Here is a 72,089-nt window from a genome sequence, read left to right as displayed (position 1 = left end):
TGGCTTCGTACAAGGACAAGTACGACCTCACGTAATTCTTCTTCGTGTCACTAAAGTTAGGTTCTAAGGGTCGGGTACAGAAGGTCTTGCCATCGCGACTGACTTCGATTTTGGACACGCCAAAGTGTTGAAAGTTGAAAGGATTTTCGTCGGAGGCTCCATTGAAGGCTGTATTCTCGACCATACCAATAATCAAACGTTTGGGTAACTGTCCTTGGAACAGATGATCTTCAATCATGGATCGCTGACCCCTAGGAATGGTGAAGGTTTTCACTTCCACGCGTTGTATCGGATATTTGGCAGTCGTTCTGCTCAACGTGTGACTGATGTCGTTTCCCACTTTACGTAACACTTCCACGCGTCGTACGTAGAGCCTGGTTTCCTCAATGGCAGTTTTGCAATTGGCAGCAGCAGCATTAGTCAACAAATGGAAAGTGGCACTGCTGCGATTGAGTCTCAGGCGGACATCCACACCGTTCACCAAATACTTCTCTTGAAACCAAATGTCCAAATGCAAGTGATCCATCAGTTCTACACTACGGCTTCCAGTAATTTTCTCTTTACGCTCATTAAACCCCACATTGTTTTCATCGAGAAAGTTGAACTTGTATCGTGTGTCAGGTCTCCATATCACACAAGCATCCAGATGGGTGTTCTTGGTTTCTTTTCCGTACGTCAAGAGATTTTCCAGGTACGCTCGGTAAGGGTAAGTATCCATGCTGCTACTGACTAGTTTGTTATTCAAGTACAGATCCTCTGAGCTGAACAAGGAATACATGAAATTGTTGACGGGAGCTAGTACCTCTTCGCCATCTAGGTCCGAATTGTCCTGATCTACAACTTTAACTTTCAAGTACAAGTAACTACTATTCAGATCGATGTAATCTTCGGGCTGTCCTTTGATTTCAAACTCGATGGGAGCTGAGGCTGTCAAAGAGAAGACAGGATGAAATTGGACCCACTGGGATTCTTGCAACGTCATCATGGTGGGGGGCATGGCAAACAGATCCAGTTCCGACTTGGAACAAGTGCAAGACTCTCGGTGCATCATTTTTCTATTTATCAATAATCAAAAACGTCTAGGTCTCGAACAGATCTTTTTTCTTTGTCTTTCTGGCTTTAGAAGTGTGAAGTCTGGTGAAAGGGTGTTTTCTTCGTCGTCTCTTTCTGCCTTGTCCTTGCTGTCTCGTCAGGGAAGTAGGAATGCCTGACTCACTAGAGTTCAGGGCATTTATAGGTGTTTCTCGTCGGCCCAAAAAGGTCTTTACCCGTTTGTAGCAAGACATGTTTGCCTGCCCTCAAGAAGGCTTCTTTAGGGTTTTGTTTGTCGATGATGACATTTTGGAGAAATTCTTTACCGTGTGTCAATGCCTCATCTTTCAAGGCATGCAATCCGCGTGTCACCATCGGTTTCAACACGGGAGCCATCGAACGAAAGGCTGACTTCAACATAACTCCTAAACCGTGTCCTGTCGAGCAACGCCTCGGTACACTGGATACATGACTGACAACTCGTGAGAGAACCGTTTTCGAAAATGGAGTTTCACCGTGATTTTTCCTTTGGTGAATGGAATATTTTGTCCCAGATCTCCTTTTATAGCACTGTTGACCGTGTCCAAATACGACTTGCTGACAGGCAAATAATGAGGATGTACAAATTCGCGGTGGACGTGATAAGTGTTTCCACCTTCCTCGTCAGCTAACGTGGCAGAATCCACTTTTAAAGGAATGACACGCAGTAACGGTACGGAGGTGTGTCCCACCACGTTATACTCCACCACTTCCTATTACACAAAGATCAAATTCAGTCCTTGGTTCAGTTCTACCTGGGAAAGAAAAAACTTGGCAAAAGAATCGTTGTCGAAAATGACTGCTAATTCGTCTTCTCGTTGTTCTACTTTCTTTCTCAGCTCCATGTTCCCGCCCAACATGGCAAACAATTCAGGACAAAATAAAATGGACATGATTTTACCCCCCTCAGGAAATTTCATCAGGAAGCGACGAGCTACTTTATGGTACTCCAGGGTGACACTTTTTTTGATACTTTCCAAAGCTTTAAGAAACACGACATTAAACCTGGAGGCTATGGTGCTGACCAAATGTTGACCACTAAAATAATAGCCTGGGGCAATGAACAAGTGATAGGTTATCCACTTTTGATTTTTTGTACTAGGGGTTTTCTTGTCATATTTGACATGTGTATCCAAGTACTGTTGCACTGGTTCATCATGAACTTCCACCGTAAAAAAATTTTGATTGGGAAGGAAATTGAGGACTTGAGTCGGGTGAATGATTTCTACCAAAGCCACTTCCCAATGGACTTCGTGATCTAATTGGATGGCCTGAAGAAATTTGGCCGTGTAACAGCACAAAGTGTTGTTGGGAAACACCTCCATGGAACTGTCACTGGGTAAGGTTAAGTAAAATTGGTTGTTAGTGTGACTCATAATTCCAGAGTTCTGTGGCTGTCCGAGGTGTTACTGGAAGTTAGAGGCGTGTCTCCGCCTAAAATGGGATTGTTATTGTTGTCGGAGTGCTGACTGGCAATGGCACTGGACACAAGATTCCCGTTGTTCCCGTTGTAAGAGAACTTCAGGGAGGGATTGGAAAGCAGGTAACCGATGCAACTGCTTAATAAAATGGTCCACAATTGTTTGTCTCCTTGTTGCAAAGTCAAATTGACAACTGGCTGCCCCGATGACACAATACACCACGAAGATTTGGCAGAAAAGACGATTTGCGTTTTAGGCACACGTTCTCCACACCACACCACACCCACAAAGGCTGTTTTTGTAAATCTTGCAGAGAAGAACTGGGTGAAGGAGTGGTCGCCGTATCTGCGTCTGTGTGAAAGGGCATGATGGTCACTTCTTTTTATAGTCGATGACTTGCGAAGCGTCGATCCCAGAATCAAAACTGGGTGGATATCCTTTCCAACGTACCTTGACTTCTTTCACACGTCGTTTGCCCACTTTACGGGTTCTGCGTTCGAGAATGCTTTCGATGTCGTAGACTTCTTCTTTTTTGGTGACACGTTGTAACTCGGGTAAGTTAAACGGTCCTTTGAGCACTTCTCCGTTCATGTCTTCCAATTTATAGACGGCAGGATGACGGCCATGCACTCGTCCAGTGACACGAAACAATTCGGTCGTCCAGTTAGGTAAGTAACCTTTGTCAAAAGTGCGTTTGGTTTTGCCAATGCGTACCCAATCTCCTACGGTCAACACTCCACTTTTCTTGGGGACAGTTCTCGTCGGGGACGTACCAAACAGGCGATCAGACACCAGCACTTCGTTCTCGGGAGTCACCTCTTGCGGGGCACGTCCAATGCTTCGATGGTAAGATTGGTTGTACGCTTGCACCAGGTGCGGTAAGATGTCGATGTACTTCAGAGTGTGGTGATGCGTAAAATATTTCCACATACGTTCTTTCAAAGTGCGTTGAAAACGTTCCGCGATGCTGGCTTTGGTTTCAGGATTCTCGGTGGTAAGAAAATGAATGTCACGTTTCTTTAATTCTTTTTGGAAAGTTTGGTTCAGAAATTCGGTGCCTTTGTCCGTTTGCCATCGAAGAGGGTGACGACCTCTTTGTTTCAACACCCGTTGCAGGGCTCGCACTAACTCGTTGCTCGGTTTGGAAGTCAATGGCACGACCCAGGCAAATTTGGAAAAGACGTCGATGACACAAAACAAATATTTGTAGCCACGATTGTAGTTGGCCAAATGAGAGACATCGGCTAAATCGGCTTGCCATTGATGATCGATGCCTTCCACTCGGGTGCGACTTCTGGAAAACTTGCGTCGAATGGGTTTGTGTAAAAAGTAGGTAGCTTGTTCTTGTAACCATCGTTGCACCTGATGCAAACGGAGACTTTTCAGTCGAGTTTTGGCAGCACGATACAATTTTTGAACTCCTGCGTAACCTGCAGGATGTGATGGATCGTAATAAATGCTGGCTAACACCTTCTCCATTGTTTTGTTTCTTAATAAGACACCCACTCTTCGAGGATGCTACTTTGGGTGGGGCGAAAGGGTGGTTTGGAAACGGATTTACGAGTCCGATGGGCTACGGGAGTAGAAGTCGAAGGTAGTGGTGGAGGTGGTAATGGAATGGCTTTGGTCTTCTTTTCTTTTTTCACTTCTGGTTTCCGTTCTTTCTTTTTCACTTCTGTCGAAGGAGGAGTGGACATCATCTTTTTCACCCAAGCTTTCATTTCTTCTCGTTTGGGTGTGGGGGACGGGGTCACCAAAGATGCTGCAATCTTACTAGCCATGGGAGCTGCTGACGGTGTTTGAAACACTTCTCGTATCTCTTCTTCCTCAGGTCTTCGTGGGGTAGCATCTGTGGTGACCCATGGGGATGGTAGTAGTGGTGGTGGTGGTGGTCGTGATGGTGTGGGGGATGGACTTTTCATCAAGGTCTTAAAATCTTTCAGAGTGGGAAGAGCTGTTTCATCTAAAGCTTTCTGGTGAAAGAGTTGCAGTCGTTGCAAGAGTTGACCGTACTTTTGCGATTTTTCTGTTTCGGACCAATCTTGGCGATCCATCAAGGACTGCAATTCGTGTTGTAACTGGGTCATCTCGCTCAAATTGGGATTGGGAGGTAAATGCTTGGTCCGTTGTTCTTGCCAACGATGGTATTCCATCCATCGTTTGTAAGGCACTAAAGCTAGTTTTCGTCCTTCCATTGAATGTCAAGGGTTACGTCTGAGATCTTGCGGCTTCAGAGGTCCTCTTTATCTTGCTCCCACCAGTCATAACATGGTTGCCAAGACTCCTTTCAGCAATGGGTCTAACAAGAGGGGTAAAATTCTTCCACGTTGGACCAATATCTTCTTCTTTTGACGAATGGGGATTTTCTTTTGAACCATTTGGCGAAGAACGTGACGATGTTTGCCTAAGCATTGTTTCTGGTGTTTGGACAAAGGGATCGTGTATTTCAAAACGTTCAAACAACATTCGCACACGGTATCGATGACCTCTTTGGAGGCTGTTTGAATGAGTTTTTTCGTAGGGGTGGAGAAGCTTTGGACAGGAGAGATAACATGTCCCCATGTTTGACTAAACGAGGAGGCAGTCCTTTCCTTTTCTTTCTTTCGGGTTTAGAAGACGGATGTTTTCTGGAGGGTGACATCTTTGAGTCTTCAGGAGCACCAAAACACTGATACCCCTACTTTGTCACAGACCTTTTTTATACTGGCACGCGTCGCCACTGATTGTCTTTACGTCGTATTAACTTGAAGACAGGCATGACACGTCGTGTAGGGGTACGTAATGGACTAAATCGTGCTAGTTCTTGCTTGGACAAATGCAGTAAACTCTGTAATATGCCCGACTTGGACTTTGATTTTGGGAGAAGGTACTTTGTGAGCAGGGTCCACTGCCGCTAAAGAGGAGGGTTCTGCCACTGAAGAAGTTCTTGGTGTCATCAACGGAGAAGTTGTTGGTGTTATCAACGTCTCCAAGTACTTCTCAGTTCTTGGTGTCATCAACCGAGAATTCATGAACCTGAGGGTACCGGAGACGCGGTCACCGTCCTTGCAGGTCGTGGTTTGCGAGTGTAAGGTTCTGTCCTGGCCGAAGTGCCTCTCTTACGACTAGTTTTCTGGGGGCTTTTCTTTTTCCGGGGTGGTGACCAGAAAGAGGAGGGTCCCGCCACTGGAGAAGTTCTTGGAGACACGGGTCTCCTTGGAGTCCTGGTCTTGACACCATGGCTCTTTTTCTTCTTGGAACTTCGTTTCGTTTGGCTTTTGTCTTGGGGAGAACGTTGGGAGCATTAGGATTCCATCTTAAGAGAGAGCGAATGATAACACCTCCTAGAGTACCGCTTCCTCCAGGTTTCAAAATGATTTGTTTTTTGGTTTGAGTGTCGATGCGGGGATCGACTAGTTGGGTCAAAGCGACTTTGTTTCGATCAAAAAAGCGTTCGGTTTGATGAGGAATCTGAATTATCCCTTGTAGTAATTGACGTGCTGTCACCGTGAACCATCGTAAGACTTCTTTGAGACTAGCTTAAGACACGAGCCCGTATTTGTGGATTTTTTTCGCGACTGATGCAAAATAAGGCACGAATCAATTTGACGGGAAGATGCGACTGAAGGGATGTCATGCTGAGACTGTGTGAGACGAACGAAAAGTGTGTCTAAGGTTTTCATAGATTTTTTGGGGTTAAGTCGAGGACGGAGACGTGTACAGGACAGGCCCTCCGTCTTGACACCAGTGGTGAAACAATTGGGTACGAAATCGCAAATCATCAGGGCTAGTGGGTTTCAAATCGACGAGTAAATAGGCGTGTGGAGTGACATCGTCGTACGCCTGAGTGAGCCAAGATGTTTCTAACTGTTTGGCTAAGACTTGCACTTGCGATTTGTCTCGAGGACTTTTAAACAAGACCACGTAATGAACATTGAGACGGATAGTGCGATGGGCTTTACTTTGTTGAAACAAATTTTGAGTGATGTAAACGACACTGGCATTACGATGATACCCATTGCGCGCAAACCAAAGTTTAATTTCTTCTTCGTGTTCTCCTAACATGTCGTCGAAAATGACCAAATGGGTTTGACGGGAGTAAGACATGATTCCGTCGTTTTCTTTAGAAATACCTTCCACAAACACGATGAAAACGCTTTCACTTTCTCTTAAGAGCCTGTACGCCGATGGCCACTCTTTGTAACACCACACGAGGCATTGAGGTGGACGATCGATCAAATGATGTTTATGTTCGATCAAACGTTTGAGAAATTCGGTTTTGCTTGAATCGCTAGATCCAGCAATGAGCATGTTAAAGGGATGGCGAAGATACAAAACCTCCCAACTGGCACGATCTAAGTGTTCGTCGATGACTATGAAAGTGGAGGAAGAGGGAGCAGAGACAGCAGAGGTGGCCATAGTGTTAGGAATGTCACTTGTGACACGAAAACAGACAAGACAAGAGTTTTTATACTTTTTTCAGGATACTTTCATTGTGGTATTAAACATGAACAAGAAATATAAAAATACATATAAGCCAAAGGCTTAAGTACAACGATAAAAGGCACATGAAAACGATCAACGTGGAATAGAAACAAGTTTCTGTACAACATGTTTTGGGTAATGTTCTGACCAGCTCAACAGATGGTAAGGTCACACAAGTGTCCTCCCGAAAGGGTCTTTCAGGCATGTCCACGACAGTCCTGTCCTGAGTGACGAGTTCTTCTTACTGTCACTAACACAGGTTGAAAAGTGACTTTTCTTTGGACGTTGAAAGGAAGGATCACAACTCTAGAGCATACTGGGCCACTTCTTGGGTCCAAGCCTCAAAACCCCCTTTTGTGCAGGCACGTACATCTGTCCAATGGGAGTGTAAGTCACAAGCTACACATACATCGTCATACACGTCTTCGGTAGCTAAAAGTTGACGATTCTTTTTTCCCCGTAGAGGTCGTTAAGTATCCAGATGAAAGCGCAAGGCTTTGAGCAAAAGGAGTCTTTCGTGTACATTTAAGGCCATTTGGGTGGTAAGAACTGTTCGTAAAGAGTCCACAAGGAATCGGCTGGTAAACGAAATCCCAGAAAACAAGTTACTAAGACACCCACCACTTGTCGACCCAAATTGAACGGAAACCGTTCTTGTAATAAGTGATGGTAATGATCCACGGTTTGAATATTGTCATTGAGTTCCTTCCACGGAATCTGTTCAATCACATGTGATAAAAGCCTTGGCATGGCAGCCTGTTTTTATACTCTCTTTTTTCGGAGGCAATACACGTACTTTCTACCCAGAGATCTTCGTTCTCCAGTTGGAAATTTAAATGCTCCAAACTGTAACCTACATTTCAGAGTTCGATTGGAAGTTTCCTCTTCCACTAAGTAGATTCCACGTAAAATATGTTGATAATCCTTTAACTCTTCTTCCTCAATTTGTTGCTCTAGGTGAATCTTGAAGTAACCAAAATTATGAACATGTTTATCATTGGCGACCTGGAAGTATTGAACAAGGTCTGACCACTGGAACAATGTCTGACGAATCAGTTCTCTTATAGCATTCAGGTACCAGTGGTGCAAACACCGGTGACGTAACGGATGCAATTGTTCTTTACGTTTGACTTGTATTTTGACCAGTTCTCGGTAAATGCGTTTTCTCAATTCCACCGGCAAGCCACGAATGTTCTCTTGTAAAGTATCCATGAATAGGTTAGTCCGTACAATTGAATTTACAATCTTCTCATAGAGCAAAAGTAATCCACATAGTAAGTAATTTCTGACCACTGCCACTCAGGGTAACGTCCAAGAATGTCACTGAAATCTTGTGATGTAAACGGTCTAAAGCGGATAATAGGATGAACGCACCCTTGATCCAGAGAAATCTAACACATTGGTTGAGTTTTTTCACTTTCCTCTTGTGAATTTCTCGGCACAAAAGTTCTACAGTTACCCATTGAGATTCACTATGGCAAGTCTATGCCAAACTTCCTTATAAATCTTCTCTTGCAGTTCTTTAGGTAATGCTTGAATAACATGTTTGAAATGAAGTTTAAATACTGGTCTCGGTGATGTCCAACATTTGACTCCTAGCCAATCTGGTTTCTTCAACGACATGGTAATTTACTGCAATGTCTCGGTCCCACTAAGGGTAAGTAATGACAATTCGGTGACCATCGAGCATGTTCTAGGTAGGCCGAATCCTATGACACACCGCAACTGAAGCACTTGACTTTGTTCCCTTCGCCCAAGTAGAAAAATCCGGCTCTGGCTAATTCTTCGGGGGTCGGTCCTCCCAGATACTTAGGCCATTTTCCTTTGAACGATTGAAGACGATTTTCAAAGTCGCAATATTCAGGCAAACGCACCGGAAACGAATATTCGTCTTTCACAGGATCTCGATGAGGGTAGGGTGACATGGACAGGAGTTTGCTCAGGGCTGGATAACATCCGTAGGGTGGTAGACGTGAAGGTTGATATCCACAATTAAAATGAAACCCAGTAAAGTGTCCAAGAGGACGAGTATCATCGCTTTCTCTTCCATCTGGTTTGATACGCACAGCATCACTTTCCATGATAGGAGTAGTGAGAACAAAGTTCCCATGATGCTTTACGGCATCCCGAAGGTCACAACGTACAGCATCGCTCACATCGCAAGGCTCACAGTCGCACTTGTCTGCAAACTCTGTTACGCATTCACAATGGTAACCGCATGGACACTTGTAGTTTCCTTCCGGACATTTTCCGTCGCAATGCATGGGTCTTATCGATCCAATATTAGTCACACTAGGGGAAGGTAAAACTTTTTTGCAATCCCCAAACTGGAACGATGTCTCTTTCAAAAGATTCATTTCGTTCGCTTGGTCTTGGTAGTCACAATGAACTATCTATCTTGGACATTGTCCCTTTTTATATACATACCAATACCGACATGTCCATAAGTCAAAGTAAAGTGATTGGGAAGACGATCTCGCTTCTGGTACACAATTTGATAGACTTTTTCCAAGGGTCGACTGACAATGAGGTGAGTGAGTAAACGTACAATCTTGTTTGGCTGCTAGGTAGTCACTTTAAAGTTTTCATCTTTTCCAGACTGCAAGGCTTGTTTCAATACGCCAAAGTTCACCACTCGACTGGTACGATAATTCAGAGTCAATCCTTTCACTTTACACTCCGTGTGCACTTCTCCTTGTTTGTCCCGGTATTCGTAGCCGTAATTTTTAGGACCACCACTCGCGAAACGAGTCTGTCTGTCCAGGCTCCTAAACGTGTCAAAGTACACGACGCGTTCCCCTAACAGTTCTAAAGCTTCGTACAATTTTAAGCGAGGATGAGCTGTCACGTAAGTGGCAATGATGATATTTCCAAATTCGTCGGCTTGTACAAAGTCCAGATCTTCTTCGTAATTCACTAAGATCAAATCTTCACGAACAACGTCCGCATGTTTCATGAATTTGGTTTTGTCGTGAATCATCTGAAAGTAGCGGGAAGGTTCGGTCAAATACTCCGTCTTGGGTAAACACGGTCGTTGTGCCAATTTACCCCACAAGCAATTTAACATCACTTTGGCAAACGATCGCCTGCCTTCGTTTTTCTCGATGTGGTCTAAAGTGATGCCTTCCTGCTCCCAGTATTTCTCTTTGAATTTCTTTTGATCTTCGGGAGTGTGACACCAAGAAGGATAGCCACTGGCTTCTTGCTTCAGTTTCAAAAAGGCATCCACGTAGTCTGCGAAAATGCCTTTCTGACTGGGGTCACCCTTGTGGTATTGTTGTGTCTTGGGAAAGTGACAAATTTCGTACACTTCTAACAGTTGGTATCCCATGTCCAGAGCTTTGAACAATGCCAAGCTGACCCACGTCCCCGTCAAGGCGCGTTCTTCCTGGCTGTGCTGACAAGGCTGGTCTTGGTTGTACGTGTCGGCACAAGTACGACACAAAGGAAACATCAGCTTGCCTTGACAATGGTGAGGTAAGACGGGATGGTACAAGTCCCTGGTAGGCAAGATTTTGCACTTGATCAAGCCTTCGTATGATCCAATTCGATGTGTTCTGTCAGCAATCGCGGGTACACTGCAGGAAAGCGACAATATTTGCACTTTTAGGGATACAGCGAACACACGTCCAAGTATTTGATTTCTTCTCCTTTCTATTCGTCGGCTTGGTACAGCAAACAGGTGGCATTGGTTCTTCCTCCGTACAAACTATCCATCGGGTTCAGTGGGTCACTCAACTTGTAACTTTCTACGATGCGTTTAAACTCGAGGTCGATTTTCAAAGGGGGATCGCACGCGTGTTCCCACATTTCCACCATTTGGTATCCCTGCTGTTCTAACTTCAAGCGCCGCTGACAAATGTCCTGGTACAAGTCTTCCATGGTTCGATCTAAAAACTGATTTTTAGTGCCACGATCAGGGTTACAGACAGGACATCCGTGAAATAAGCAACCGTTAAACTCGTACACGATCTTGGGGTTTTCTAAGTCCCAGCCATCGAACGAATAGGTTCCGATGGTCTTTTTGCCCCCTCCGTCGCGGACATGCTGAATCCATTTGTCATCCTTGTCGCACAAGTAATGTAAGCAACGTAAGGCTTTGACCGAGTATTGACGTTTGACATACTTGGTCGTTTGATGACTGATGACAGTCACGGTGTTTTCGGGCATGAATCGTTGTCGGTACAGTAAGGAACATGCTTTGGCAATGGTGCAAGCTTCTTTCAAAGGATCGACCCCTCCGTGTTTCATGAACGGATCTGGAAATTTTCCACAGCAACGCCGTAAAATGTCCACGTCGGAACGACAATACTTTAGCATTTCTTCCTGAAAGTCAAAAGGGTCCGAGGCGTGAGCCTGGTACCAAGTGTAGAAAGCTTCTCGTTGTTCGGTACGCATGTTGTCGGGGTCGTATTAGTGAGCATCAGGCAAATGGGTAGAACGGCGTGTTGATTGGCTTCGGTATTGAAAAAGTGTGGAAAATACCCTTTAGCCATTTCTGTCATTCCAAACGTTTTAGGCATTCGACTCAAAGGCATGGCCAAGTAACTCATCGAATCTTTAAATTGTACTTGTCCCATTTGCATGAAAATGACTTTGACTCCGTTCAAAGTGACTTTAGGACGTTCGGTACCATGTTCCGTATAGTATCTCAAAAGAAACTGTCCATCGTATCTAGAGAAATTGTGAGCCATCACCGTGGCATGACGATGACAATCTCGGGAACGTTCGATGTCCTCTTGGCTTCACGTCCTGTTGATGTGGTCTAAGACCCATCGGGCAAAATCGGCTAGCGTGTTCGGTCCCCGAAATATTTTTCACGTCCTCCAGGAATCTTGCTGCAGTGAGGGCAATAACTGAAAATAGGTTCTTGAATGCACTTCTCACACGCTCGATGAGCCACGCAGAAATTAGGAATGTGAATTCCGGTCTCTTGCATGCATTCGAAATCGAAAAAGATGAAATTGCCTTTCTTCTTGTTGTGAGCATCATCTTTCTCTTGTTGGGGTTGGTATTTTTGCATGTAGCATTGGTGTTCCAAGTCCACGATTTGGTGAGAAATGTGACGTTTTTTCTTTCCTCGACATACGTGTGCCTTGGCAGTATTGGTACATATGCCTTGTCCACACGTAGGGCACAATCTCAGGAGTTGACAAGTAGATTCCTGCTGTGAACCGTGTGTCTTGAGATGTTGTTGGTAACAAGCAGGGCTGACAAACGTGCGCAGACAAGTAGGACAATGCACTCCTTCTTGTTCTTTGTCCAGACAGGATTGAGAGGCCAAACATCCTGAGCATTTCGATCCGCAATGTTTGTGTTGCTCTCGATTGTTATAGCCATAGTCACATTTCTCACAGTAATAACTGTATCCCAGCAATCCAGTGATGGTGGTAATGGCATCGAAATGTTCATCGTGATGATAGACGTGAATGTATTTTCCATCTTTAAAATCTCGGCCTCGAAACAACAGAGGTTCTCTCAGTTCATGAGGGTGCACTTTCAAGGTGTAGCGTGGAGCTAGGGCATCTTGCAATTTTTGCATCCCAGGAATGCCACAAGGTGTGTCTTTGGACAGACCGGCTTGTTGTAACAGGAGTTCTGCTTCATTTCGTTGTTTGGCTCGGTCCGATTGTCGAATGTTCTCCCAGGCTCTTTTCCATTCTGCCTTGTCGTTTTTGTCGGCATAGGTTCGTCCCACCACGATAGCCCTGGCTAAACACATCTGATCTTGAGAATTGTGAATTTAGACGAGGCTACGCTTAATGCTGCGAAGACCGTTCACCAATAAGACCTTTTTGCATCCAGTCCCTTGTGGAGGAGAGACGTGGGTCATGGACAGTGCCGCTTTTCCATCGGTGATGTCAAATTGGTCATTGAATTGTTGCACGTGTTGAATCTTGTCCATGACTTTGGAAGGGGTCAATTCTGCAGGGCTGCTAAACTCGATCCAAACAGGGGATTTCAAACCATCGTGTTCTATGGAAAGTCTCAAGCGATCGTATTCTTTGTGTTGACATTGGTGTTTGAGTGTGGTGAGCAAAGAATCCCATATCTCGGTGATGAAGCCCTCTGCCTTCTCTAACGGTACTTCGGACTTGAAATCTTTAAACTTCACCCTGTATTTGTAAGCTCTGGTTCTAAATTTTCTAGAGGAGCGCTTTTCCGTCTCTAGAATGTAATAGTACTTTTCAGGGTTGACTGGTGAACTTGGGCTAGGTGCAGACTCTCTGGGTTTGGATTCTGGTTCACTCATGTCCTCTTCAAAATCACTTGCATGAATGTGTGCCAAGACTTCACCAATGGTACGAGGCGATAGATCACGTCTGTGCCTCTTACTTTCTTCTTCTTTCTTCTCGATTGGATTCGATCGTTTCATCTTGACTGCAAAAAGACAAATGACTAAAGTTTAAACACCATGGGCCACTTTATATCCATGACAGACCAGCGTATATAAAGGGCATGTGTCTCGTCCTTCCACTATTCATTTCACTCTCAAACTGAGCAGAACAATGGACGAAACTACACAGATCGAACTTTTCATCAGAGCTTTGCGAGGGGACATCAGAAAATTTTCTTCAGACCAGCCGAGGGACTACTCACCCTCCTTTCGAGATAAAAGTCAAGATACTTGCTATATCTATAAGAATAAAGGACATTGGTCTTCAGAGTGTCCAGACCGTCAAAACAAACAACACAAAAAACAGGGGTTAGAAGAGACAAAAGTCAAGGTACCTGTTATCATTGTCAAGAAAAAGGACATTGGTCTCCAGATTGCCCTAAGAAACAACATGAGCAAGAAGAAGAAGAGGGGTGTTATGGAGGGGAAGAAGAGGAAGAAAGCAGACAGGTGAAGAAAAAGAAACAGGAGAAAAAAAAGAAGGGAAGAAAGTGAGAATGAAGAGGAGAAAAAAGCTGTGAAAGTGAAGACATTTAAAAAACAAATAGAGTGTAGACAGACAAAGAAGAAACCCATGAACTTTTTAAAGTGTTATGTTGTGTTGTGAATTGGATTGTAAAATTTGTACCAGAATAGAGAGTCTATAAAGCGTAAGTGTCTCTTGGTTTTGATTTTTAGAAGAAGAATCTACACTCACGCACTCAATCATTGACACGTATTATAGGGGTATAAGTCTTTTTTTTATAGTTTTAATTGATGTTGGCAATTGAAATACTATCTCTTTTCGACAGACATGGATGGCCCTGAAAAGGGCCTTTGGGTATTTGTTGGTTTTAAATAACAAACTTAGGAAGCAATCAAATTTAACTGCCTTAAGCCTTTGCCACGGCCAAGGCCTACTTCTGGACTGCTTACTGTCGATGATGATGATTTGGTATAAATTATTAAGGGTGGTAGGGTAGGTCTTGTCACAGGGTTGGGTTGTTTAGCTCGGGAAGGTCTTTTTCTCTTCGGTCGTAATAAAGAAGTCTAATACATTTGTTTCAGACTTCTTAACTCCGCTAAAATGTCTAACAGTATCGTAACCGTTTGACTTTCACCCTCTTGTTTCTTTGCTGCTTCTTCTTGTTGTTTCTTTCTTACCTCTTCTTCTTGCTGTTGTAGGAGAAAAGCTTGTTCCGCTTCCTTTTGCTGTTGTATCAATTTCTCCAATTCTTCTTTCTGTCTCTGTTTAACATTCTCCACGTGTGGTAAAGAAGGAGAAAGTGGCGAAGGTACTTGTTCAGGAACAAATTCTTGCGAAAAAAATCCACAAAATCCCAATTCACCTCTTCTGCAAGTAAGTCCGGGTTCACTTGAGTGTCTCGACGGTCGGTGCACCCCAATTCATTGTCTTCTGAGTTTGCGCCATGTTTATACTCACTGTGTCGCATGGATTGACTGCGCACAAACGCTAGTGCCTCTATATAGGGAATGTGACGTCACGGACTGCTCTTTTCCGATTGGACGAATAGTGACTGAATTTTGTAACGCGTGTTTGAATTGGTCAATGAACTCAATCCGTTTCAATCCTCTCTCTCCCTATAAATAATCGCAGTTCGCTGCATTCCTTCACCTGTTTTCGTCACCAAGATGTGGACCGACGTAGAATCCTCAACTCTCATCTCTTCCATGATGTTTAGAACTGACTTACCCATGTATGTCCGATCCTCGTAGGTCATTGTCAAGAGGACGGATACCTGTGTGTGGAAAAGAAGAATATACGTAGAAAGACAAGGTTGTTTAAAGAGAGTGATGATCTACGGTCCGGAAGTGAGACAGAGTTTAAGGACAAGAAGGAGACCTAAGCGGTGCCCTCTATGTTAACAGTATGGAATGTTAACATAAAACCAAAGGCCCTTTTCAGGGCCACTCCAATGCCTCGAAAAGAAATTCACTTTCATGCCAACATTTTTTTATTTTTAAAATGTTCAATTTCCCTTGACGCTATACAGCCCCACCATGTTCCATATCCCTTGACACTCTCCATGTTCGATTCCCCTTGACCCTCAACAGGCCCATTCCACATGTTAAATTCCCCTTGACCCTATATTCCATATCCTGTGCTCCCATGTTAAATTTACATAGATCCTATATACCCTATTTTAACATTAAAGCCCCTAGACCAGCTATCACCCCTATTCACTACTTCCGACTGACCGAAGTATAGTCGTTGCAACTACAGCTGGAGATAGTGCGGCAAACGACCCGACCACAGTAAAAACACACAGTCGTATAGCACACTATCGGTATAGCACAGGCAGTACATATACATTTGTAATTAACATACATCACATCACACACCTACCTCCCGACCCCCCTCCCACACAATTAATATTATCATATAACTTGTCTGACTTGAGTATGCTGCTTGTGTGCAAAGTCAGAGCCTTGGTCAGAAGAAGCGGACTGCTGCGTTCCGGGTGTCCATGCTTTCTGTGGCTTGCTCGGGTGGCATGGAATAGAGGATAATCACGCAAATTAAACAGCACACAAACACGTGCAAACTAACGAGTCTTCCATGCCTAAGGGCAATATACAAATATAATCCAAAGCGGTCCGGATGTATCTTCCCAATGGATGATCATGAAGAGTGGATATTAGTTCATGCCACATGTTTCATCATATGAATCCGACATTGATTTGTTTCATCTCAGTTGATTTTTATTTTTTATTTTCCATTGGATATTTATTATTTTACATTATGGATTCTGTTTTATATTCATCATCGGCGTTCTCCCACCCACCACATAGTCCATCAGTGGGACACTTCTCAAGGAAAGTGGGACACTCAGCTGCTAAAGATATCACTCTACTGACCAGTAATGCCACTGCCTTTAGAGGTCTTATATGAAACAAACAAATACAAAAAGAGATCATTTCAGGGGCAACGGTGGTATCAGAAGACGCACAAAAGAAAGGGGAAAGTTAAAATAGACAGCTAGAAGGTGCCAAGGCTGTAAAAATGGCCTCTCCCTGTATTCTGCTTATGTATGTCTGAGCAAAGATTAAAGTTGTGGACTGTTTCTCCATCTTAGCTATGCTGGCGTATGATTAGTCAACAGTGTTAAATGATGTTGTAGCTTTCAAAACATTTCTAGCGTCGAGGATTGTCACGTCTTTCTCCTGTTCATGAGTTTTCATTTGGAGCACTCGCTATAGTACGAGAAGTGATCTACCTGACAATTTCCAAAGATTTTCTCTTCGCATAGTGAGTCTCATGATCCTCCCGTTCAACAAACATCCAATTTGACTAACAAGCTTTGTCTGCAAAACAATGTAGAGAATGATGAATAACAGACTCTTCAAGTATCTCGATTGCAAATAACTATCGTCAGACCTGCAAGGTAGATTCAGACACCGTAGAAGCACAATAGACCATCTAGTCAGACTAAAAGCGTATTTTAGAGAAACTCTGATAAAGAAAGAACATATAGATGCAATTGTGTTTGACTTGAAGGAAGGGTATGACACAAATGCAGTTAAGGTTTAAAGTGACTAATGAAACCTAGGTCTAAGGGACTGCGTAGCTAACGTTATACCCAAATTTTTTAACGATATAAATTTCAAAGTTAAAACGATAGTTAAAATAGGTAAAGCCCGTTCTAAAAGCAATCATGGCATTATATAGTCATTCACCTTAATCAACGTTAACATTGACAACATCGTGAAATACTTCGATCAAGAAACCTGTTTCTCATAATGTATTGTCGACCTTTTAATCTGAACAAGAAAACGGGATCACATTTTCAAATCTACAAATGTAATCATGCACTTCTGTTGATTACATATACTTCCTGATGACCAAAATATGTATCCTGACAGTTTTTTTTTTATCTGTGTTGCCTCTGTGGTTATAAAATAGGCCCATTGCATCCTCGCATCTTGTCGTAAGAGGCGGCTTTGTCGAGGGAATCCGTTTGGGTCCCGTTGTCATTGGAGGAGATGATCATTGTAGTTGAAAAGGAGAGAGGCCAATATTTGCCGTTCCGATGCAACACACTGGTTTGGTCTAAACTTCAGAAGGACAGGCGGTTTGAAGGTCCCAGTCTGATGCATCGGCTATTCAACCGAAGTCCTTGTATGTATGTTATGCCTCTTTTAATTCTGTCAGCATTTATCCCTTGACACCGTCATTTACTCATACAATTCCTCCTTAAAACTCTTCTTTCAGAGTTTCCTAAAAGAAAGTGGCTTGGTCATTTAATAGACCCTTTACTACCCGACTATGTTGTCATGTAATTAGAGCGTTTTTCACTCTTAAAGTGTCCTCTTGATGGACTCCGTGGCTGGTGGGGAGCATGGGTGATGTATTTTATTTACACGATTATATGTATTGAATATTGAACAGCAGAACAAACTAATGGTAAACGCCCCAAATCAGAGTCTTCCTTAGATGAAGAACCAATGAATACAGGCTCATGTCCTCATTAAATGGTTACCGAGTTCTTGAACGAAACCAAACTTTTGTTATCGCGTGTCCCTTTCGTCACTGAGAAAACCATCCTTGGAATAAATGGACTAAAAGTCATTGAAAAATGTTGAAATATGGTAGTCTACTAAGCGAGCTTAAGAAAAAGTATCACTGGGAATCAATGCTACACCATATGGACAGTATTCTTAGAACTCCGCGTAAATGTTGTTTCGTTGTCGTGACTTGGCATGAATCATCATTGATGATGTACTTGATGTTGCGAAGAACTAATGTGATATTGATGTCCGTAATGCAACGGGCGATTGCTGGACGCGAACGCTATTGTACTGAACTTTAACACCCATACACTAGTAAATGTAGCAAAGGGTACTTGATGCAAATAAAGAAAGTTTACTCCACATTGCATCAACGTTGCAAATGAAATGAAGATTTCAAAGACTGCGACACCTATAAAAGAAAATTCAGTGGGTGAGATATATATCTAATATCCTCTTTCATGAAGCCAGAAGCCAGGAAAACAAGAATTACTTCAGTGGTCCAACTTACCTAGCTGATGTCGAATCTGTTATTAAAACAGCTACGTAAAAGGATGCTCATGTCCGAACAAATATTCGACACAAAGGTCCTAACTTCCTTAACCATAATCACCAAGAATGCCAACGGAAAGATAAATATCGAAATAAAATATAAGTTAAATTCAGATAGAATCCCAAATGGTCGTTTACATGCACTTAGCTGTGGGTTCCCCGATTTGACAATTAGATTATGATTGGAATCCTGCTGTGTACCTTTACAGCGGTGATCATTTTTCAATTCCAGTTTTTCTTCAAAACATTACCGTTACTATTGACAAACTAATTTCACGCTGAAAATTAAATAAAGCCAGCTGGAAAATGGGAAACTCTTTCAAATACCCGCATTCAATGATGTTTTCAACAACTTAGATATTTCTATATAATGTTTGGCATCTACTGTACTTGAGTTTTAGCCGAATCAGTTCCAAAGTCTTCACCTTATCCAAAAACAATGAAAACAACTTGGTTCAATGAAATTGCAAAGAAGCCTTTAAAACAGTGCAGAGCATCACTTAACATCCCGAAGTCAGAATGTTTGAGAATTATCGTATATTAAGGGTTAATTCGCGTCGCACAATTCAAGACAGTAGGAGCAAATTGTGGATATATGTCGTCTCTACGTTAAATTCTCATTCTGCTATTAAGAAACTAGCGGAACCGATACACAAAATTAAGGTTAAGGGATAATAGAAGAGATCTTATTTTCTAATAATTACAACCAACACTTTCGGAACTGACTTTAAAGGAGGCCCATGATACATTATCAACTTACACAACACTTGCCAGAACATACTCTACAGGCATTTTGGGAAACGTTTGTAATGACGTTTTGTAAACAGGAAATCCCCGAAAATCATGGAGAGAGAGAACATTGATAATATTCCCAAATCGGAAAAGTCAGACGCAGATCCTATCAATAACTTTCCCATGTAATGATTATATTTGTTAAATGTTGTAGAGGATGACATGAAAGTATGGAATAACGAATGGCCTTCGCTATCTGGATCTAACAGGCCGTCGACCTATTTATATTTCGATTTTTCTTTCAGAGAGGGATTAGGTTCTACCCTCAAGGCACCTTTTTACTCGTTACACATTTGAAAATTACAATTAGTAATATCATCAAATGTTTAAAGGAAGGCATGAATTGCTTCTTTATGTTGATGATTTTCTTCTATGTTATCGGTCAAAACATATGAATATAATTGACAACATCTGCAACAGTAATTGGGTAACTGAAAGTGGTTTACAACTCTCAAAATCCAATATATATATATATATATATATATATATATATATATATATATATATATATATATATATATATATATATAACTAACTGTCAAGAACATAAATAACACGATGATTCCAACCTCACTCTTGAGGGAACATTACTTCCAATACTAAAAGAAACAAAGATTTTATGTATTGTTTTCAGCAGAAAACTCACTCTTCTTTCTACAACGTAAACAATTTAAGGCTAAATGCTCAAAAGCCCGTGATCTGCTCAATGGAGTAGCGCATACTGACAGAGTTTAAACGGTTTAATCATTATAGAACTATCATCGAAATTCGACAATGGCTATTTCAACTTCATTGATTCAATTTATCATCAGGGAACTTACTACATCACGAGGCCCTTAAATACGTCACCAAAGGGAAGTTTTTACGTAGAAAACAATAGATGAGTCTTATCAAATGCAGAAAATACACGTCTTGACAATATGCCCTCCATTTAAAATCAGATCCCTTTATCCAACATACATATATGTATGTCTTCCCAACTGCAAAAACTTTTTGAAACCAAATCGACACCGCCATTAAAATTTTTCGATAAACTATCACACTTTCACACGTAAAATTGAAAACCAATAAAGTTTTTATCTTTCTGAAAGCCAGAATTGTTTTCTAAAATAGTATCTTCTGTGAAAAGGAAAAGTTGCCACTATCCAATTCTTTCTCATTTAACACTTTCCAAGCCAAACTCCTTTCAAATATGAAAATATTAAAACTGCACGAATAATTCTTATGATGGTTCCAAAAACGGTGAAAAGGCTGCTATAATTTTTATTATGTTGCAAAATATCATCTACCAAATGTCGTATGGATGATTCAGAATAAGCAGTTGGAAAAGCTACTTTCAAAAACCGTTCTTATCAAACACACCAAACTAACTACCAGATCGGGGCCAAGAGTGGCCGAGTGGTCTAAAGCGCTCACCGTTACTGATCACTGCCATCTCACCTCTGTCTGCGTGGGTTCGAGTCTTGGATTCAGCCAATGTGGGTATGTGAGAAATCTTGCCAGTAGCTTCTCGTGGGTCGGTGGTTCTTTCCTGGGTTTTCCAGGGTTCTTCCTCCACCATTAATACTGGCCGCCATGTATAGCCTATCGTGTGCTGAAAATTGGCGTTAGAGCGGAGAACAACAACAGCAACAACTACTATATCACATTTATGTTGACTACCCTGTCATATCGAGATCAAAGGTAATGAAAAAAGTAGACCACGTTGCAAAAATGTCTTCATGTGTCCATCCTTCTGATTTAAAATCACCCTATATTAACTTCAAACATTTTATTACTAACTTTTTATTCATGAAGTGGTAGGCATCGTGGAATTATGCTGTCCATAACAGCATATGGATACTGTATGATAATGTACCACTAAAAAATCTTGCACTCTTCCAGATCATGCTCTTGAACAAAAAATATTAACTATATGTTGTAGGTATTTTACATGTGTTGCTTTTATCGTTTATTTCGTATACATTTTGAAGAACTCGAACGTCTTTTCGTGTATATTTTGTAGTGTTGTTTTTCACGCTAATGTTTGGTATCGAATGGTTTATATTCCTAATTTGTTTTGCAGTTGAATTTTCTTTTCTTCGAACTCTAACTTTAGTTGCCAACTTATAACCACGAATCCGTTGAGATGCCATCATTATTTCTTTGTTTAGACAGAGCTAGGTTTATCTGGGTTATTATTCTTTTGATTCTTGTTGTTGTTGTTGGTAGTACTTTGAAGAAAAAAGAACACTTGTATGTGAACAACGTTTTCGTATTGGTGGTTGTAGTTATGGCTGTTAAATCTTTTCATGCAGGGACGACACATTTTGTAAAATGAGACCACTAGTAAACTAGATCCTGGACGTACGGATACTAACATGTACAAGAGCTTTGTAACGCATTCGTAGTTTTGTAATGTCTGACATTTCAAGCCAAACAACCATCTTATAACATGCAGCTAGCAATGAAAATGTCAACGCCGCTTAAGATGCAATTGTTCTTTGTGATTCACTTGAATACATGCAAAATAGTGATGTGTGTGTGTGTGTGTGTGTGTGTATGTGTTATCGCAGCTTCAAAGAATATGCCGAATGTGCACTTGTGAATTGTTGATGAAAAGATATGTACAATGACAATTCTACAGTTTTCCTTCACCGATCTTTTTCAAGCATGAAAATACCAATTATTGTCCATGCTATGATGTTGCTAAGAACAGGAGTCCCTAGATACGTTCTCGGCTGACCAAGTTAAAGTAGTGATATATTGACACCATTGAAAACTTTACAGGCTGGGTCTCTAGTTTTCTGCAACTGAAACACAGAACATTATCTTTTTCTTCAATGTAAACAAAACCCAACTCAATGTAAGGCGTTCACCTTGATATTAATGTTGTTGATATATAGTCCACTAGTAGGGGACATATCAGTCAACTGTCCTAGGGAAGCACGTGTTGACAAATAGGACGTCACATCTGTTTTGGACAATTTATTTTCTTGCATTCTCACAAACATTCGGTCTATATTAGGGACACACTTCAATTAATTCAAACGTATTTTTCTTTTGTTCAAACTGGTTCATTTTATGTAGTTTGTAAGAATCTTGACTAAACAATTGTCCGAGAACTGAGAGAGTTGTTGTCAGTTACATCAATTTTCAGTACGAATAAACCTGGCCTGTGTTCTTTGTCCTCTTTAGGGTATAACCGTAGGTACGGTTTGTTTGTGGATTCGTCTTCTTTGTTGATCAATGACGGACCGTGTAGCTATAAACTTGTTTGAATTTCGTGTGTGGTTACACACGTAAATGGGTAATTCCAGATACCTGTGTCAAACTGCATTTGAACACGTTCAATCAACTGTCAAAATCAAACTAGGAAGACAGAGGCAAGATCTGTTTATCTTGAGATTCGCCTGCATCGTACAACAGTCGCGTGACACTGGTCTGTCCTCTAACAAACTGCCCAAGGGTTCCATGTGTTGGCAAAATGATGTCGTTTCTGTTCTGGAGAATTTCTTTTCTTGCATTGGCACTAACATTCGGCCCATATTAAGGACACACTTCCATTAATTCACAAGCACTTTTCTTTCGTTGACGCTAGCTCATTTTATGTTGTTGATAAGAATCTTGACTAATAAATTGTATGAGAACTGAGAGAGTTTTTGTCAGTGACATCAATTATCAATACGAATAAACCTGGCCTAAGTTTTGTTTGTCTTTTCAGGGTCTAACAGTAGGCACGGATTGTTTGTGGATTCGTCTTCGTTGTTGATCAATGACGGACTCTGTAACTATGAACTTGTTTGAACTTCGTTTGTTGCAACAGACTCGTGGCACATTCGACGAGATTAAAGGCGATAGGTATTAAACCTCCTTTTCGTATCGTAAAAAAAACCTAGAACCTCTTTGTTGTCAGTGAATTAGCGGACCTATTCTACTTGAGCATCGAGGTTTTCGACGCCAGTCTCATAAATGCCGATGGCTAACACTTCAGTGCATAGTTATAAGCTTGGAATGGTGTGTCCATATTTCGGAGCAAGATTTGTCTTTCCTAGAACAAAACCAATTTGATCATTTCCACTGGATTATGCAACAAGGCTTAAGGTTACAGATGTTAAGGCGTCGTCCTCAAAGACGTCCCTTTCAAAGAACTTTCTGACATCACTGCAAAACATTTATGTCGCTCATCTCTGCTGTCTTTCTTAATTAGTATGTAGCAATAGCTAGATATAGACTATTTCCATAAACGTGGACACTCATACGGTACTCTGTAAGATCTTTGTAAGGGTCATTAACTTTGTACTACATAAATCGTATGAAGTTTCATTGAGTTTGGCTTGACAAGAAAGCAACAGAGTACTTGCTGTATATCTGCTCCTATTACAACTGTTTTTTTTTTCGGAATAGTATGAGCACACCCAGAAAATTGTTGGTGAGGTCAGGATTCCTAAGAAGCACGTTGTTCAGCGATACACCTTTAAATCTTGCAGACGAATTAAACACTCCTCTAATTTGGGTGGGCTTCTTAGGATGGTTTAAAACCAACTTTCGGAAGGAAAGTAACATACCTGGAGAACTCACGATCTATGATGTCCCATAAATTTCTATATTCTACTGAGAAACATGGCTTGCTATCACTCATGGTCTTCAAGAATACAATATCACCAATGTAGCATGATGGATCAACAGCTTCGATCATGCCTCCTCTAAATTAAGAAACCGTCTGCTCTACTTCTATGAAATTTTGATAAGGTTCAAAAAGCGATGTTCGTTCATTGTTTAACAGGTATGTCTTAATGGTATTAACCATGTCGCTTCTATTTATTCTACCTTGGCAAGAATCTCCAACTAACTCAGCAAAATACGAAAATGAAGTCCAAATGGGAGTTGACTTACTATCGGCAAAGCATTTGAAGAAGAATAAAAAACCAAGCAGTGATGGATATTTAATATCATTCTTTCGCGAACTCTATGTCACCGAGGATATCATTCAGCTCATACAGCTGTTTTTTAATCTTTACGTGACAGCCTTGGGAGTTTCAATAACGTATGTGTAAGTACTGCCTCAAGTACACGAGGCTAACCATATCTGTCATTCAGCCTTCACTGGAGTCCACTCTCCTCATTGTTAATGTTGGATGTCCGGGTCCTGACTGCAAGCTGTTTGGAATTTCGTCTTAACCACTTAACGAGTAGATCGATCTGTTTTTTATAACGTTCTTGAAACGGAATTCCCATGTAACATATTTTTCTGGTCTGTCGTTAAATTTTGTGAGTCTCTTTAGAAGGAGATCTTTCTTTAAGAGGAATTTGGTTAAGCCATAACAGGGTCTTATTGGCTGTCGGTGCGTAATCTAGTCGTGGTGCACTATCGTACGCGTGGGACTCAAGACTGCGGTACATATTATGGTAAACCAAAGATGTTTTGGAAACGTCCGTGTTCTTTCAACTGGATCTGTCGGGTATGAGAGTTCCGCATTCAATGCTAATAACCGAACATTGTGATCTTCTTCATCAGTTTCGAGACCCTGGGGTTCTGTTGCAGCAACAGCTACCTCTTTGTTGTGCAAGCATCTTACCTCTATTTCTGAATTTCTGTTTCTCGGGTCATGTAATGGAGGACTATCGGCCAGCTGAATTAGAATCCGACTTTTTAGATGCTAGTGAACGCGTTTCTAAATCTGATTATTTAGCCGAGTTGTCGGAGTGTCCGAGTGCGTTCTGGATTAGTACATCTTTCGCTTTATTCACATTACCTTGTTCTATAATCTTTTTTTAAAGCTTCTAACGTGCTTGTACTAAGCAAAAAAGCCATAGTGTCTGTTTTAATATTGTTATTTTCTGAATCTAGGTTTGTAAGTTTATCCTTGAGAGAATGTTTGACAGAATCGATCCTTTCCACTTGCAGAGTGCCTAATGTTCGTTCACTCCTGTCCCAAAATTTGTCTACTTTGTCTTCGAATTCACTACATTTCAATTGCTAGAGTCGGAAGCCAGCGTTTTTGCAAGACCTCTAAAGCATTACTCTGCTTAGAAGCCATTTTGAGTGATCTCATACAACAATTAAACGTTAGCCTAATAAAGTCTATTTCAAACGTTTAGTGTGGCAGAGGTTTCTTACGCGATTACCTTTAATCAAGTTGTCCTGTGTCTGTGTATTGACTGGTGTATGTGAATGTCTATCTGGTTTACTATTCTGTCTCGTGGGTAGTGGAGGCAAATGAAGCATAATTTCAGTTCAGACAAATAAAACTATCACTTCAGTATATTGCCAAACTATCTCCCAATCCATCCAACCTCGTGTATATAATATTGTCTTGAGGCCCAAACACTAAACCTTGCACACGCTAAAACCGAGTTTAATCCCACCTTTCGTCAAGTATATACGCCCGCACCAAGAAGCAGGAACAATACGTGTTGTAAATATTGCAACATTCTTTCATCCCATATTATTAATTATTAACGAGGATTTCAAAACATCCCAAAATAATATGTAACCTATGCCAATCATATGTAACCTATGCCAATAATATGTAACCGATGCCAATAATATGTAACCTATGCCAATAATATGTAACCGATGCCAATAATATGTAACCTATGCCAATAATATGTAACCTATGTCAGTAATATGTAACCTATGACAATAATATGTAACCGATGCCAATAATATGTAACCGATGCCAATAATATGTAACCTATGTCAATAATATGTAACATATGCCAATAATATGTAACCGATGCCAATAATATGTAACATATGCCAATAATAGGTAACCTACGCCAATAATATGTATGCCAATAATATGTAACCTATGCCAATTCAAAAAGATTTTAGCGAATCCTCTCCTTTTCAGAGTAAACTCAGTGAACTCAGATCATCCTATTGCAGCCATGTGTCTGTGTACAGAGACGGTTTGCAAGATGGAGACAGTCAAAGCTGTTGTTGCAACGATCCATGGTATCTCCTGCAATTCACAGGATTTACAGGATAAAGCCTCAATTGTATGTGCAGAAATTATAGACATACTGAAAACTTTAAAGTACAATGAAACTTCTAATACATCATATCCTTACTATACTAAAAGCTTTGACAAATATTACGTCCAACATTCCGCTAATAGCTCAGATATTACAGAAAAAAGGATGACATCATACAGTCTTGGAACGTAGTCTGTTTTGTCTGCCTAGTTAAGGATAATAAAAAGGGATTTAAGGCAGGCAAAGCTACCATATAGTCACCTATTTCCGAATGGAAGATTTCATATAGTGACTTCAAATATTTATAAATCAGCATGTTTGTCACTGTTGGCAATATATGTGGATTGCTAAGAAACTTAAGAAAAAAAAAAACGTTTGGAGAGTGGCATCCCTAGTACAGAACATTTCGTAGAGTTAAGGTTGTAGTATCGCGGCTCGGACACACCTACTTGACTCGTGGAGGTTGAACCTCAACATGAATGGATAATATCAAGTATCTTCGGACAGTAAAACACTTTATTGTCGATTTCCCCCATGTGGGACAGAAGTGGTGTTAACTGCCTGAAGAAACTGTATGATAATGTACCCACAAAACGTGTTAAGGAAATATGCTTTATACAACACATTTTATAACCTTTTAAGGATTTTTTGTAGAACGTACGTCCGTTTTTGTAGAAACCTTTTACAGAATTTTAATAAATACACGTTTTATATTTTATCTTGTTATATTTTTTGATGTGACCAGTTGTTATGCCGTCACTGTGGTAGATGTGATATGATTGGGGTGGTGTGCTCCTAATATTTTATTTGAATTATTATTGAAGTCCCACTCAGGCTCGATTTTGGTTAGAAGTTAAATGAGTGGAAGATAGATGTAAAGCTTAGAGCCCCAGTCAGCAATGCCGATGGATAAATGATTGAAAATACAAAAAGGTTTAATTAAACAAAGAACAATTTAATGACAATTCAATAGTCAAGTGTTTAAATTTCCCAGGTACTCTCCTTCCGCTCGAACCTGTGATAGCCTATTGCATCATTTGATTAGTAGTGTGAAATAGCTTTCCACATGTCCTTGTATTCTACTCATCTGTGTATTCTTCTCTCCTATTCCTCCTATTCCTTCTCCTCTTCATCCCGACTTTCTCCAAATTCCTTCTCCTCCTCGACTCCTCTATACTCCGTTTACTTCTCCTTCACTGTTTCCTGAAGAATACGTTTCCTCCTCCTCCACCTACTATCCACCTTCGCTCGACCGACTAGACTTTGTCAACTCCGACTGCTCTACTAATCTCACTTCTGTCCCGATCTTAGAGACTCCGGACTTAACTGACCCGAAAGTTCTGTCCCCCAAAAAGCTCCCTACGAAAACAAAAGGACCGTACACTATTTTCCTTAACCCTCTCATCTCACACTACACCCAGCCCATCATCAGATAACAGCTATTCAATTTCTTCGGTCACGCATTCATCGAAATACTCATACGTTCTTGTGTGGTAAAACAACGTCGTAATAAAAGCCCGATATCAATTACTTATCAAACATACATCAATAAATTGCGCAACATCAGTACATATTCACAGTCCCATTATACTAAACAATATCACAGCAATCAGATATATTTCTTTACATTACAACTCATACAAAGTGCACACATATTCAAATGTTCATGCTCTGATATATTCATATATCCATATTAACTATCTTACACACTTCAATCATTTTCCAAATTCACAATATAAGCATGTGTAAATTCTAACATATCACACGAATAAATGCACTAGTTTACTACGAAGTAATTTATTAGCGAATGACAAAATTAATTATGACCACAAGCTAAGAATCTACATAATTCTCTAAATAATACTCAAATACTCATGCAAATTAAACACTACAAAGGTAATTCTACGTACTAAACGATCGTAGTAATTAAGTGTACATGCTATACATAATTACACTTACAATGCCGTAATATTGTGCAATAATCGAGTAAATAATTTACTGACCTTTACGAAGTTTTGCCTTTCCTTAGAATCTCCAAAGTTTTACCACCAAATTAAGAGTGGCTTCCTCGGAGTAACCCTATATTGTTCAGCAATCTTCCTAGGCGAGACTTAAGTTTCGCTTGCTAGCTAGAAGTTATAATTCGGATCGAAATTGTTATCACAAATCCGATTGTTGTAGCTTTGACCCGATCCAATCAAACTTAGTGGATAATGCCCTTCTCGCTTTTTGTCCACGTGGAGACGGATTTAGAACACGCCACTTTCTCTGGTCGGTTCCTCTGATCTTAGGACTAAGCTGTAACACATAGGTGGGAAGTCGCTCGATCTAACGCTTGTGCCGATCCAAGATGCCGGATCTTCTATCTGGTAATGGTAACCTTGCGTAAGAGATTAACTCCAGCCTGCGGTAATGTTTAGACATCAAACCATGGCTTGTGATAAACGTGACATACTTAATAATTGCATTTATTTAGACTGATCCATCTTCCAAAACGTTTGTGCAGTTCAGGTTTACATTTTTGAACTTTATCTTTAGTTAGTACTATATACTCCATTTTCTGTTCATGTGTCGTAAACACTGCTATTTGTATATTGTTTGTAGTTTATAGTATATTTTCTGTCTTCCACGGACGATTGTTAACTTTAATTTGTCTGTCCACTATACCCATTGTATCATCATATTGTTAAATTCTTATTTCTCCCTAAAATCCACCCTGTTTCATAACTCTGTCCCTCCACATAGCGACATTTCGAATGTCAAGGTTAAATTCGAGTTATACCCCATATGGCATTTAATGTTAAATTCCCCCTTTCTCTCGTAGTGACATCCTAGTGTTAAATTCCTTCATCACACCCCCCACAGTGACATCCAACTGTAATGTTGAAATCCAATTCCCAGCATAACTACTCTGTCAACTAAATGAAACGTCTAAACTTTTTCATCTTCAATGTAAACATAGATTCCTATAGCCGCTTTAGAGACTACAAATAGATTACATTATGAAAATGAGAGGATGTTGTGAATAACCCAACACTACCATATATTTGAAATTTGTTTGTCTTGACATCCAGTTGTGTCAGACAGGAAATAGTTAGTAATTCGAGCGAGGACTTTAATACGAGGCACTTAGATGACTCGGTATGTTGTGTTATGGGGTGATCCCACTCAAGCAACAGCTTCATATGGTATCGCACAACACCGAAGTATATCTCGTGAGAAGGATAAACAACCAGGAACATATGCGTAATGGTAAGTCTGGTATCTAGTTTAAACAAAGTATAGTGCTTTATTAGAAAATAATTCAAAGTTTATACATTCAGGGTTGAGAAACATGTGCGTGGCGCGTTTATCAACCCCTCCTGTAAAATATATGAACTTTTTGAACAACACATTATATTTTCAAATAAAGGAAGAAATCATCCAATATCCAACTGTATGCGTAAGTGAAATGATAAGTGACGCGGAGCAAGTAAATATATCACATGATTTTTGTGCAAACATTCATCTACACATATTTGAAAGGCAAACAGCGTGCAATAACGGTGAGACGGAAACGGAAATTAGAATAATGTTATGACAAAGTCGAGAACAAATGACAAACGTTATGCAGAACACAAACCACATACAACTGGCTCTAGCTACGTCATATACAGACATGTTACTAGTTAAGTGGGCCACCATAGCGACAATGGGAATTAGCATTACAGACCCCCCTGGGCCACTATAGGGACAATGGAAATTTAACATGGAGAAAAACGCTGGGCCACTCTAGGGACAATGGGAACTTAACATAGAGTTTGGGCTTGTCTAGGGACAAGGGGAATGGAACAGGGGACTATAGTGTGGGTCTGTCTAGGGACAATGGGAATTTAACATGGGGAATAGATCGTGGGACTGTCTAGGGACAATGGGAAATTTAACATGGGGAATAGATCGTGGGACTGTCTAGGGACAATGGGAAATTTAACATTACGGAAACCCCTGGGGGATATAGCCTCAAGGGAATTTAACATATGGAAATTGAACATGGTGGATCTGTATAGCGTCAAGGGGAATTGAACATGGTGGGACTATCTAGGGACAATGATGGTAGAGGGTCAAACACAACAGAGACAGAAACATACATACACTAGTACAAGCGTGGGATTTATATATAAAGCATTACGAAGACCTGAAATCTTGCTGGGGTGTTCAAAAATTTGCATAATTGTAATGATGCTATAAATAGCTATAATCAAGGAAATGCTCAACGACAAAATGGATGTGACTAAAAGTAACGTTAAAATGACGAAATTGTCCCAGAATTTAAAGGAAAATAAACATATCCCCGAAAATTAAGTTACAATGGTTTAGACTAAAATGGATAAAATTAGTAACTACTTACAATATCAACTTCTGTGACGATCGTGAATAAATACCTATGTATCTATAATCAGCTGAAATTCCTATGAAATCCCACTATCTATTTATAGCTCCAACTTGTGGGTTTTTCCTTTGGAAAATCCCACTATCTTTTTATAGCCTCAGCTTGAGTGACGTTCCTGTTTATGAATTCTAGTATATATGTATAGCTACAAAATGTGGAAATCCCCAAGTCGATATTTATAGTCTCAAAATTTTCAGCGTCAGTGACGTCACTGTACTGAACACTAGGGGATAAATGTCAACAGTGTTGCAAGTGGCTGACCTGAATACACGCTACTGCAGGTAGGTAGGTAGAGTGTATCTGATAGCGATAAAGTGAGTTTTTATAGGGATAAACAGAGACCAATACACACACACACACACACACACACACGCACACACAGAGGGAAGAGGAAAAAACAAACCCCAAATATACTATCAACACAGAAGGGAGATAATACAAACCCCAAATAAACTATCCACACAAACATACGCGAACGCATACAAACCACAAATATACTATAAACACAGAAGGGAGATAATACAAACCCCAAATAAACTATCCACACAAACGTACGCGAACGCATACAAACCCCCAATATGCTATCCACACTCGGGAGGAAGAAGAAAAAAACAACCAAATATACGATCTACACAACGTACGCGAACAAACACACACACACACATACACACACACACACAGAGGGAAGAGTCAAAAACAAACCCCAAATATACTATCAACACAGAAGGGAGATAATACAAACCCCAAATAAACTATCCACACAAACGTACGCGAACGCATACAAACCCCAAATATACTATTCACACAACGTCGCTAACGCATACAAACCCCAAATATGCTATCCACACTCGGAAGGAAGAAGAAAAAAACAACCAAATATACGATCGACACAACGTACGCGAACAAACACACACACACACATACACACACACACACAGAGGGAAGAGTCAAAAAAAACCCCAAATATACTATCAACACAGAAGGGAGATAATACAAACCCCAAATAAACTATCCACACAAACGTACGCGAACGCATACAAACCCCAAATATACTATTCACACAACGTCGCTAACGCATACAAACCCCAAATATGTTATCCACACTCGGAAGGAAGAAGAAACAAACAACCAAATATACAATCTACACAACGTACGCGAACACACACACACACACACACACACACACACACACACGCACACACAGAGGGAAGAGGAAAAAACAAATCCCAAATATACTATCAACACAGAAGGGAGATAATACAAACCCCAAATAAACTATGCACGCAAACGTACGCGAACGCATACAAACCCCAAATATACTATCAACACAGAAGGGAGATAATACAAACCCCAAATAAACTATGCACGCAAACGTACGCGAACGCATACAAACCCCAAATATACTATCAACACAGAAGGGAGATAATACAAACCCCAAATAAACTATTCACACAAACGTACGCGAACGCATACAAACCCCAAATATACTATTCACACAACGTCGCTAACGCATACAAACCCCAAATATGCTATCCACACTCGGGAGGAAGAAGAAAAAAACAACCAAATATACGATCTACACAACGTACGCGAACACACACACACACACACACATATATACACACAGAGGGAAGAGGAAAAAACAAACCCCAAATATACTATCAACACAGAAGCGAGATAATACAAACCCCAAATAAACTATCCACACAAACGTACGCGAACGCATACAAACCCCAAATATACTATTCACACAACGTCGCTAACGCATACAAACCCCAAATATGCTATCCACACTCGGGAGGAAGAAGAAAAATACAACCAAATATACGATCTACACAACGTACGCGAACAAACACACACACACACATACACACACACAGAGGGAAGAGGCAAAAACAAACCCCAAATATACTATCAACACAGAAGGGAGATAATGCAAACCCCAAATAAACTATCCACACAAACGTACGCGAACGCATACAAACCCCAAATATACTATCAACACAGAGTGAAGAAGAAAAAGTTTTTTGAAAGCACCTAAGCCCTCACCTGCAATGACCAACTCTGCCAAACACCTACACCCCACTCCCCACTCCCAACACTACAAAACCCATTTAACCCGTTATTTTATGGCATCAGTGTGTGATTTAGGAAACATCAAGACACAAAATGATGGATGAATAGACTGACTATTGTTTACCGACTTGCATGCCTAAAGAGCGTGCGTGAAGGAAAACATCCTTCCATTTCAATTCTAACTAAAACATGATCCAGAGGGATAGAGAGAGGTGAAAGAGCACAATTTCATAAAGTGTGAGTAAAAACAAAACACGCCATCCTTATTATACAATGTCAAGACCAAGAGACACCTACGTTTTCTTTCTGGTCTATTCTCTTTTAGAAGGTAGTATGAAATTTCACATCAGGGCCAACGCATCGGCTCACATTGTCAATTTTTCCATTTCCATGTCTTTACTGGCACAAGTTCTTCATCATCTTCAATTTCTTCTTCTTCTGAATCCCTCTTCTCTGTTTCGTCTTGTTTTTGTTTCTTCTCTTTTCTCGTAGGGCACTCTGAATTCCAGTGTCCTTTCTCCTGACAACGATATTAGGTATCTTGACTTTTGTCTCTCTTTCTTAGACGAAGCAGGTATTCTGGAGACAAATACCCATTTACCTTTGCAGATATAGCAAACTTCATTAGCACTTACACACTTTCGTATGACTCTCATCAAATCAACGATCAAAAGAGTAAGTTTTGTTGCCACTTTCGCATGTGAATTATGCTTTCGTATGACTTTTAGCAAATATTTGACCAGCAGGTCGATCTGTGCTGACTCTTCCATCTTCTTGATCGTTTGAGAGCGGAATGAATACTCTGACGCTAAGACACTCTCCTTATATACAGGGAACTGCTGCGTATGAAACCTAGTCAAATGTAATTTTGCAATAAGATGAAACGATTTCATTGAGGAAGTAAAAAGCAATGATGTACCGTATCGCCTCACACAAAACCTGAAGTGTTAGTTCAAATCCGTGTCAGCGATTTCGAAGACGACATAACTGAGCTTTAATCAATGCTCGCCAATTATGCCACAAAACCACGAGTCCTGATTCACGCCAAAAGAAATTTCGTTCGGTCCATAAAAAATAGTATCATATCTGAGAAACGCAAAAAGGAACTTCCAGAAAACTGAGAAAGACGGCTTACACCTACAACGTAAATGTATGAGTTCAAGTAGTGCGTAAAACTTAGACAAATTAAATTTTTATAGTCAAGACGAAACGATCTCTTTTCAAACAAGAAAGCAGACACCAAGCGACAATGGCGATCCGTGTCACACAACACTTTTCAAAATGTATATTATCAGAGGTTTGTTCTAGCGATCTGCACGGTTAAATTAAATGTTGATGTATTTTGCAATAAGACGGACACAATTTCCATGGGATCGCCCATGGTACGAATGTTCGTGCATTAGTTTAATTTTTAAAAATATTTTTTTTATATAAATCGCCTATAGGATAGACCCAGTAAAGCATGGCCATTCTCGTCACTGTCTGAATAGCTACTCAAGTCAATTCGAAGCGAACGCGGTAAGAAAATAAGTATAGCCAATGAAATGGCTTACAACGGGTGATGCATTGTTTTGTTCTAGGACTGTGTGGCATAATAATCCCTATGTTCTTGCGTTGTTACCATTACAGTGCAGACAGACTGAAATGTGAACTTACAAGCCCTCTTTGTGTGTGTTGTACCATTTCCTCTTACCACATCAAAATACTGAGCGTCACAGTATTGGTTCGCGTTTTCAAACTGACCATTTTTTTATATCTCACTTAAACATTTCGACATAAACACTCACACTCACATCGGTAGAGTCAGAACAGACGTGTTACAGTATTGAGGGGCATGTTATCTTTTCGTTTTCAAACTAATAAATTTGGGGCTTGTATGAAGTAAAGAACCGAACGTACAGTGAAACTCAAGGATGATGACCCAATCTGTCTGTCTATTGATGCGTGTATTTACTTAAGAAGAAATATGACCTCTAAAACACAAAGAGATACGGCAAGCATGATTAGATCAAACACAACGATGTTTTCCTTCACGCCCGTGTAATTTAGAGTTTCAATCGTCTTTGAAGACAAACTTGGTCTCCTTTTGTAGGGCTTGAAATAATAAAAGAAACTGAAAAATCTTAAGCACTTTGCTATAGATAATTTCATCAACAGACTAAACAACATAAATACCGTTACAACAATAGAAAGCCTTAAATCTTCTATCAAAAAGAAATGCATGAAAAAAATTAAAGATTAACGATAACTAACCAATGAAACCGAATTTAACAAAAGCAATGACATGTGAAGAAATGCCTCTCACTTTGGAAAGGTAGGCGAATGTACTCTGTCATGCACCATCAACTTGAAAAAAATTATAAACAGAGAGAAACCTGAATTCAAAATTCAGTTGTTTCTTTTTCTTCAAAATTGTTTCGTTTCTTTTTTCTTTGTTTTTTTTTGAACAAATCTAAGCACTAATATAGAGTGGAAAAGGGAAAATGCACATACAAGCTTTGATATTTCTGAAAAAATGAGGGGATATTCCTAACGTTCATAACCACCTATATATGCTTGGACTTGTCTGTGACTTATCCACAAAACAAGATGTACATATTTCTGGTCAAGCTGCAAGTGTGTGCGTGTTTTTGAAAATGGTAAAAATGGGATATACAATTTTCTCGTGACACTTATAAAGTGAAGAGTCTGTGCAAGTGTCAAAAGCCAAAGTCATATAAGTTTTGTATTTTGTACGGCTAGTAAAGATTTCCACTTTAGAAAATGTGAAGTATCACAAGTTATTATCACAAACAGAAGTGGAACATAGGGGCTTGCAAGAAAGAAAATAACCCAGACAGTTGGTGTCATCAAGAGTGCTAGAGACGGTACCCGAACTTGCTTGCTTGCTTACTTGAATTAAAGTGATTTTCGCTCTAATGGAGCATATATCACTGGTTTAATAAGGCACCGCGTGATTTTTAATTACTCCTGGGGAAGGAAAGAAAGCCTCATCCCCCCAGACTTTTATGTACTCACAGACTACTTTTAAATTTAGCCAATCAGGTGTAGGACTAACTAGTCCTTAACAACCTGACTGAAAGGCTTTAAACATGAGTGGGAATTGTCTCACCACACACTCATTTTTCTGTCCGAGCGTGGTAAAGGAGGAAAAAGGTGCTCAGCAAGACAGCCATGGATGTTAAGTACTCACCAAAACGCTAGCCCGTACTTATTTCAAATCAAGTCGTGTCACCAAAAAAGACGACGTGTACGACATCAAAGGCATTGTCAAACGCAGAATGCCTCAGTGCTAACTGGCTAAGTCTGCATTTCTTGCTCCCGCTGCTGTTGCGTATATTTCTTCCCTCCGCACGAGTTCTGGGCCTAATTCTTTAAATTTCGTTGTACCCGAACTTACATTATCCATATTATCACCAACAAAAAAAAAAGAAAAAAAAACGCACAGACCTAAAAGAAACACTCACTCACTTTTTACAGAACATTACTATTTTTAAAATTTTGATAAGCGACGGAAACGAACAACTTAGAGTCACACTTTCTAACCAAGATAAAGAAATCATGTGCTGATAGACTCACTTCTGTATTTTTTCTTCTAACTGACTAACATATCATAGGCAATGGAATGTGATTTCTTTTCGAGAGTATGGGGTAGCCCTGAAATTTTTTGGGGGAACTTGAAGCGATCGCCATAGCTTCAAGTTCCCCAAATTTTTGGGGGAATTTTTTAAAAAATTTGAAAACGCGAACCAATACTGTGACGCTCAGTATTTTGATGTGGTAAGAGGAAATGGTACAACACACACAAAGAGGGCTTGTAAGTTCACATTTCAGTCTGTCTGCACTGTAATGGTAACAACGCAAGAACATAGGGATTATTATGCCACACAGTCCTAGAACAAAACAATGCATCACCCGTTGTAAGCCATTTCATTGGCTATACTTATTTTCTTACCGCGTTCGCTTCGAATTGACTTGAGTAGCTATTCAGACAGTGACGAGAATGGCCATGCTTTACTGGGTCTATCCTATAGGCGATTTATATAAAAAAAATATTTTTAAAAATTAAACTAATGCACGAACATTCGTACCATGGGCGATCCCATGGAAATTGTGTCAACAATTAATTTAACCGTGCAGATCGCTAGAACAAACCTCTGATAATATACATTTTGAAAAGTGTTGTGTGACACGGATCGCCATTGTCGCTTGGTGTCTGCTTTCTTGTTTGAAAAGAGATCGTTTCGTCTTGACTATAAAAATTTAATTTGTCTAATTTTTACGCACTACTTGAACTCATACATTTACGTTGTAGGTGTAAGCCGTCTTTCTCAGTTTTCTGGAAGTTCCTTTTTGCGTTTCTCAGATATGATACTATTTTTTATGGACCGAACGAAATTTCTTTTGGCGTGAATCAGGACTCGTGGTTTTGTGGCATAATTGGCGAGCATTGATTAAAGCTCAGTTATGTCGTCTTCGAAATCGCTGACACGGATTTGAACTAACACTTCAGGTTTTGTGTGAGGCGATACGGTACATCATTGCTTTTTACTTCCTCAATGAAATCGTTTCATCTTATTGCAAAATTACATTTGACTAGGTTTCATACGCAGCAGGTCCCTGTATATAAGGAGAGTGTCTTAGCGTCAGAGTATTCATTCCGCTCTCAAACGATCAAGAAGATGGAAGAGTCAGCACAGATCGACCTGCTGGTCAAATATTTGCTAAAAGTCATACGAAAGCATAATTCACATGCGAAAGTGGCAACAAAACTTACTCTTTTGATCGTTGATTTGATGAGAGTCATACGAAAGTGTATAAGTGCTAATGAAGTTTGCTATATCTGCAAAGGTAAATGGGTATTTGTCTCCAGAATACCTGCTTCGTCTAAGAAAGAGAGAAAAAAGTCAAGATACCTAATATCGTTGTCAGGAGAAAGGACACTGGAATTCAGAGTGCCCTACGAGAAAAGAGAAGAAACAAAAACAAGACGAAACAGAGAAGAGGGATTCAGAAGAAGAAGAAATTGAAGATGATGAAGAACTTGTACCAGTAAAGACATGGAAATGGAAAAATTGACAATGTGAGCCGATGCGTTGGCCCTGATGTGAAATTTCATACTACCTTCTAAAAGAGAATAGACCAGAAAGAAAACGTAGGTGTCTCTTGGTCTTGACATTGTATAATAAGGATGGCGTGTTTTGTTTTTACTCACACTTTATGAAATTGTGCTCTTTCACCTCTCTCTATCCCTCTGGATCATGTTTTAGTTAGAATTGAAATGGAAGGATGTTTTCTTTCACGCACGCTCTTTAGGCATGCAAGTCGGTAAACAATAGTCAGTCTATTCATCCATCATTTTGTGTCTTGATGTTTCCTAAATCACACACTGATGCCATAAAATAACGGGTTAAATGGGTTTTGTAGTGTTGGGAGTGGGGAGTGGGGTGTAGGTGTTTGGCAGAGTTGGTCATTGCAGGTGAGGGCTTAGGTGCTTTCAAAAAACTTTTTCTTCTTCACTCTGTGTTGATAGTATATTTGGGGTTTGTATGCGTTCGCGTACGTTTGTGTGGATAGTTTATTTGGGGTTTGCATTATCTCCCTTCTGTGTTGATAGTATATTTGGGGTTTGTTTTTGCCTCTTCCCTCTGTGTGTGTGTATGTGTGTGTGTGTGTTTGTTCGCGTACGTTGTGTAGATCGTATATTTGGTTGTTTTTTTCTTCTTCCTCCCGAGTGTGGATAGCATATTTGGGGTTTGTATGCGTTAGCGACGTTGTGTGAATAGTATATTTGGGGTTTGTATGCGTTCGCGTACGTTTGTGTGGATAGTTTATTTGGGGTTTGTATTATCTCGCTTCTGTGTTGATAGTATATTTGGGGTTTGTTTTTTCCTCTTCCCTCTGTGTGTATATATGTGTGTGTGTGTGTGTGTGTGTGTGTGTGTGTGTGTGTGTGTGTGTGTTCGCGTACGTTGTGTAGATCGTATATTTGGTTGTTTTTTTCTTCTTCCTCCCGAGTGTGGATAGCATATTTGGGGTTTGTATGCGTTCGCGTACGTTTTTGTGGATAGTTTATTTGGGGTTTGTATTATCTCCCTTCTTTGTTGATAGTATATTTGGGATTTGTTTTTTCCTCTTCCCTCTGTGTGTGTGTGTGTGTGTGTGTGTGTGTGTGTGTGTGTGTGTGTTCGCGTACGTTGTGTAGATCGTATATTTGGTTGTTTTTTTCTTCTTCCTCCCGAGTGTGGTTAGCATATTTGGGGTTTGTATGCGTTCGCGTACGTTTGTGTGGATAGTTTATTTGGGGTTTGTATTATCTCCCTTCTTTGTTGATAGTATATTTGGGGTTTGTATGCGTTCGCGTACGTTTGCGTGGATAGTTTATTTGGGGTTTGCATTATCTCCCTTCTGTGTTGATAGTATATTTGGGATTTGTTTTTTCCTCTTCCCTCTGTGCGTGCGTGTGTGTGTGTGTGTGTGTGTGTGTGTGTGTGTGTTCGCGTACGTTGTGTAGATCGTATATTTGGTTGTTTTTTTCTTCTTCCTCCCGAGTGTGGATAGCATATTTGGGGTTTGTATGCGTTAGCGACGTTGTGTGGATAGTATATTTGGGGTTTGTATGCGTTCGCGTACGTTTGTGTGAATAGTTTATTTGGGGTTTGTATTATCTCCCTTCTGTGTTGATAGTATATTTGGGGTTTGTATGTGTTCGCGTACGTTTGTGTGGATAGTTTATTTGGGGTTTGTATTATCTCCCTTCTGTGTTGATAGTATATTTGGGGTTTCTATGCGTTCGAGTACGTTTGCGTGGATAGTTTATTTGGGGTTTGTATTATCTCCCTTCTGTGTTGATAGTATATTTGGGATTTGTTTTTTCCTCTTCCCTCTGTGTGTGCGTGTGTGTGTGTGTGTGTGTGTGTGTGTGTGTGTGTGTGTGTGTGTGTTTGTTCGCGTACGTTGTGTAGATCGTATATTTGGTTGTTTTTTTCTTCTTCCTTCCGAGTGTGGATAGCATATTTGGGGTTTGTATGCGTTAGCGACGTTGTGTGAATAGTATATTTGGGGTTTGTATGCGTTCGCGTACGTTTGTGTGGATAGTTTATTTGGGGTTTGTATTATCTCCCTTCTGTGTTAATAGTATATTTGGGGTTTGTTTTTGACTCTTCCCTCTGTGTGTGTGTGTATGTGTGTGTGTGTGTTTGTTCGCGTACGTTGTGTAGATCGTATATTTGGTTGTTTTTTTCTTCTTCCTCCCGAGTGTGGATAGCATATTTGGGGTTTGTATGCGTTCGCGTACGTTTGTGTGGATAGTTTATTTGGGGTTTGTATTATCTCCCTTCTGTGTTTATAGTATATTTGTGGTTTGTATGCGTTCGCGTACGTTTGTGTGGATAGTTTATTTGGGGTTTGTATTATCTCCCTTCTGTGTTGATAGTATATTTGGGGTTTGTTTTTTCCTCTTCCCTCTGTGTGTGCGTGTATGTGTGTGTGTGTGTGTGTGTGTATTGGTCTCTGTTTATCCCTATAAAAACTCACTTTATCGCTATCAGATACACTCTACCTACCTACCTGCAGTAGCGTGTATTCAGGTCAGCCACTTGCAACACTGTTGACATTTATCCCCTAGTGTTCAGTACAGTGACGTCACTGACGCTGGAAATTTTGAGACTATAAATATCGACTTGGGGATTTCCACATTTTGTAGCTATACATATATACTAGAATTCATAAACAGGAACGTCACTCAAGCTGAGGCTATAAAAAGATAGTGGGATTTTCCAAAGGAAAAACCCACAAGTTGGAGCTATAAATAGATAGTGGGATTTCATAGGAATTTCAGCTGATTATAGATACATAGGTATTTATTCACGATCGTCACAGAAGTTGATATTGTAAGTAGTTACTAATTTTATCCATTTTAGTCTAAACCATTGTAACTTAATTTTCGGGGATATGTTTATTTTCCTTTAAATTCTGGGACAATTTCGTCATTTTAACGTTACTTTTAGTCACATCCATTTTGTCGTTGAGCATTTCCTTGATTATAGCTATTTATAGTATCATTACAATTATGCAATTTTTTGAACACCCCAGCAAGATTTCAGGTCTTCGTAATGCTTTATATATAAATCCCACGCTTGTACTAGTGTATGTATGTTTCTGTCTCTGTTGTGTTTGACCCTCTACCATCATTGTCCCTAGATAGTCCCACCATGTTCAATTCCCCTTGACGCTATACAGATCCACCATATTCAATTTCCATATGTTAAATTCCCTTGAGGCTATATCCCCCAGGGGTTTCCGTAATGTTAAATTTCCCATTGTCCCTAGACAGTCCCACGATCTATTCCCCATGTTAAATTTCCCATTGTCCCTAGACAGTCCCACGATCTATTCCCCATGTTAAATTCCCATTATCCCTAGACAGACCCACATTATAGTCCCCTGTTCCATTCCCCTTGTCCCTAGACAAGACCCAAACTCTATTCCTCATGTTAATTTCCCTTGTCCCTAGACAAGCCCAAACTCTATGTTAAATTCCCATTGTCCCTAGAGTGGCCCAGCGTTTTTCTCCATGTTAAATTTCCATTGTCCCTGTAGTGGCCCAGGGGGGTCTGTAATGCTAATTCCCATTGTCCCTATGGTGGCCCACTTAACTACTCATGTTGAGTAATGGAAATATGTTTGCATGAATAATATAATTTTGCAGAACAGTGAAGATTTTAATTTTGGTATATGTGATCAATGTATTATTTTTTTATTTAAATTTGCACATTTAGCAAACACGGCTAGCGGCAAATACATTAATTTCTATGGTCCTTATAGTGCTCTGATAGAAAATTTTCTTTGTACCGCAAGAATTGTAGGAAATTTCTGTGAGTTTGGCTTGACAAGAAAGCAATATAATATTTGCTGTATGTCTGCTGTTACTGCAACTGTTATTTTCGGATTATCATGAGCACACCCAGCAAATTGCTGGTGAGGTAAAGTACCCTACAAATTGCGTAGTTCAGCAATACACCTTTAAATCTAGCAGACGAGTCAAGCACTCCTCTAATTTGGGGGGGGGGCTTCTTAGGATGGTAAACACCAACTATTGGAAGGTACCATCCCATATATTTTCTTCGGTGAAACCTGGCTTGTCATCACTCATTGTCTTCAAGAAAACAATAGTACCAATGTTGCATGATGGATTAACAACTTCGACCATACCTCCTCTAAACTAACAAACCGTCTGCTCTTCTTCAAAGGAATTTTTATAAGGTTCAAAAAGTGATGTTTGTCCATTGTACAACGGGTATGTTTTAATGGTATTTATCATGTCTTTTGTACGTAAACTACCTTGGCAGGAATCGCCGACTAACTCATCAAAGTACGAAAAAAAAGGGGAGGGTACTTCAGGGCTTTCTGTGAAGGTCCATATGTGAATTTGCTTACTATCAGCACAACACCTGAAGGACAATAAAAATCCATGCAATGATGGATATTTAATATCATTCTTTCGCGAACTGTATGTCACCGAGGATATCACTCAGCTCATACAGCTTTTTTATAATGTTTTCGTGACAGCCTTGGGAGTTTCAATAACGTATGTGTAAGTACTGCCTCAAGTATATCAGGCTAACCATATCTCTCATTCTACCTTCGTTGGAGTCCACTCTCCTAATTGTTAATGTTGGATATTCGGGTCCTGACTGCATGTTGTTTGGAATTTCGTCTCAACTACTTAACGAGTAGATCGATCTCTTTTTCATATCGGTTTTTAAGCTGAATTTCCATGTAACATAATTTTCTGGTCTGTCGTTAAATTTTGTGAATCTCGTTAGAATGAGATCTTTCGTTAAGAGTAGTTCGGTTAAGCCATACATTATTGCCATCATTAGGTACACATTTTTCCAAGATGCCCAGTATTTAACAGGGTCGTATAGGCTGTCTGTTCTTAATCTAGTCGTGGTGTACTATGGTAAGCATGGCACTCAAGACAGAGGTACATATTATAGTGACACAATGTTGTTTTGGAAAGGTTTTTTCTTCTTTCAAATGGCTTTATCGGGTAGGAGAGTTTAGCATTCAACGCCAATGACCGAACACTGATATTCTTCATCAATTTCGAGATCCTTCGGTTCTGCTGCTGCAGCAGCTTCCTCTGTGTCGTGCATGCATCTCAAGATCACAGGCTAACTCTGCCTTTTGTTTATGAATTTCTGCTTCTCGGGTCATGTATTATATGTGGACTTTTGCCGCTTCTAATTTAGCCTTCTTTTCTAACATCAGTGAAGCACGGGAAGATATGGACTTAATGGAGGACTTTTCCTAATATCAGTGAAGCACGGGAAGATATGGACTTAATGGAGGACTTTCTGCCAGTCGAATCGAAATCAGATTTTTAGATACTACTAAACGTGTTTGTTAATCTGATTGTTAAACCGAGTCGCCCGATTTTCCGAGCGCGTTCTTGATTAGTATATACAGGTATCTCGTTTTATTCACATTCTCTTATGCTATAACCTTTTTTTTTGGCTTCTAATGTGTTTCTGCTAAGCAAACGGCCGTAGTGTCTGTTATTTTCAGTTTTATGTTCTTTCAACTGCTAACATCCAACATCCAACAAGATCACGATAAGGAGCAAATTTTATCAGTGACATCCAATGGAAACTTCAACCGTTTTTTGTGAGGCCTGGTCCTTTACCGGTTACGTCACGGTCTTCCTGAGCCCATTTTGTGGTCATAATGCGGAAACTTACTCCGGTTTTCGCAACATGAAACAATTGATTACGCGATATATCTAGTGAAGCCGACGTATCTATCTCAGAAGCATCCCCTAATATCTCAATGGAATCTTGTACCATACGGGAAGCTTGGTTAACTTCCTAGAAGCATGCCATTGCGTTCTGCTTATCCGAATCAAGTTCATATGGACTCGGCTATTAATTCAGATATACTTACTTCTTTTTTGCGCTAGAGCGAGTTGCATAAGTAAATTTTTAAACCTGACCTTCGACCCAGCTTCATTGTTGTTCCAGGAAAGCGTATAGTTCTGAAGTGTTACGTAGTTGGTGTATAGGAGCTATGGAATAGGTTATGCTACTTGCAGCAGCAGGATATTCTGTCAGTGGTGTCACATAAATACTTCGCATTTTGAAGTAAAAATGTTAATAGTATGTGTACATAGAATAGTCTTTAATTTTTGCTTGCCTAATGTGTTGGTTCCCGTGCACCTCGCATCATTGCTTTTGACATAGTTCCATCCTTTCTTGGTGGTGGTGGGTGAACATATGGACACATGCCCGTTTATTTGGGTGGGGTTAGGTGAACACATGGACACATGGCCGTTTGTTTGGGTGGGGTGGGGTGAACACATGGACACATGGCCGACTTAGGTTAGGATGCGTGGAAGATAGGCAACAGGTGCCGTTACTGGCGGCAAAGTTTCACTTCCTACATGGGACGAATCATAACATTTATTACGACAGTGTTACACACACGTATACACACACACACACACACACACACACAAGTGACACTATTTGTTTCTGTGATTATGCTCTCTGAGTGTAGAATACTTTTATGACAATGAATAATAAAATTAAATGTCTTGACATAAATGGAGACGAAAAAAAAATACTGTATACTAATAAGTGAATACTGGAAACTTCGATTGAAAGGATTAAATAGTACTTTACATACATTTCACCTATGTACCGCCCACAACTATCTTAGACGTTTTAGAGGAACGTGGTTAATACAAAAAAAAAATTGATACTGTTTTAAGGATCGCACTATTCTATCTTTTATCTATTATTTGATTTGCATTTTACAGAATTTTAAATCTTTACAGTTTATATTTTATTTGTGATCATTGGTCTTGCGAAAATGTTCTGTGCAAATTAACACTATTTCTGTAACTTTACCTATTTTTTGGCATTTTATGGCGTCGTTTGTTCTGGCGTGCCTTTAAGCTATACTCCATAAATATATCCACTTAATCAACTCATTGTATACCTAATTTGATAAGTATAATGAACGCAAACAATTTTTTAAATACCACTTGAAGTCTCTTTTATATTGGCAGCAAATCAGACTCGTGCACTCTTTCTACCCGATTTACCTCTTTTATTTTCAGGAAGTCATCCATGCCATTTTATTGATTTATCCAGCTTTCTTTTTGGGATCTATTGTAACCTTAGCAGGTGAGAGAGTAAGGAAGAATTCTCTGAGCAAACATGACTAATACATTGTAGAAAAATACAAAATACTACACACCATTGCCAGCATGAAAAGAGTTTAATGTATTGATATAAAGAGCTAGACCCTATAGGATCATCCAGTTGCCTCTGTTTTCTAAGTCGCTGTTGTTCTTTTTCTTTTTCTCTTGTTTAACATTTGCAAACCTTTTAAGAATCTCTCTATCAATAAATAATGGATATTACACGGAAAGAATGGCTGCAAATTACCATTATAACAACACAATTAAACTGGAATGGTTCTATACCGATTAGCAGGTACAGTTGTTATAGGTAATATATGATGTACAAATATAATTTGTAATTGACAAAACACGTAATTTTACGGAGGCTTGGATTAAAACCACTACTACTTCTACTGTCAACATCATCTTTATCGTCGTTGTCATCATTACCCACACGACCACAATTAAGATATGTATGTAATTGGTACCTTTGGTGTACAATACATTGTACCCTGCTTGCATATCAAATGAATATTACACTGGTTTCGAAATGTATTAATTTCTGTGAATTTCTTTCCGCCTTCATAACCCAGTTGATTTACGAACTTAATGTTCAGTTTTGTTCATTAACCAGATCTCGTTATTATCATGTTTCACTAATGTTTGTTATAATCTGTACAGGTGCACAAACTATGAATGTCCCCAACAAAACTAACTTGGTTTTCCAAGGTGAAGAGGTCACACTGAAGTGGTACTTTCCCGATCCATTGTCGCTGAGGAATTGTCAATGGTATTTTACTCAGAACGATGGCGTGGAAAAAAACTTAACTAATGGAACAAGGTATACAATGTCTTGTAGTTTCAAAGATGAAAATTTTGTGCATATTCAGATCTCATTCAAGAATGCCACCTTTACCGACAATGGGAAATATACATGTGAAACGATAACTGCCACGGGAAAAGTTAGAGGAGAGCAACTACTGAATGTCTACGGTAAGAAAGTTCTTTTAATTCGGTGCCAGACTCATCCAGAAGATGTGTTTTGATTCTTTGGGTAGCGAGACACGTTACATGTAACAAAACATTATTGGCGATGTATGGCATGTGACCTGTTCATTTTTTTAAATCGAATTATTCTTTTAATAGAAACAAGCAGAGGACTTCTAATACAAATGTCAGTGTAATTCTTGTTTTATCCATGGTCTGTTTGTTTTATTTACACCAATAACCTTCATATTAAACTAGTCTCTATCAAGTGTGAAAAAGTATAAGATGCTTCATTTTAAAGCTATGATATATGCAAGAGTATGTTTCATTAATAACTAGCTACTATTCTTAGAATATTCTAAACACGATCACTTAAAATCTTTGGTTTGAAACATTTGCCTTTTTGGAAGAGAATCTTATTTTACAAGTGTCTTTTCAGCTAAACCTGAGATTACAGTTCCCAAAAGTAACTACACAGCTGTTTCTGGTACAAATGTAACTCTCGAGTGCGTAGTGAATCCCACTGGTGAGGTCAGTATTTCTACTGGATGGCAGAACATGTTTCGTCAACAATGGAACAATTTAAGAAAATCGAACAAATATTTTTGGACCACGCAAATGCCGTCTCTTGTCATATCAGAAGTCAAGACAACGGACTCTGGAGTTTATAGATGTTTTGCATTCAACCATTTAATCACTGTTACAGGATCACAGATCTTCCTACAGGTACGGGGTGAGTATTAAACTGAATGAAGTTCATCTACATTGTACATACCACATGCATTCATTGAATTTTCCAATTAGATTTACCTGCTGCAACTTTGTATACCACCAGATGATACGGAACGAATATTGCTCAATGAACATTAAAAGAAAACTTCTTTGTAAAGTGAAACAATTGCTGTCATAAAAGGTTTCACCTATCTCAGTGAAGACTGATAGATTTTACGAAAGAAATTCGACCGCCGGCTGGAAAATGCTGGGCTGCCAAAAACGAAATTGTATGTATTACACTAAGTTTATATTACCATCTAAATCAGGGGTCTCAAACTCAAGCCACCCTGAGGGTCGCATGAGGACACCTTTGCTATATCTCATGACACTTTGTAATGCCAATCATTTTGCGGGCCACGGGATTTCGCTGCGTGTTTGAGACCCCTGATCTAAATGGACTATAATACCAATAGTACTGTATTGTACGAAGTTTATATTACGATCTACATCAACCATAATACCAATAGCAATGTATTGCACAAATTCTATTACCGTTTACATGGACTACAATACCATTAACAATTTATTGCACTAAGTTTATATTACCGTCTATATAACTAAAATGCCGTATTGCCCCTCAAATACTACTTACATTTTTGTAAAACCTCCTGTCCGAAAATAACCGTTCGAATAGTTTCATCTAATGCTCTTAATTTCCAATCCCTACAAGAATCTTACGCTGGACGTTTTCGGTTTTGTTGTTGCCGCTGTTGCCGTTATTGTACGAGTCTTCTTTACAATGAAATACTTCCCGTCTCCTGCGCTATCTCTATTTTGCAGTTTTTTCTGCTTGTGGCTACGTTAACCTAACTGTGGAAATGTTACCTAAGAATTGACTAATTTACAATATTTGTCAGTCGTATCGACTTTATTACTCATGCTTGCCTTCGAATGATGCATTCATGAATGATTACATTTGTCGTTTCATAATTAGTGTCATTACCTTGTTTCCGTTTAAAAGTTTTGAATCTTTATTCAAGTTGATTGATTCACTCCGATTCCACTTATATGTTTCGTCATTAAAATATATTTACAACCATTTCTTTTATAGTAAATGTAATTTATTTTGGTCTAATATACATGTTTGTAAGATGGTGATGACAACGAGCTTTACCAGTAAGTTAAATTTTGTTTTATCTCCAGTAACATTTCACAATATTTACTTATTCTAGGGATACGATTAAATGAACTAATAAACAGCTGAGCTTGTAAAGAGTCGGGAATGTAATCCAAGGGTCTTAGGTTCAATACCCGCCCAAGCCATCCCAAGTAGACGGCTTCAATATGCCCATGGGAAGAAATTTAGCTCCCACTTCTTCGGCATGCTATCGCCGAATAACGCGCTAAAAATGCTGTCCTAAACATCAGCAAACCAATCAGTCTAATGCCCATACTACTTAGATAAATCTTACACAAAAGTCATCCAAACAAGAAGTCTAATATCCGTACTAATGAGATGAATCGTATACAAAAATCATCCAAACCACCAGTCTAATGCCCATACTAATAAGACGAATTGTACACAAAAATCATCCAACCATCCAGTCTGATGCCCATACTAAGTAGATGAATCCTATACAAAAATCATCCAACGAAGCAGTCTAATGTCCATACCAATAAGACGAATCGTACACAAAATCATCCAACCCACCAGTCTAATGCCCATACTAATTAGATGAATCCTACACAAAAATCATCCAACGAAGATGTAAAATGTCCATACTAATCAAATGAATCGTACATAAACATCACCCATCCAAGCAGTCTAATGCCCATACTAAGGAGATGAATCCTACACAAAAATCATCCAACGAAGCAGTCTAATGTCCATACCAATAAGACGAATCGTACACAAAATCATCCAAGCCACCAGTCTAATGCCCATACTAATAAGATGGATCCTACACAAAACTCATCCAACGAAGATGTAAAATGTCCATATTAATCAAATGAATCGTACACAAACATCACCCATCCAAGCAGTCTAATGCCCATACTAAGGAGATGAATCCTACACAAAAATCATCCAACGAAGATGTAAAATGTCCATACTAATCAAATGAATCGTACATAAACATCACCCATCCAAGCAGTCTAATGCCCATACTAAGGAGATGAATCCTACACAAAAATCATCCAACGAAGTAGTCTAACGTCCATACCAATAAGACGAATCGTACACAAAATCATCCAACCCACCAGTCTAATGCCCATACTAATAAGACGAATTGTACACAAAAATCATCCAACCATCCAGTCTGATGCCCATACTAATTAGATGAATCCTACACAAAACTCATCCAACGAAGATGTAAAATGTCCATACTAATCAAATGAATCGTACATAAACATCACCCATCCAAGCAGTCTAATGCCCATACTAATTAGATAAATCTTACACAAAATTCATCCTACCAAGCCATATCATGCCCATACTTATTAAATGAATCCTACACAAAAATCATCCAATCATGCAGTCTAATGTCCATAATAATGAGATGAAACCTACGCAAAAAATCACCCAACACACCAGTCTAATGCCCACACTTTTTAAATAAATCGTACACAAAAATCATCCAACCATGCAGTCCAATTTCCTTACAAATTAGATGAAACCTACACAAAAAAATCATCAAACACAACAGTTAATGCCCATGTTATTCAATGAATTGTATATAAAAATCGTCCAACCAAGCAGTCTAATGTCCATACTAATTAGATGACTCGTATACAAAAATCATACAACCCACCAGTCTAATTCTCATACTATTAAGATGAATCCTACACAAGAATCATACAACCATCCATCTAATGCACATACTAACTAGATCAATCTTACACAAAAATCGTCCAACCAAGCAGTCTAATGTCTGTACTAATTAGATGAATCCTACACAAGAATCATCCAACCCACCAGTCTAATGCCTATACTAATAAGATGAATCCTTCACAAAAACCGTCCAACCAAGCAGTCTAATGTCCGTACTAATTAGATGAATCCTACACAAGAATCATACAACCATCCATCTAATGCATATACTAACTAGATCAATCTTACACAATAATCGTCCAACCAACCAGTCTAATGCCTATACTAATTAGATGAATCCTACACAAGAATCATCCAACCCACTAGTCTAATGCCCATACTAATTAGATGAATCTTACACAAAATTCATCCTACCAAGCCATATCATGCCCATACTTATTAAATGAATCCTACACAAAAATCGTCCAACCAAGCAGTCTAATGTCCATACCAATTAGATGAATCATACACAAAAATCATCCAACCCACTAGTCTAAAGCCTATACTAATTAGATGAATCTTACACAAAAATCATAAAACCCACTAGTCTAATGTCTGTACTATTAGATGAATCCTACACAAGAATCATCCAACCCACTAGTCTAATGCCTATACTAATAAGATGAATCCTTCACAAAAACCGTCCAACCAACCAGTCTAATATCCTACTAGATAGACGAATCCTCCAAAACACATCAGCCAACCAACTAGTCTAAGGCCACACTGACCAGATAAATCCTATCAAAACTATATCTTGAAAGCAAGATTTTAAAATATAGATTATACAAATGGGTGCCAATTTATTCTTGATATACAATTCAAAACGCACTTTGTTACATGTTTTAAACAGTACTGGTTATGGAATATCATCCCAGGCATCAGATAATGTAATGTATTATAATGTGCTGTAAATCACCATTAACTCCACGAGACAATTGAACGATTTTTATTTTTGTCCTCCTGATTTTCCTGAATAACAACTATATAATAGTTCTCGAATATTTTCTTTTATAAGCAAATTCCGTGACAAATTTTGTTTTGTGATACTTAAGAAACTACTCAGTCTTTTCATCTGACAATGAACAAAATCAGCGAGTCAGAACAACTTACCATCATTATACGCTTTTACTATCGCGAAACATCATAGTGTAATTTTATTTGTTTTACTCCCTTTTACAGTATAGGTTGTGTGAATATTTATTAATGTTGGATTTCCATTGATATTCTAGTATTGTACCATGAGAATTTTTATTAATGTCGAACTATTTTAGCCAAATTGCTTCCTTCAATCATATCAGAGATTTTCATGCTACAAATTGAACATCCCAACATTCCTATGGCAATGTGCTGACCATTACCATGTTTGGTTCCTCTAATCGTAATTAACTATATCGTGCACAAATTACACGAGTATGATACATTGTATAATGCTTATGCTGATAAAAACACAAGGTTTCAATGCTTGGTGAATCTGTTAGTTTAATGAAATGAATATATATATATATATATATATATATATATATATATATATATATATATATATATATATATATATATATATATATATATATATATATATATATATATATGAATCATTGAAGTTTGCGAATTAAGTAAATATAAATAATTTTCAAAATAATCTTTCATTGTCAAATATGACGCATTCAGGCAACAGTTAGAAACTTACAACTGCATTTGTGAAATAAAACGAATGCCACCCCCACCTCCCGTTGTACCATAGTAGTTCTTTTCAAATACCAAAACTTAGATTCAGTTGTCTTAGAGAAATGAACTCTAGCTTAATATAATTGTCAGTAGTCCGCTTGAAATCATCTTTAGGAAAAAACACACAAGCGTACAGGATGTGAATAAAATGTCGATTATTGGTATGAAGAGAGACTTATTTAACCATTTATTGTGCAATTCCTCTTTATTTATTATCAACAACGACAATAATAATAATAATAATAATAATAATAATAATAATAAAAGAAGACGAAGTATAATTAATTAATGAATTAATGAATTAATTAATGAAATTGCAGATCTTCCTCTAGTAACTGTTCCACAAACTCAGTTCGTCATTACCAGTGGTGCGGATGTTGTTTTGAACTGTAGTGTTAATGGAAAAGGAATGCCAGTAATAAATGTTCAATGGTACAGACAATGTCAAGCCTTACCAAATAATATGAAGTACATATGGAGACAATCAGGACCTGACGCATCCATTAGAATCATTAAAGCCGCTGAAAATGATGCTGGGATATATGTGTGTGAAGGAACAACAGACGTCGGTTCCTCTAGAGGAAATAATATCGAGCTCAGAGTGGGATGTATGAGACTTATTTTCAATTAGATTTGTAGCAACTATGGTTCCAAGCAATAAACATGAGACACACACACACACACACACACACACACACACACACACACAAAGAGAGAGAGAGACAGAGACAGAGAGAGACACACAGAAACAATTATAAAATGTACTAGACAGAATGGAAAGTGTTACCCCTGGATTCTATAGAAGAATACTTGATAATAGTAGGCAGAATTAATATTTAATACAAATAATACTATCATACAGGTCAGATAATCTCCCGCGGACCTGGGTTCGAATCTCCGTTGAGTACGAAGTAAAAATTCTCTAATATGCATGATACATCTTGGATATATATATATATATATATATATATATATATATATATATATATATATATATATATATATCCTTACAACTCAAGGTACGAATATTTTTACAGTTAAGGGATGTGAACAATTCTATAATTTAACGTCAAGTTGAACTTAATGTAATACCGTGAACTTAATGTAATACCGTGATTATATGTTGAACAAAAATCTGACGCTGCATTTTAGTATTCCAGCAATTGAGATTATACAATGATACATTCTTAATTTGTTCCTTTCTTTTAAACTAATTAAAAAAAATCTTGCATCGATTCTCAGAACATAAGGGTTCCAACAAATGCATATCTTAAAGTTGACAAAATTTAAGTACGGACATGACCAAACCTTCCTAATTATGTGTTCGTTTTCTCGCAGATAAACCAACAGTTGCGGTCAATGAGTACAATTACAGTATAGGAATGGGAGATAATTTGACTCTGCATTGTTCTATCGACGGACATGGCAGTGCGGTTAAAGGGATATATTGGCTGAAACATGATAATTCTCAAAACAGATATCTTCATTCCTCCACGAGGCTATTCTTTAATATTTCAAATCCTTCGTTGAAAATTATTAACGTTAGCTTTGATGATGCTGGAAACTATACATGCAGGGGAGAGACAGAACTTGGAACGACAGAGAGTCAGAAAATCAGTGTCCAAGTATTTTGTAAGTACCGGTTTACTACTCGGATTAATACGTACATTTCAGAATATATATATATATATATATATATATATATATATATATATATATATATATATATATATATATATATATATATATATATATCAACGTCAAAAGGTTTCGCCTATTTATCGATCTCGTTCGTCAGGATCTAGAAAGTAAGTTGGACTACAGCTGACAGTGATTCTAGATAGGTGTCTGTGAAATATATTCTATTAAAAGAGTTTCTGAATACCTTTGATGTATGTATGTATGTATGTATGTATGTATGTATGTATGTATGTGTTGTCATCCTTAAAATATCTTCATTGTATAATGATATAATGTGATTAAACTCTACTCATCCGGGATGTATTTGTATTTGACGGTATAGTAAAATGATGAAACACATCATGACTGGCATAGGAGAATTCATGATTAAATATAAATAATACGAAGGTTTCAGTAAGGGAAATATTTCTAATTAATTCTCGAAGCTTCGATCGTTTAACAAAGCGCGCGTTCGTGGGTGTGTTTTGTGTGTGATTTGGATTGTTAACTTAGCTTTAACAGTTTTAGTCGTCTGCAGTGGCATTTTTTTTGTGATGTCTAGCACTGTGGCATCATGCCCCATCTTATCACATTATCCTGACACCAGGCCCACCAGTCCGTACACCAAACTTTTATTGCTGAGCGCCAATCGAGGCAGCTGTAAGTACCATCTGTATAGGTCTTTAGCATGATTCGGCCAGGGTTCGAACTCGAGACTTCTTGCATCCAAGGCGGACGCTCGTACCACTTAGGCCACCAGAGAGGTCTTTTAAAATGCAGTATCTTATATAAAAAAAACTTAATTTACAACGCAACTCTTGAGCACGTTTTGGAATTATGTGGAAAAAAGTAATGTATAGGCTGTATCCAATGTAAGCCTTCAACGTAAAATATCATGTAAAATGAGTACACATTTAACTATTTACACTAATAAAACATTCGCGAAAGACAAAAACAGTCCCAGTCGTTGTCAGTATCGCCAGACAACGTAGTTGTTGTATTGGAATATATGGTGCCCTGCATGTGTAACTGTTGAAAAGAGTAACCCTTACGTGGCTCATTTCCAAAGATAGCAATATACTTAATCCGTATTTTGTCATAGACGCAACATGGATGGTTTTCTTTTTAGCTTGTATTAACTTTGTGATAATATTCATATATCATAATATGTATCTCTCTCTCTCTCTCTCTCTCTCTCTCTCTCTCTCTCACACACACACACACACATACATACACGCACATAAACGCACACACAAGCACACGCCTCTAATTCTTCTTTCGGTACAAGTTTGTGAAGTGTTGTGTTAAATTAAGCACACATGCGTGTAGTGCAGTATTATATTCATAAATACAACAGTATAGCCTAAAAAAATCTACAGAGTTAGTAAAACAAGTTCCCACTTTGAAGTCATGGCTGTGTCTTTTCTATACATAAGAGTGAACATAAATAATTGTGTATGCTTTATACCCCGTACAGTAGTGTCGCTCAGCAATAATATTTTCCCTCAGGAATGAATTCACCTGACAACACATTGAACTTAGAAGTAGTACTGACGTTACAAATTCATTCTTGTCACTAATTTTCCTGTAGATCTTCCTGTTATCAGCCAACAAGATAAAGATCGGACTGGTATATCATCTATGACATCTGTGATCTGTGGCGTATCTATTGTGGCTTGCGTGACCTTCGTAATTTTGATCGCTTTGACTGTAGTCGTTATTCTTATCCGAAGGAAGCGCCTGAAACGACGTAAAGGTAATACTTGCAATCTAATCTTTAAATAGTTTACGCATGGGATGCGACGACGACGTAATAAAACTAAATGTTAAATTTTATCTCCTTTCCTTTCTATGATACCTTAGTTATATCACAGACATATAACATGCCTTCAGCTCGATGTGCCTTTTATATATTTGTAATTATTTTTTGTCTTTGTTTAGTGCCATCCTAACAGAAGATGCCTTAGTGCCACAAGTCGTCGACTACTATATTTAATGAAATTGTTGACTTCAGATCTATGTCCATTGCATCGACATGTTTAACAGAATTCCCCGATTCAGGCAATCTGCAATTGTGGTTAGATTTATGATCCTTCTCTATTGATTTGAGAAAACGTAGCATTATGGCTGCATTGAAAACAATTTTCGGGTTGTTCAAGCTTAAAATTGTGGCTTAATGGAACACAGTTTCCAAATTGTGTCTGCATTTGACCTTAGCGGTAACAACTCCATGTTAGCAAATATTGCAAAGCCCTCGTAGTGCTAATTAACTTCGAAATTGTACACAATAGCTTTTTCATATCAATAGGTTCCGGTTCGAAACTTGTTATTCTCGTTCAAACTTAAGCCCGTTCTTGATTTTTGATGGTAATAATTGAAGCTAAATTTATTGAGTACTTCATGTTATCATCTCCTCCTACGTTTCTTTATCTAACATGCGTCCAAGATCTTAATAAACACTCCATAACATGTTCTAAAGACATGCAATTAACTAATGTTCATTTCATTCTTTTCTTTGATAGATAAGCCAGATTCAGGAATAAGAAGGTACACTTTTTCATTCTACTAGTTGAAGCAAAAATAAATATTTTTTTCAATCATATATTTTCCACACTTGTTAAGCTTCCAATCTATTATATGATTGATGGTATGCCGTTTTCATTCTTATTATCTATTCAACAACACCATGTTTTTGTGAATAAAGACATAACTAAATGTGCAAGAAGTGTAGTGATATTATGAAATCCGCTTTCTTATTCATTTGCAGTACAAATGAACAACAGCAGCCTTCACCATTGGAAAATATTAGTAGTGGTAAGTTCCTTTATGCTGTCTCTTACGTGCACTCTCACTCTCTCTCTAATACTGATGAATATATATATATATATATATATATATATATATATATATATATATATATATATATATATATATATATATACATATACATATATATATATATATATATATATATATATATATATATATATATATATATATATATATATATTCATTCATCAGTATTATCATCACAAGCAGTATCAACAACATCATGAACACAATTTTTATACGTTAATAATATATCAACTAGCTACAGGATTAATTTATACAGAAAGCCCTGAAGACCATCATATCATAATATAAACCAAACTGTATGTCAAATTATGTAATCCAACATGTCCATGACAATACAAGTTGTTCGCTTTTCCATCTGAAATGCGTCCAAAGAGCATGTAGATGTAGGCCGCCGACTTGCGACTGTTTGTTGTTCTATGTGCTTTTGGTGTTATTATTATTATTATTATTATTATTATTATTAAACTATAGGAAATGCTTATGAGCACTTGCGTTTTCATCAAACGGAAGATCTGACGTATGCGCATCTGATTCGACAGTCTAACACACATATCTATGCAAGCACTAGTACTGGGGACGCTGAAACATCACATGTTGTAAGTATAACTATTAAAAATGTCTTCTTTCTGTTATTTTTACCACTGAATTAGATTTTCTTGATCATTTTATATAACGCTCTTTTGAATGTCGATCGTCGTTTAATTTATTGTCAAGTTCAAAGAAACAAAAATTGTATTACTTAGTATTCAGAACGTTTTATTCCTCGTATAAAGATGTCTTTTCTAAAATTGTTTGAAGCAGTTAAAAACTTTGTCACCTGCGGGTAAGATGCAACTGAATCGTCGTCTTGATAAATGTTGAATTAGTAGATACGTTACAGTGTAAATTGTAGCGAATGTCCTGCAAATAGCTATATATTTAAGACTAAAGCAAAAATTTAGAAAAGCTATGACGTACTAAGAGCGGAAATATTTTGTCCAGTAATTGTAATGATAAGTATGTATTTATGCATCTATTTACGGTGCGAGGAAAACTTTACTCCCTGGAGATAAAATATGGCTAATCGCACCACAATAGATAATTCAATTTTGGACTCTACAACCGTTCGTAAATTTCTGGCATGGCTTTGGTTGCGTCATACATGAACATCAGGAATTTTCAACATATTCGTAAACAACACTGAACATAGTTCATTCCAAATCAGCAGACATCATTATGACCCCGAGTAATTCAAGCAAAATTAGCAGACAGCTTTCTGACACCAAGTTCGTTAAATTATGTACAAATGCTATAAAATACGGCCGCCGTTCCTAACCTTTAGGACAGATGGTAGTATCACTTTATATGAATCATCCTAGTATGTTTGCCTTTCAATGTTTATCAGATAGTTTGATCTTCTCTAAGGCATGGTCAATGCTACAGAAAACAGATTTTTTAAAACAAAAAATAACCATTCCTCTTTGAATACCTTTGAAAAAGAGTTAAAACTAACGTAATGGAATTGTTTTCTGTTTAAAGGCTTCTCAAGGCTTAGAAAATAATGCTGATCCGTCATTAAACATGTCCGCCGTTATTAAAAACAAAGATAACATATTATAGCAGTTCTTGTTTAAAACCTATTAACAAAATCAAACTAAATTAAAAACAAAGAAAATCAGGGAGACTTCATTTTAAATTTACTTGAATTATACAAATCCACATTAAAATAATGATTCAGTTACTTAAAAAAACAAATCTGTAAATGACTTTTAAATATTGCAACATGATGAAGTAGATCAAATTATTAAATGGCGTCCTATTTACCCTGTTATCTTGTCAATTACTAAGGCATTTAGCTAAATGGGTCCTTTGTATTCAGGTGAGAGATCTCAGTCACTGTGTGGTTGATCGTTTTTCCATCAAATATTACAAGTTTGTCTTTAATTTTGAGCTTTTGTTTCTCCCACAAATGCCGATTTTGTTCTTCGGCTATTCGACTAGTGCAAGGGTTCGGCTGTTCTCTAGAAATGCAATGCCGTTTATCATTTTGTCTCCGACAGTAAAAAATGTTATGGGTCAAGTCGTACGCATGTAAATCATATTTGGCAGCTGCACAATATGAGATAAATAACATCAGCGCAGTAAGACAAATAATAATAATAATAATAATAATCCAAAGAAAACTCTTTAACCAGCGTGCCGTCATGGACAACACCGATCCAACAGTAAAATCTCAACTATCGACGCAAATTCCCGAAAATCACATTTCCGCGTGAACTGAAGCACACAAAAGTCAGTGATGTTGGAGGGGAGTATAGTTTGATCCCAAACACAACCAAGCGGTGTTTTAGTAAACTTTTAGTAGGGAGATGCAGTCTTTGAAGTTTTTTTACTCACTATGATGGCGGACTTTGGTAGAATTAGCAAAAACGGTGACTCTACAGCTACCACTTAAGTTTTCATCATCGTTATCAGCAACAACAACAACAACAAGGACGACGAAAAAAAAGTTAACGTTGCTACCACCAATAGTAACAATATTCTTCTTCGACTTTTCTTCTTCTTCTTCTTCTTCTTCTTCTTCTTCTTCTTCTTCTTAATATTATTATTATTATTATTATTATTATTATTATTATTATTAAAGTTTGCATGTGAATCGTATATATGATGGTATTTTTGTCAGCGCTAGAATATTTATTAGAAGATAGTTTAGATAATTTGACTAAAAATATTTTTAATAATACATTATCCGACACTTTTATTAAACCATGATACTTAAAAATGTAAAAATATATTTATTTTTTCAGTATATGAATATAATCAACACAAATGCTGCAGTTCAACAACGTTCCTCAGCCTCACATCCAAACAGCTATATTCAGGAGGAGACGGAATCAGAAAATACGCAGGTAAACGTTCCCCATTCCCCTTTACCTTCTCCTCCTTCGCTGCTTTTTTATAGCATGGACAGAACCTTATGCATTTACATGTAAGGTCTGTTGCAGTCGATTTTACGTAATTAATGTTTGCTTAACGTACCGATTTGGTACGCGTCAAAGCGCAGAATATATTCATTTCGGAAGGTACTGCAGCCATTCTGACAGAACTGTACTCGAAATCAAAATAGCAAACTGACCGACCATTGCAATGCCAAATTACCGTCTCGTATCGACGTAGGCGAGGATTCGTCTAAATGCTTCCATCTATCTCATTCTCGCTGTGTTGGCTTGTCAGTCAGCATGTCAGTTTGACCTCAACTAATCGCTGTCTCTGTCTGTCTGTCTGTCTGTCTCTCTTTGAATATATGATGATACAACTGACAGACATACCGACAGATAGGTAGAAAGATTGACAATCTCAAGGTTAATCCTCTTGGCGTCCCCACTCCCACCTCTCTCTGTGTCTCTGTCTATCTCTATGTCTCTATGTCTCTATCTCTGTTTCTCTTTGTAGTTAAGTAAGCATGTAAATTTTATCTCAGTGGATCCAGATCTTTCTGTTTCTGCACCTATGGTGGTAAAAATGACATACAAGAAAGCCAAGTGTGTGTGTGTGTGTGTGTGTGAGAGAGAGAGAGAGAGAGAGAGAGAGAGAGAGATTTTTTCAGTCCAGCGTGTCTCACATTAGTTTTCATAAAGCCATAGTTGGACATTGTTGATAACACGTTGAGTCTCTTGCTTGGTTGAAAGTTTCTTTTGTGACTCAGTTATTTATTCCACATTTTCAACTTTATCATCTTCAAATGGCTCAACAAAATTATCAAATCAACATTAGGTATACAATGCTTGTAACATTCTTCCTTCATTTCAACCAATACGTTAAATTCCTAAACGTTTGTTTAATCGATATGAATAAGTGTTTAATCGATATGAATAAGTGTTTAATCGATATGAATAAGTGTAGAAGGTCATAATAAGAAGCAAATAAAAAAAATTACAAAATGATTGCGAATGGCTGAAAACTAAACTTTAGCATACACACTGGATAAGGAAGTGAAGAATCCACTCCTATCACCAATACGTAATACTGGGCCTTTCTTCGGGGTTACGGGGCTCGTACTTCGTTCAAAAGTATCTCGATAACTAATATGTATGTATGCATGTAAGCATGCATGCATGTGTGTGTACCAACCCGCACAGTGGGCCATTCATTGCAATGAATAGTGTCTGATTTGAGTGTTTCATACAGATTTGTCTGAGTTGTAGAGAAAAGAAATGGACTGCGCATACTTGACCAAACAAAATTCACAGCCGTTGAACTATATCGAGCATGAATGAATGTGTGAAATAACAAATTTGGCAATTTAATTAATTCTGACAATGCTTCTTAAATATATCACTGGCAAATTTTGAAGCAAGTTAAATTAAAACGCTAGATTTATATTTTTTCGTAGAGGACAATAATTGAAGAGCTGAAGTAACGCAATGGTTGAAAACATCAGGATGGTCATCTGATGGTCCCCATCCAATACAACCTTTACAGAAGTACTAGGCTTCACTTTATAACAGGGACAAGTCGATGCTATTAATGCTCATGGAACACAGAAACGGTTCGAGATGCAACGGAACATATTGGTGTTTCTGTACATGCAAAAATATTGCCAATATGCTAATAACTGAATATAGTATAAGGGTTTGTCCAATGCATAAAACCTTGTACAGTTTTATTTTCCCCATCACTGTGAGTAGTAATGTGGGATACATTAGCGACAATGGGAATTAGCATTACAGAGACCCCTGGGTCAGATTAGCGACAATGGAAATTTAACATGGCGAAAAATCGTGGGTCAGATTAGCGACAAAGGAAATTAACATGGGGAATAAATCGTGGGTCACTCTAGCGACAAGGGGAATTTAACATGGAACTATAGTGTGGGTCTGTCTAGCGACAAGGGGAAATTAACATGGGGAATAGAGTTTGGGCTTTTGGGATTTTTTTTTTTTAAATTTTTTTTAAAAAAGGAGTAGGCAATTGAAAGGCTATCTCTTTTCGAGAAATATGGCTGGCCCTGAAAAGGGCCTTTGGGTTTCTTCTTCTTCTTCTTCTTCTAACTCCTTAACTTCTTCCACCAAGTCCTCACTTTTTCCATTATTCCTTTCTTCTTCTTTTTCTCCTCTGGCATCCAGTCTGGATGGCCCAAGGCTCTAAACTTTTCCTGGACTTTGATCCAATTCTCATTCATCCTCTCAAACTCTGTCTGTTTCTTTTTGCTTTCCACATCTTTTCTTTCTTCCCTCCATTTCACTTTAATCTTCTCTACTTCTTCCTCCATTACTTTTCTCATCAGATCTTCCCCTTTCTTCACCTTTTCCAATCCCCATTTTACATTTCTCCACTCTGTCCAGTACAATATTTTTTCTAGGAAGCACCGGACTTGGATGACATGATCCAGTGCTTCCTTCAAACTTCCCACTCTGAAGTAAGGTGGGTTAATGAAGCCTCTTGACTTACTGACTTCTTCTTCAATCATCCCTGCTATGATATCTCTTGCTGTCTTTAGGCCTTGAACTTGACTCGTTACAAAGTCTTTCATATCTCCATGCCTCCATTCCTCTTCTATTCTTCCTAAAACATATTCTACATCCATTACCCAGAAATAGATGTCTCTCAATAAATTAAATAGAACTGATACTTGAGTCATTTTTGTCTCAGCTATTCCTTAGAATGGTTCCAACATCAAACTTTGTGGGTTCTTATAGTGAAAGCGCGGACGTGATGGAAAACATCCCCTAAAAAACATAAAATTGATCTTACCTACATCATGACCAAACAACGCGCGGACGTGAAGGAAAACATCCCCTACTTTCTCATTTCACATACGCTAAGAAACAATAAACAAACGCATAATCTACTATTTACACAAACTTACGTGAGCAGTTACAAACACAAACACAAACACAAAATCAACAATAAAGAAACCCATAATCTACTATTCACACAACCATACCTTTGCTCTTACAAACACCATCACACAAACACATACCCTCACATTTTTTTCAAAAAGAGTTAGTGTTTATATTCACACTACTCTACCTACACACATTGGCAAATCGATCGTTATTTCTTTTCTAGAGTATTGGGTAGCCCTGAAAACGGCTGTTTTTTTTTTTGAACTTCATGGACACCTGGTTAATGGTGACACCTTCCAGGCCTGGCGCCACATACACATCTTGTCCCCCAGTTACTTTTTACATTTTTGGGGGAGAGAGCAGAGGCAGGATATGTGGCTTCAGAATCCCAATTTTCGGTTTCTGGGATTCTGAAATTTTTTCTTCTTCTCTCCTTTTCCTCCTCCTCTTCTTTGTATCTTCTCTCCTCCTCTTTGTATCTTCTTTCCTCTTCTTCTTTATATCTTCTCTCCTCCTCTTCTTTATTTCTTCTTTCCTTCTCCTCTCTCATCCTTCCGTCTTCCACAATAGCTTCCGTGGCCAGTTCATTCAACAAGCGCCTGGCATATTCCAGATGCACATGAAGTTCCAACAGTTTAGACAGTCTCGTGTTCATTTTTGGTGTTGATCAATCAACAAGGGTAGCTAGACTGCCCAGCGAGTTTCAATTTATAGTGAAAGCGCGGACGTGAAGGAAAACATCCCCTTAAAAAACATAAAATTGATCTTATCTAATTCATGACCAAAAGAAACAACGCGCGGACCTAAAAGAAACACTCACTCACTTTTTTATGCTACCCATCACTATTTTAAAATTTTTTATAAATCACTTCAATAGACTATCCACATACGCAAAGCAATCCAATCTAACTCCAAATATACACCTCAAACACCAAAAAAAAGACATCATTTTAATCTACTATCCATACCAACTTACTTAAGCACTTACAAACACAAACACACAAACACATACTCTCACATTTTTAAAAAAAGAGTTAGTGTTTATTTTCACACTACTCTACCTACACACATTGGCAAATCGATCGTTATTTCTTTTCTAGAGTATTGGGGTAGCCCTGAAAAGGGCTGTTTTTTTTTTTTGTTTGCTATGGCATTCTTTTTTAGTTTCTAAGAATGCGATGTCCTCTGAGGATAGACTTTCTGGCGATAGGTCTGCTTCTTCGAAAAGAGAAGAAGAACTCTTTGGTGTCGATACGACAATCGACAAAGCCTCTGTCAGCTTCAGGTTGCTGCTGCTGTTGTTGTTGTTGTTGCTGCTGTTGCTGCTGTCTCTGAAGTCTGTACTTCTCTGTCCATTCTTCTTTTTCCCTGTTCATTTCTTCTCTGAAGAGCTCTTCTATCAGGTCTTCAGTGATTTTTAACATTCTCACATTCTCTATTTCTTCTGGCTTCGGTATCAGACTGTGTCTGACCCTATGCAAATTCACGTAGGCTTCGTTGAGCTTAGCTAGTTTGGAGCACATCTTCGTAGGAGGATGAGTCGACAATGGATGGTTAAACTTGAAACAACCCCGGTTCTTAAAGTCAAAGCGCGGACGTGAAGGAAAACATCCCCCACACGGTTTTTGAGTCGCAACGTTTAGTGAGTGTCATGAGAGGGATAGTAAGAAATGAAAGAGCATCAATCCAACATTCTTATAGCTAAACAAAAGACAAAGGCATTTTTTTCAAAACCAACATTTTTTATTCAAAAATCACTTAACACTAAACAACAACTCTAACATTTTTAACAATAATCCAACAATATAACATCAAACAATTTTTTCAAAACACAACATTTTTTATTCAAAAATCACTTAACACTAAACAACAACTCTAACATTTTTAACAATAATCCAACAATATAACATCAAACAATTTTTTCAAAACACAACATTTTTTATTCAAAAATCACTTAACACTAAACAACAACAACTCTAACATTTTTTAACAATAATCCAACACTAAAAGTTTCTCCACTAGGTAAAGAGGGATAACAGTCTTCCATGGTTTCTAGTAATCTAGGATGACTTCTCTCAAACTGTTGATTTCTATGGTATTATCGAATTCTGCATACAGGATGACGTTCACCGTTTCATCAGGGTCTCGGTCTTTAAACTGAATTTCCACACGAATCTGGCCGGATTTTATAGGGTGGAAATGTCCCTCGTCGCTGCCTTGGTCTGGAGTGAAATCGAAAGCCCACAAAGCGTAGCCTCCTGCATAATCCTCGTACGTAATACCGTGACTGGTATTGGTTCCTAACTGTCCGGTGGCTTCGTACAGGGACAAGTACGATCTCAAGTAATTCTTCTTGGTAAAGTCAGGTTCGAAAGGTCGGGTACACAAGGTCTTGCCATCGCGACTGACTTCGATTTTTGACACGCCAAAGTGTTGAAAGTAGAAAGGATTTTTTTCGGCAGCTCCGTTGAAGGCTGTATTCTCGACGATACCAACGATCAAACGTTTGGGTAACTGTCCTTGGAACAGATGATCTTCGATCATGGATCGCTGTCCCTTGGGAATGGTGAAGGTTTTCACTTCCACGCGTCGTATGGGATACTTGGCGGTCGTTCTGCTCAACGTCTGACTGATGTCGTTTCCCACTTTAGGTAACACTTCCACACGGCGTACGTAGAGTCTGGCTTCTTGGATTTTGGTTTTGTAACCGTCACTATCAGCCAATAAATGGAAAGCGGTACTGCTACGATTCAGTCTCAGGCGGACATCCACCCCGTTCAGCAAATACTTTTCTTGCAACCACATGTCCAAATGCAAACGATCCATCAGTTCTAAACTTGTGTCGGCTCCCGTGATTCTCTTTCTTCGTTTTACAAATCCATCATTGTTGTCTTTCTTTTCATCAGTTTCCAATATTTCAAACTTGGTAGGTTCGTCAGCTTCCCATACCACACAGGCATTGAGATGAGTGTTCTTGGCATCTATTCCGTACGTCAAGAGATTTTCCAGGTAGGCACGATAAGGGTAAGTATCCATGCTGCTACTGACCAGTTTGTTATTCAAGTACAAGTCCACTCCACTGAACAAGGAATGCATGAAATTGTTGACGGGAGCTACTGCTTCATCGTCTATAGCACCTCCAGTCTTATCTAGAATTTTGACTTTCAGGTACAAGTAACTGCTATTCAGATCGATGTAATCTTCGGGCTGTCCTTTGATTTCAAACTCGATGAGAGCGGAATCGGTCAGTGAGGAGACGGGGTGAAATTCCACCCACTGGGATTCTTGCATCGTCATCATCGTGGGGGGCATGGCAAACAGGTCCAGTTCCGTCTTGGAACAAGCGCAAGACTCTCGGTGCATCATTTTTTTGTCTCTTTTCTCAATAATCGAAAACGTCTAAGTCTCGAACGGTTCTTCTTTTCTTGGCCTTTCTCGCTTGAAGTCTGGTGAAAGGGTGTTTTCTTCGTCGTCTCTTTCTGCCTTGTCCTTGCTGAATGCCTGACTCGGTAGCGTGCAGGGCATTTATAGGTGCCTCTCGTTGGCCTAAAATGTCTTTGCCCGTTTGCAGCAAGACATTTTTGCCTGCCCTCATGAAGGCTTCTTTAGGGTTTTGTTTGTCGATGATGACATTTTGGAGAAATTCTTTGCCTTGCGTCAGTGCCGCATCTTTCAAGGCGTGCAATCCGCGTGTCACCATCGGTTTCAACACTGGGGCCACCGAACGAAAGGCCGATTTTAACATGTCTCCTAAGCCGTGTCCTCGCTGTCGAGCAACCCCTCGGTACACTGGATACATGACTTACTTACGAGTCGTGAGAGAACCGTTTTCGAAAATGGAGTTTCACCGTGACTTTTCCTTTGGTGAATGGAATATTTTGTCCCAGATCTCCTTTTATAGCAATGTTGACCGTGTCCAAATACGACTTACTGACAGGCAAATAGTGAGGATGGACAAATTCGCGGTGGACGTGGTAAGTGTTTCCACCTTCCTCGTCAGTGTTCGTGGCAGAATCCACTTTGAAAGGAATGACACGCAGTAACGGTACGGAGGTGTGTCCCACCACGTTGTACTCCACCACATCGGAATACACGAACATCAAATTCAGTCCTTGGTTCAGTTCTACCGGGGCACGAAATAACTTGCTAAAAGACTCGTTGTCGTAAACGATGGGTAATTCGTTTTTCTTGAGCATGGCCTTTCTTATGTCCATGTCTCCGCCCAACATGTCAAACAATTCAGGACAAAATAAAATGGACATGATTTTACTTCGTTCAAATTTCATCAAGAAGCGACGAGCTGCTTTGTGGTACTCCATGGTGACACTTTTGTTGACATGCTCCAAAGCTTTCAGAAACACGACATTAAACCTGGAGGCTATGGTGCTGACCAAATGTTGACCACTAAAATAATAGCCTGGGGGAATGAACAAGTGATAGGTGGTGTACTTTTGTGTACGGGTTTTCTTATCATATTTGCCATAGGTATCCAAGTACTGTTGCATTTGCTCGTCATGAACTTCCACATCAAACAAATTTTGATTGGGAAGGACATTGAGGACTTGGGTCGGGTGAATGATTTCTACTAAAGCCAGTTCCCAATGGGCTTCGTGATCTAACTGGATGGCCTGAGGTAATTTGGCCGTGTAACAGCACAACGTGTTCTTGGGAAACACCTCCATGGAATTGTCACTGGGTAAAGTTAAGTAAAATTGGCTTTGGTGACTCATAATTCCAGAGTTCTCTGGCTGTCCGAGGGGTTAGTGGACGTCAGAGGCGTGTCTCCGTCTAAAATGGGGTTCTGGTTGTGGTTGAAGTGGTGACTGGCACTGGCACTGGACACAAGGTTCCTGGGGTTCCCCTTCGAGGTGAATTTCAGGGAGGGATTGGGAAGCAGGTAACCGATGCAACTGCTCAATAAAATGGTCCACAATTGTTTGTCTCCTTGTTGCAAACTCAAATTGGCGATGGCTGCCCCGATGACACAATACACCAGATTTGGCAGAAAAAGACGATTTGCGTTTTAGGCACACGTTCTCCACACCACACCCACAAGGGTTGTTTTTGTAAATCTTGCACAGAAGAACTAGGTGAAGGAGGAGTGGTCGACGTAGCTGCGTCTGTGTGAAAAGGCATGATGGTCACTTCTTTTTATAGTCGATGACTTGCGAAGCGTCGATCCAAGAATCAAAACTGGGTGGATATCCTTTCCAACGTAATTTGACTTCTTTGACACGTCGTTTGCCCACTTTACGGGTTCTGCGTTCGAGAATGCTTTCGATGTCGTACACGTCGTCTTCTTTTTTGGTGACACGTTGTAACTCGGGCAAATAAAACGTTCCTTTGAGCACTTCTCCGTTCATGTCTTCCAATTTATAGACGGCAGGATGACGGCCATGCACTCGTCCAGTGACGAGAAACAATTCGGTCGTCCAGTTAGGTAAGTAACCTTTGTCGAAAGTGCGTTTGGTTTTGCCAATGCGCACCCAATCTCCTACGGCCAACATTCCACTTTTCTTGGGGACAGCCCTAGTCGGGGACGTACCAAACAGGCGCTCAAACACCAACACTTCGTTGTCGGGAGTCACGTCTTGCGGGGCACGTCCGATGCTTCGATGGTAAGATTGGTTGTACGCTTGCACCAGGTGCGGTAAGATGTCGATGTACTTCAGAGTGTGGTGATGCGTAAAATATTTCCACATGCGTTCTTTCAAAGTGCGTTGAAAACGTTCCACGATGCTGGCTTTGGTTTCGGGATTCTCGGTGGTAAAAAAATGAATGTCACGTTTCTTTAATTCTTTTTGGAAAGCTTGGTTCAGAAATTCGGTGCCTTTGTCCGTTTGCATCGAAGAGGGTGACGACCGCTTTGTTTCAACACTCGTTGCAGGGCTCGCACTAACTCGCTGCTCGATTTGGAAGTCAAGGGCACGACCCAGGCAAATTTGGAAAAGACGTCGATGACACAAAACAAATATTTGTAGCCACGATTGTAGCTGGCCAAATGAGAGACATCGGCTAAATCGGCTTGCCATTGATGATCGATGCCTTCCACTCGGGTGCGACTTCTGGCAAACTTGCGTCGAATGGGTTTGTGTAAAGTGTAGGTAGCTTGTTCTTGTAACCATCGTTGCACTTGAGGTAAACGGAGACTTTTCAGTCGCGTTTTGGCAGCACGATACAATTTTTGAACTCCTGCGTAACCTACAGGATGGGAGGGATCGTAGTAAATGGTGGCTAAGACTTTTTCCATTTTTTTGTGTTGGTTGGTGTGTTAATAAGGCACCCACTCTTGGAGGATGCTACTCTTTTTCTCTTGGGGTATTTTCTTGGATTGCAATGCTTTGCGTGTGCGACCGGCAATAGGTGTTGAAGAGGAGGAGGATGTCTGAGCGGGGGATATCGGTTCTTGTTTCACTTCTCTCTTCACTTCCGTCTTCACTTTCTTTTTCTCTTGTGATGAAGAAGGGGTGGCCATCATCTTTTTAATCCATCAAATTCTGGAGGTAGGTGGTGTTGTTAACTTGCGTACTTTTTCTGGTGGAGTTTGAAACCCTTCTTCTTCTTCTTCTTTTCCTTTTTCTGTCTTGGTCACTGGTACTGGTACTGGTACTGGTGATGGTGCTGAACTTTTCATCAAGGTCTTAAAATCTTTCAGAGTGGGTAGAGCTGTTTCGTCGAAAGCTTTCTGGTGAAAGAGTTGCAAGAGTTGCAAGAGTTGACCGTACTTTTGCGATTTTTCTGTTTCGGACAAATCTTGGCGATCCATCAAGGACTGCAATTCGTGTTGTAACTGGGACATCTCGCTCAAATTGGGATTGGGAGGTAAATGCGGGGTGTGTTGTTCTTGCCACCGATGGTATTCCATCCATCGTTTGTAAGGCACTAAAGCTAGTTTTCGTCCTTCCATGGGGTTGTCAGGGGTCGATTCTGAGATCTTGGAACTTCCGAGGCCTTTTTATCTTGCTCCCACCAGTCCTCCCAACATGGTTCCCAAGACTCCTTTCAGTATGGGGCCTAACAAGAGAGGTAAAATACCTCCACGTTGCACTAACATCTTCTTTTTTTGACGAATGGGAATTTTCTTTTGAACCATTTGGCGAAGAACGTGATGATGTTTGCCTAAGCATTGTTTCTGGTGTTTGGACAAAGGGATCGTGCCTTTCAAAACGTTCAAACAACATTCGCACACGGTATCGATGACCTCTTTGGAGGCCGATTGAATGAGTTTTTTTCGTAGGGGTAGAGAAGCTTTGGACAGGACAGATAACATGTCCCCATGTTTGGCTAAACGTGGTGGCAGTCCTTTCCTTTTCTTTCCTTGGGGTTTTCTGGAGGGTGACATCTTTGAGTCTTCAGGAGCACCAAAAAACACTGATACCCCGACTTGGTCACAGGCCTTTTTTATACTGGAACGCGTCGCCACTGATTGTCTTGACGTCGTATTAGTTTAAGGACAGGCATGACACGTCCTGCAGGGGTACGTAACGGACTAAATCGAGCCAGTTCTTGCTTGGACAAATCCAGTAAACTTTGTAACATGCCCGATCTTTCTTGAACTTTGATTTTGGGAGAAGGTACTTTGTGAGCAGCAGCCACTGCCACTAAATTGGAAGGTCCTGCCACTGGGGAAGTTCTTTTGGGGGTCATCAACGGAGAAGTTCTTGGTGTGATCAACGTCTCCAAGTACTCTTCAGTTCTGGGTGTCATTAACGGAGAAGTGGACAAACGTGAGGCTGCCGGAGACGCAGTCACCGCCGTGGCAGGTCGTGGTTTGCTAGTGTAAGGTTGCGTCCTGGCCGAAGTGCCTCTCTTGCGACTAGTTTTCTGTGGACTTTTCTTTTTCTGGGGACTTTTTCTCTGTTTCTTTTTCTGGGGGCTTCTTTTCTTTTTCCGGGGTGGTGGTGGTGTCTGGTCAGAGGAGGGTCCTGCCACTGGAGAAGTTCTCCTTGGGGACCTGGTCTTTTTGTTCTTGGGGCTTCGTTGGACTTTTGTCTTGGGTATAACTTTGGGGGCATTAGGATCCCATCTTAAGAGTGAGCGAATGATGACCCCTCCTAGAGTACCGCTCCCTCCAGGTTTCAAAATGATTTGTTTTTTGGTTTGAGTGTCGATGCGGGGATCGGCCAGTTGGACCAAAGCGACTTTGTTTCGATCAAAAAAGCGTTTGGTTTGATGAGGAATCTGAATGATTCCTTGGAGTAATTGACGTGCCGTCACCGTGAACCATCGTAAGACTTCTTTGAGACTAGCTTCTAAGATACGAGCTCGTGTTTGTGGATCTTTTTCTCGACTGATGCCATACAAGGCACGAATCAATTTGACGGGAAGATGCGACTAAAGGGACGTCATGTTCAAAATGTGTGTGAGACAGACGAAAAGGGTCTGAGGTTTTTATAGATTTTTTTTATGTGGAGTGAAATGAAGTCGAGGACGGAGACGTGTACAGGACAGGCCCTCCGTCTTGGCACCAGTGGTGAAACAAGTGGGTACGAAATCGCAAATCCTCGGGAGTCGTAGGTTTCAAATCGACGAGTAAATAGGCGTGTGGAGTTTGAGTGGCATCGTCGTACGCCTGAGTCAGCCAAGGCGTTCCTAACTGTTTGGCTAAGACTTGCACTTGCGATTTATCTCGAGGGCTTTTAAACAAGACCACGTAATGCGCATTGAGACTGATGGTGCGATGGGCTTTACTTTGTTGAAACAAATTTTGGGTGATGTAAACGACACTGGCATTACGGTGATGCCCTTTGCGCGTGAACCACAGTTTAATTTCTTCTTCGTCTTCTCCTAACATGTCGTCGAAAATGACAAAATGGGTTAGACGGGAGTCAGAGACGATGCCGTCGTCTTCTTTAGGAATGCCTTCCACAAACACGATGGAATCGCCATGACTTTCTCGCAAGAGGCTGTACGCCGATTGCCACTCTTTGTAACACCACACGATTCGTTGAGGGGGTCGATCGATCAAATGATGTTTATGTTCGATCAAACGTTTGACGAATTCGGTTTTGCCTGAACCGCTAGGTCCAGCAATGAGCATGTTAAAAGGATGGCGAAGATACAAAGCCTCCCAACTGGCACGATCTAAGTGTTCGTCGATGACTTTGACAGTAGAGGAAGAGGGAGCAGAGACAGCAGAGGTAGCCATAGTGTGAGAAATGTCACTTGTGACACGAAAACAAACAAGACAAGAGTTTATATACTTTTTTTCAGAACACGTTTATTGAATGTTTTTTTTTCAAACATGAATACGAAAGACAAAAATACATAAAAGCCAAAGGCTTAAGTACAAAAATAAAAGGCACATGATAACCATGAACGTGGAATAAACACAAGTGTCTGTACAACATGTTTTGGGTAAAGTTCTAACCAGTTTTATTTTAGGGGGTAAGGTCACACAAGTGTCCTCCCGAAAGGGTCTTTCAGGCCTGTCCACGACAGTCCCGTCCTGCGTGACGGGTTCTTCTGGCACCGTCACTAACACAGGTTGAAAAGTAACTTTTTTCCTTGAATCACTCTCGTGCATACTGGGCCACCTCTTGGGTCCAAGCCAAACCAATCTGGTTTCTTCTTCGTCAACGACATGGTAAGTTACTTCAATGAACAATGAACTATCGATCTTGCCTAGGGTTCCTTTTTATATACAGACCAATACCGACCTGACCGTACGGCAGCGTAAAGTGATTGGGAAGTCGCACTCGCTTCTGGTATACAATTTGATAGACTTTTTCCAAGGGTCGACTGACGATGTGGTGAGTGGGTAAACGTACAATCTTGTTCGGTTGATAGGTGGTCACTTTAAAGTTTCCATCCTCTCCCGATTGCAAGGCTTCTTTCAATACCCCAAAGTTGACCACTCGACTGGTACGATGATTCAGGGTCAGTCCTTTCACTTTGCACGTCGTGTGCACTTCTCCTTGTTTGTCCCGGTATTCGTAGCCGTAATTTTTGGGGCCGCCACTGACGAAGCTTAGAATCTTGTCGTCGGGATGCTCGTCTGTCCAGGCTCCTAAACGGTCTCCTTCGATGTCAGGGTGCTGCTGACTTGGGTGATCGATGTAAATGCAACTGTCCGTGTCAAAGTACAGGACACGTTTCCCTAACAGCTCTAAAGCTTCGTACAATTTTAAGCGAGCATGAGTTGTCACGTAAGCCGCAATGATGACATTTCCAAAAGGGTCGTCTTGTACAAAGTCCAGATCTTCTTCGTAATTGACCAAGATCAAATCCTCTCGAACGACGTCCACGTGTTTCATGTATTTGGTTTTGTCGTGAATCATCTGGAAGTTGCGGGAAGGTTCTGTCAAATATTCCGTCTTGGGTAAACACGGTCGTTGTGCCATTTTACCCCACAAGCAATTTAACATCACTTTGGCAAACGATCGCCTGCCTTCGTTTTTTTTCGATGTGGTCTAAAGAGATGCCTTCTTCTTCGTAGTATTTCTCTTTGAATTGTATTTGGTCTTCGGGAGTGTGACACCAGGAAGGATAGCCGCTGGCTTCTTGTTTCAGTTTCAAAAAGGCATCCACGTAGTCGGCGAAAATGCCTTTCTGAGTAGGGTCACCCTT

The 72,089-nt window shown here is 39.5% G+C and overlaps 1 protein-coding gene across 2 annotated transcripts; it reads left to right on the top strand.

Moving 5' to 3' along the window:
• The first annotated feature begins 29,279 nt into the window (after positions 1–29,279).
• Positions 29,280–60,348, top strand: LOC149793381 (neural cell adhesion molecule 2-like). 2 transcript variants are annotated; one of them, XM_089967359.1, is made up of 12 exons: positions 29,280–29,418; positions 44,796–44,862; positions 45,543–45,854; positions 46,288–46,581; positions 51,477–51,764; positions 52,495–52,788; positions 54,428–54,592; positions 55,359–55,383; positions 55,604–55,650; positions 56,164–56,288; positions 58,479–58,580; positions 60,065–60,348. In XM_089967359.1, the coding sequence occupies exons 1-12, from the start codon at positions 29,416–29,418 to the stop codon at positions 60,089–60,091; spliced, it is 1,749 nt and encodes a 582-aa protein (XP_089823485.1). In that variant the 5' UTR covers positions 29,280–29,415; the 3' UTR covers positions 60,092–60,348. The 2 variants fall into 2 exon arrangements, with proteins under 2 accessions (XP_089823485.1, XP_089823486.1); XM_089967360.1 differs by lacking the exon at positions 56,164–56,288.
• The last annotated feature ends 11,741 nt before the right edge of the window (positions 60,349–72,089 follow it).

Source organism: Sinohyriopsis cumingii, chromosome 8, assembly GCF_028554795.1.
Source record: "Sinohyriopsis cumingii isolate HCF-2022 chromosome 8, ASM2855479v2, whole genome shotgun sequence".
In the NCBI taxonomy this organism is placed as follows: domain Eukaryota; kingdom Metazoa; phylum Mollusca; class Bivalvia; order Unionida; family Unionidae; genus Sinohyriopsis; species Sinohyriopsis cumingii.
Note: the sequence above shows the minus strand (reverse complement) of the source record. Positions and strands in the feature narration are given on the sequence as shown.

Bases quoted from the DNA above. Each gene is read 5' to 3' on its own strand.
- LOC149793381 (XM_089967359.1), top strand. The intron at 45,855-46,287 runs GTAAGAAAGTTC...GTGTCTTTTCAG, and splicing joins GCAACTACTGAATGTCTACG to CTAAACCTGAGATTACAGTT. The intron at 56,289-58,478 runs GTAAGTATAACT...TTATTTTTTCAG, and splicing joins ACGCTGAAACATCACATGTT to TATATGAATATAATCAACAC.